Source organism: Lygodium microphyllum, chromosome 29, assembly GCF_053477565.2.
Source record: "Lygodium microphyllum isolate KBCC chromosome 29, Lygodium_microphyllum_v1.1.10, whole genome shotgun sequence".
Lineage (NCBI taxonomy): Eukaryota > Viridiplantae > Streptophyta > Polypodiopsida > Schizaeales > Lygodiaceae > Lygodium > Lygodium microphyllum.
In genome coordinates this window covers 94,103,716-94,175,804 of record NC_141163.1, presented here as the reverse complement: position 1 = coordinate 94,175,804, position 72,089 = coordinate 94,103,716, and the positions used below count along the sequence as shown (strand labels likewise).

At 41.4% G+C, this 72,089-nt stretch overlaps 1 protein-coding gene across 4 annotated transcripts; it reads right to left on the bottom strand.

Moving 5' to 3' along the window:
* Positions 1 to 21,010: 21,010 nt before the first annotated feature.
* LOC148010921 (hydroxyproline-rich glycoprotein family protein) lies at positions 21,011 to 42,302 on the bottom strand. Of its 4 annotated transcripts, none has more exons than XM_087672219.1 (4): positions 41,874 to 42,302; positions 40,708 to 41,712; positions 21,318 to 21,493; positions 21,011 to 21,236 (listed from the first exon to the last, which is right to left on the bottom strand). In XM_087672219.1, the coding sequence occupies exons 1-2, from the start codon at positions 42,142 to 42,144 to the stop codon at positions 40,718 to 40,720; spliced, it is 1,266 nt and encodes a 421-aa protein (XP_087528345.1). In that variant the 5' UTR covers positions 42,145 to 42,302; the 3' UTR covers positions 21,011 to 21,236; positions 21,318 to 21,493; positions 40,708 to 40,717. The 4 variants fall into 4 exon arrangements, with proteins under 4 accessions (XP_087528345.1, XP_087528344.1, XP_087528346.1 ...); XM_087672218.1 differs by having other exon boundaries at positions 21,318 to 21,447; XM_087672220.1 differs by having other exon boundaries at positions 21,318 to 21,375.
* Between the last annotated feature and the right edge of the window lie 29,787 nt (positions 42,303 to 72,089).

Below are 72,089 nucleotides of genomic sequence, written 5' to 3'. Positions count from 1 at the left end.
CATGCGTAATGACTTTAGCAAGAAAAGTTAGGGTTATTGCAAACCTTTTGGTCCGTAGAAGTAATGATTCACATGTTTACATGTATTGTGACGTCTTGCAAACTAGTTTAGCATCTCTAGGAAAGGATCGTCCTTGTCGTAAGACAAGTAGGTCAATTTACCCAAACCATTTGTGGTATTATAATCGTTAGGGTTTCGTATAAACATAACTAGTCGATACGATAAAAACCTCAAGTACTAGCTAGGGCTTGGCACGTTAAAAATGCAGCCAAGTATCGTACTTGGACGCCAAGTCGAAACCCTCAAACCCAAAGGTCCTACCCACATTCACGGAATGTTTGGGTCAATTGGACGCTCATGCAAACAACGATCTAGGGTTTCTACCCTAAGGATCGTTTGACCTAATGCTAAAACTTGGATTGAGTTTGGAAACCCTAGGACTGAACATTGTCGGCCTAGTACAATTATGGTGGGGTTGGTAAGAAGACACCCCAAACCCTGCGTCTTGTCTAAACATAATTCCTTGACATGGGTGAAATGATCCCATGAGTTAGGTGCGACACTTGTGCAACAAGTTGCAACGTCACACGGCTTTATGGTTTAATCACAGGAGAGAATTGCCACTCCTTGGAATGAGGTTGGCAGGTTCTAGCGCAAGTGTAACTTGCAAGAGGATTAGTCACCCTGTTACATCACCTTTCTTGGGAAAATTTGCCAAGATAAGGGAAGTTATGTATTGCTTGGTAAGAAAAGGTTCAATCAAGTTAGAGCGACATGGTCGCCAGGATTTACTGTTAATTTATGAAACCTAAGATGTTGGTTAATTTAGTTTGACAGGGTATGACCCTAATCCAAGGATATAAGGGTAACAAACAAACCCTTGGGGATCTTGCCAAGTTGCAATTGATCCCGGATCGAATGCTGGATGCATTCGGAGAGAAGGATTTACACCTTAGTAGTTGGCCAAATAAACAACCACTAGATTGATTGTGTTTGTAACAGTTTAGGAGCTTTGTTTGCATTTCTTGCTCAAGGAACTAAAGATGGAAAGATAACTAATGCTTCAGGTTGAAGGCCTGAAGGGAGAGGCAGCATTAGTTACCCCCGACTGTCTGCCTAACCCTAACCAAGGGGGTTGTTAGCCACGCTGAGAATGTGGACCGAACTCGCCACGAGAGGTCTCTCCGTTGGGCGCTACATGGAGCAGGAGGACGCTTGGGTGCCAGGGGGCTCTTGCCGTAAATCCCTTGCCTTCCGAGCCCACGCGACTCGGGATTGGATCTCGAGGCCCGCATACTAGTCTACGGGCGGAATCTTGGATTAGTAATCCCTGTGGTGGATTGCTAGATAGCCTTCGGGCGGATTATGGATTAGCCTACGGGCTGGATTATATGGATGTATTCCAAAGATAAATAAGATAACCTGTTGAAAAGAAACTTGTTTGACACTATTTTTCTATGTCAAGTGCTAAGATTACGTGAAGGAACCGGTGTCTAATCAGCTAATTAAGCAAGCTGTTTTATGTGTGTCCAACTAAATGTGGTAGGTAATTAGACAACTAAAACAACCCTGAGGAAAGTGCCGTGGATGTGGCCATGGGTCCAACCTACGGATGGGTGGTCCCGGTTGGCTGAGAACTTTTCTCAAGCGAAATGGACAGCAAGGAGCTTTTCTCGAAGGGAATGAACAGCAGGCAACGTTGACCTAGAGTTCAGGTTACTAGAATCCCGATTTATGTTGTATTAGGGAAACAGAATGGGACTATGCCTTATGGGTAGAGAGGTTAAGCTTCGCATCCCTCTCGTTTCCCATTCTCCTTGAACCAAGTGCAGCATGGATCCGCTTCGGACTTGATGTCTCTGCATAAAGTAGTTCACCTGGGGTTCGATGCTAGCTACCATTCTAGGAATTTGACCATTAGGGAAAGCCTGATTCAGGTCGGTCCTAAGTGGGGAGGGCTGGAATACTTCCGCTACTTGGCAGACTCAGAAAGACCTAGATCGCAAACCCCGTAACATTCCATGGGAGTGCCATGCGGAGCTTTCTAGACCCTCTTTTTGATGGGCTGTAAGACTTGTCCTGCAAGCAAACAGGTGGACACGTTACAGGTCAGTAATGTAGTGCGTTACAGATTTTGAGGATACCAACAATTATTCAAAGGAGTCTAGAGAAATTCAAGAAGAAGAAGAATATGATTGCAGTATTCACCTTCTTGTAATTGACACACACTTGAATGTTCCCATTTTTCTTTAGGACGATGACTATGGGCGAGATCTAGTCCATGTGTTCAATTTCATAGATGAATCCTGCTCTCATCAATTTGTCAATTTCTTCCTTAACAATGTGAGCATGCTTTGGATTCATGGGATACGATTGTTGCTTGGCCGGCATTGCGTCAGGTGTCATGGGTATGTCGTGAGTCACCACCCTCAAATCTACTCTTTTAAGTTCTTCTAGGGACCAAGCAAACACGTCTATATACTCTTGTGGGAGAGTAACGAGACTTGCTTCGTCTTGCTCAGCCAAGTCATCCACTATAAAGACAATTCATGGGGTCTCCCCTTGCTTAGCTAAATTGACCTCCTTGACCTTGGTGGGTCATTTGATTGGTTCACTTGCTTGCCCTTGTCATTTGGCTCCTATCAAGATCACCACCCTATGTCCCTTTTTGAACTTCGTGAATCATTTTGGTAGGTCTTGCGGTTCTCATTGTTCTTCTGTCCGTGTTTCTTTACTTAACATTTGTCGTTCCTCCCTTAATCATCAGTGTCGTAGGTGAACGAGTAGGTCCCCGTTAGTGTGTCTAGTCTTAGGAGGCCAAGGTATTTTAGGGTCACTATCTGAGCTCACTTCTAATTCAGAATCGAACTCCCCATTTTTGCTAAAAGAGGGGCTCTCTCCTGGTGGTTGTGGCTTGGAAGGTGAGTCCATTTGCAGCAATGGTGTGTCACTTGGTTGGGGGCTAGGCGTGCCCGCTCGTAATCGATTGCACCTGTGTGCTCCAACCAAGTTCGATTGCAATCCTTATGTCTGACTCCACCTCTAAGTGCACTCTACTTGTGTGGTCTAGGGTCTACTTGTATTTTTTCAATTACATGCCCCCCAATGTTGTACTCTAGGGCATCGATTTCCTTTTTGCTCATCACTAAAGGAACAATAGTCCTCATATTCGTCATCGTCCGATTGCTCCTGATTCTCCTAGTTCTGACTATTACCTTCTTGTTGGTCGAGAAGTAAGGCCCAATTATACTTCAAGTTCAAATCATGCACCTTGGACCATCGCCATTTAGGCTCATCTAAGAGATCTTGGAGTGGCTTAAGGTTCATCACTCATTGGATTGCTAGCCAACTCTTTAGTTAAGTATCCTAGGATCTCCTGGAGCTCGCGTCTATTGCTTGGGACTCGGAATGCAATATGAGTGGGTCTTCCACATAGACTCTCGGTCATCATGCAGACTGGCACTAAAGGTGTGTCCTTGGACTTATCAGTTGCCTTGAGGATTTGTTTGCACTCCTCACCATTCGAGAACAGTAGGTTGATGGTAATAAGAATGTGCATCCATTCTCGCTCGTCCTCAGGGCACGGGGTATACTTGGTAAGAGCTCCATAAGATCCCCTAGTCTCTCCATTGCCCTTTAGCACGATGGAGATGGCATCTAGGTCAACTGTCATAGTCTTCCAAGTGTCCATCTCTACTCTCACAGCTTCTATTTGATTGCCTAAGAAGATAAGACCATTGCCATTAAGGGTCGGGCCTAGCAGGATATCGTAGTTCACTCCACTCATGACTATGAAATCAATAGAGAATTGGACCTTTGCAATCTTTACTGGCCAACTTTTCAACACTCCGAATGGCTTCACCTTCATTCCATTTGCCAGTGTGACATTAAACCTAGTAGTCTTGACTGGTGGGTTACCCCAAGTTTGGAGTACTGCATGGCTTAGTACACTCACTCCTGCCCCTATGTCCATGATCCCCATTCTAGGGATGTCTTCTAGTGCTAGGACTGGTAGGATTGCATGCATTTCTGTGCCTTCCCAAAAGGCATTGACATGCAGGGATTGAGGCATGGAGTGCAACGTTAGATTTGGTATTTGATTTTCTGCATCATGCTCAAGAAAATCTGTGGCAACTAGCTCATTTTGTTCTTCAACCCACTACTTAAGCTCCCTCCATACTGCTACGTGTTGCCTGAGCAAGTCACCTAAGCTTAGAGTTATCGGAGTGGTCACTAGTGTATTGAGAAGGTTGCTAGTCACACACTTCTCTTCTACGTCTATGGTTCTTGGCCAATGGCCTTGATTATTTTGCCAGCTCGAGGCAATTACACCTTGTCCCGACGGTTCAACTTGTGGTTCCATCGCCTCCCTTGGTTTTGGTTGTGGGAGATAGATTGGGGTGCCTATGCTTGAGAGATCATCGATCTCATCCTCCAGTATGGGCTCAGCGTCCTTTAGGTGCTCCTAGGCCTCCCTTACCCATTCTTTCACCTTCTTGATGGCTTTGAGTTGGCGCTTCGGGTTGGGGTACTCCCCAATCTTAGCACTTCCCTTTTCAGCCATCTAAGACATCGAGGTCTCTTCTTCTGCATCAATGACTTTTGCTCCAACCGACAGAGTCGTGGCACTTTTGGTTTTAAGGGTGACCTCAGTGTCTAGTCTCTTTCTCCTTCTTTTTGTGTCTCCAACTCCTTTTTCAACTGAGGTTGCGTCAAGGTTGCTAGGCCCTATCAATGATATGCCAGCTTGCTTCATTTGCGCACGGGTCATGACATGCAAGGAGATACGTGTGGCCTCCCCATTGAGTGTCTCGACACCGAACAACCCCAATGGAACCGATGGCTCGTTTGTTGAACTAGAGGATGGTCTCTGCCTGGGGTAGTCGACAAAGAGATGAGCGATTCCACACTCAGTGCATCTCAGGTCAACCTTATCTTTGTTTGCTTACTCCCTCTTGAGGCAATGCGAAGAGATGTGTCCTGGGTGACCCTAACTCCAACACACGATTGGTTCTTGGGTTTGCCCTCCTAGGCCCCTGCCTCTTTCTCTACCCAACACCATCATCGGTACTAGTCGATAGTCCTTGAGGATAGTGTGCCTTCCTCCCACATAGTGGATTGGAGTGTCACTCGGTGGATGGGTCACGTAGGGTCTAGGTGGTTTGGAGATACCCATAGGATTTATTTCCATCCTAGGGATGGTCAGGTTAGTGTCATTTGGTGCCGGAAGAGCCAATGGAGCTCCCCTTCCAAAGAAGTTGGGTGACCTATTTGCAAGGTGATGTTGACCATAAAGCTGTGGTTATGGGAGCCTTGAGGTAATTGACAATGCACGATGTCATGGCCAAACCTACCACAATTAGCACAAGGTCGTGACCTAGGGTCTTGACACTCAACTGAAAAGTGGTTTTCACCGCAATGCACACGTTGGACATGTGGGTGTGTTGGTTGTCTCATCATCTCTTGCAATTTGGCTATGTCCATCCTAATCTCTGCTAGCTCTTGTCACGACTCAGTGCCCTTCCCTTTGTCCTGAGCACTTGGGTCTACTCTCTCACTTGGCATTGAGGTTCTCTTGGAATTTGTGGCACTGGGCTCTTCTTGATTCGAGCCTCTAGAGCCTCTTTCCTTGAGTTGGTTATCCAATCTAATGGCTTTTTCAAAGACCTTTGCCAATGCTTCTCGCTGCAAAGTTGAGTTGCTGGCCAAGGCTTTATAGAGCTCTTCACCTCGTATTTCGTTGAGGAATACTGTGGATACCGCCCTTTTGGTTGGTCTCTCACCCATGGGAATTCTCTTGAAGAGGCTCCTCACATGGTTCAGATAATCTCGAATATCTTCTCTCTCTTTCTACTTGATGTTCATAAGTCACACAAACAGGTTATTGAAGTATCTCGGTTCATAAAATCTCTTAATGAAGAGATTTTTCAAGCCATTGAAATCGGCATGCTCCACAACATCTAGACAAGTGTACCAGGTCCGCGACCCTTGTTGCCTAAGCACAATCCAAAGGCTTGGGAGCGTTGAGTAGGATTTGTGAGGCCATTGGCCTCGTAGACATGCTCAAACTGCTCCACAAAGCTATATGGGTCGTCGATTGTTTGGTATTTGTCCATCTTCTTTGCTACCACAAGGATTTTTTATTGGCTCTTAGAGCCTTGGTTAACTCCTAACCTTGTCAGTAGCGATGTTGCTAGATCTGTGGCACTTTGTTCTGCAGCCATGTTATCTAGTAGTCACTTTGTCAGGAGCTCGCTAAGCTTAAGGTCTCCTTCTAGCGCTCTCTCGATCTCTGACCAATTTCTTCCTAGGGCTAGCACCCTCTAGATCTCTCACATTTCTAAACTCTGCGTAAGTTCCTAGTTTGTTGATCCTGGTTGTACACTGCCAGACCTTGCAGAGCTCTAGGGACCAGTTTTCTTTCCTCCTCAAGGTCTGCTAAGATGTCCTCGACTAGTCTACCACGGTGGTCTAGTCGGGTTTGAGCATCGTATTCGTACACTAACTATTGGACAACCTTAGGGAAGTCTCCTAGGTTAAGCGCGTTGTTGCTTCTACAACCCGAGTTGCCTTCTTCCATGTGTAGGACTTCCTGTACTGCCAAGTCGTTGATCAAGTCGATAAGGCTGGGTAGATCCACTTCCACAATCGTATGCGTCTGGTTTTCAGCTACATTCCTCACTTGGTCCTACCTTTGAGGATTCAATCACCCACCTATGTCTTTGGGTTTTCTCCTATTGGTGGGTTCCTTCAAGTTCTTACGTCTGGGTGAGTTCCTCATGAATTACAACCAGTCCTCAACTTACCCTCACTGTGTGTGTGTGTGTGTGCGTGCTCTTTTCCATGCACTGTGTGAAGTCAGGCTTTTAACTTTTCTCAATTGTGCTTAGTGGATTGGAATTCAAAGTGAGTGAGAAGACAAGTACCTAGACAACTCTATCACTCTCATTGTGGGTTTAGCCTAATAGGCTTGTATGCCCAATCTTTGGCCGTCCCTATTGGTTTATAGGGTTCTCTGCTATTCTCTCTACTCCATCATAATTTGATAGTACTCTAAGACTCCACTTGTTGTTGCTGTCGGGTTGAGTTGCTAGATGGTCGACTAGCGTCACCTCTATGCTCGAATCTCGCTAACCCCTTTATTCCTTCTGCCAGGAAGGCTTCTCTGGTGTCTGTATGGTCTTCGAATGTTCGGACAGTTGGTGTCTAGGTGGTCTGATCCAATGTTCAAAAAATTCTACAAAAATCAAACTCAGCCCAATAGGTCCAAATTGCAGGGGCCGAATGTTTGATTCGGCCCATCCGAATGGCCAAGGGCCGAATGAGAAAGGGCCGAATACAATTGGTTTGAGTGTCAGATTTGGCCAGTTTGAATGAGATTGTCCGAGGGCCAAATGGCCAAACAGTAGTGGGCCGAATCGACCGAGCCGAGGGCTAAGTGGTTTGTCCGAATGGGTTTGGGCTAAAAGGTCGAGGGCCGAGTCAGGTATGCCGAATGCAAGTTGGTTGACTAGTTGACTCAGACGAGACAAACAGTGGGTGTTCGAGTCAAGTGGGCCAAATGGCTAAATATGGGGCAGGCCAATGGCTGATTTTGGGACTTGTCCTAGAATCGTTGTCACTCGAATGGATCGAATGCAACACGTTTTTCACCGAGCTTGCACAAAATTTGTCGCATCGAGCGATCAAGGCCTTCCCACTAGTTGAGCACCTCTAGATCCTAGCTACCCATACAAGGAAAGGTGTGGGAATACCTGTAGTGGGCAATGAACTCGTTGATGATGAGATTGAAGCAAGTCCACACAATGAAGCTCACACACAAACACACACACACTCTCTCTCTCTCTCTCTCTTTCGCTCTCTTCTCAAGCAACCAGGGTCTCAAATGAGCATCCCCTTGGTCTCCTAGCTATTAAACCCCTCCTCTACAAAGTTCTTTCCACTCTTGCCCCCTCACTTGTCGGTCTCAACCCCCTTTAGCTCCCCTTCCTCCCATTTTTCATAGATCTATGCCCTGTTGGCCTGTTTTACAGTATCAAACCCTATTTTAAATGCAACAAGAATCAAAAGCAAGGTACTGAACTAATTTTTTCCCCTAAACTAACCATCAAAGATAAAAAATACTTACTTGTAGTATGAATTAAAGACCCAAAATCTTTTATCTACCTCAAGCTCCATTTCAGGGATGGAACCCTTACTTCGATGCTTGATTTGAAGCACGCAAGCGCTCAAGCTTGAATCAGTTGGTCTCGAAAATGGAACCAAAATGTAGAGGTGAGCATGCGCTCTACCGCCAAGACCCACGAACCGCTTATTGTTCAAGTATTTCAAGCAAGCACTAATGGCTACCTCTCACATAGCCGACATGCCATGTTTCTCTCTACAAATGTCGTGAGCTTACCTTGATACCTGATTGAGTTGCTTTCTCTCTCAAACACTTTGATAGCTCCAGGATTCTTGATGCAAGCTCAAGCATCCTCAAACCTCCACCTCCAAGCTCCATCCTCCATGACCGCATGTGAGACAAGAGAAGAGGAGAGAAGAAGAAGAGAAGAGATGGTGGAGAGCTTCACCTCCTTGATCCCTCACCCTCACACACTCACTCCCTCACCCTCACACACTCACTCCCTCACACTTTCACACTCCCTCCCTCAAGCACACACAAGCAAGCACAGAGAAGAGAAGGAGAGGAGAAGATGAGTCCACTTTGCCACACAGCAAAGAAAGAGCTCTCATTTATCTTTTGAACTTTATATACAAAGGCCTAAATCCCCTTGGGCAGTCATCCCCTTTTTACATAATCGGCCATAGCCTAGGCCCTTTTTTCCATTATTCTCCTATCTTCCTAGCTTTCTTCCTATCGCCCATCTACCTTTACAATTTGCATGGGTGAGAGCCTAGCACTCTTAAAATAAATCATGGTGCGCCTTGTGCTCTTTTACAAAAGCATTGACTTGCGCTTTTTCTTGTGCATCTTTCTTCTTGACTTAGGACTTTTCTGCACTTCTTGTGTTTCTATATTTCCTTGGCGCGCTTTCATCCCCCGTTTCACTTTTGCCTTGGCCTTATCTTCTGCTTTAGGTTTTCCTGATTTTCCACCTTGTTCGTTTGAGGGTTAACACTTTTTATCCAAGGTCATGAAACTTGTAAACCATATATGCTAATAGGTAATCACCCTATTTTCTTCACTTTAGCTCGCATCTTTGATGCTCCTCTTGATGTGCATGTATGAAGGATAAAGCGATATGATGGGCTCCCTACACAAGCTCCAAATCATTGGGAGGTGGGCAAAGTTTCCCTTGGGTTATCATGCCCCTTTAGGATCTTCGATAGTGAGGCAAGGTCACCTCTCTTTTGTCTCACTATTTCCCCTAATCTCCACCTTTTTTGTCAGTGGGTATTTTTCCACATGGCAAGGGCAAAGGGAGTAGGTCCCCTTGTACTAGCACACATGTATAGTAATATGTAAGCGAAGATAATGAATAATAAATGTAATCGAGTATCCACAAAACCTTCTTGTGTGCTTCTCGCTCTCTCTCTCTCTCTCTCTCTCTCTCTCTCTCTCTCTCTCTCTCTCTCTCTCTCTCTCTCTCTCTCTGCATTGACTCTACATATCACTATCACTTCCTCTCAATTGATATTGGAGTGATATCTGTGAGAGCTTGTGGTTGGAGTAAGGAGCATGAGGAGTCAAGATTTCTTTTGTGAGTTTGAGGAGTCAAGATTCACTGTAATATTCATGCTTTCTACTTAGATTTGAAAGAGGTATAAATCTTACCATCGAACTTTCTATTTAAGTCAAATAGGTACTTTGATTAAAAGACTCATTGAAACTTAGTTTGGGGGATACCATAGCTTTATTTGGAAGTGTTTGGGCACCCTATAGTGGCTAGAAATAAGAAAAATAGTTTGGATTTGGATATCTTGGGAAGGTTTTGATTGATATATGCAAGGATGGGGGTTGTTAAGCATGTTGGTAGCTTATTCTTATGGAAACAAGGTTTAGCTTGTTGAAGCAAGGGGCCTACTTACTGGAATAAGTAGGGGGCATGCTTAAACTTGAGGCTTTCTTATTGGAAGCTCAAGGCTTGCTTCAATGTGTAGCAAAGCAAGAAAGAAGAGATTAAATATTTTGTGCTACTTGATTAATAAGCCTAGGGGCTTTAAATGTCAACATTGTGGGAGAGAAGGAAGGAGTCTCACTTGTAGCTTTCTCACTTACACAATGGGAGAATACACACAAAGATGGAGGCTGAAAACAGTTTTTCTCTTCTTACTTGTGTAAGCCAAAAAGAACTCTAGTACAAAGAAATAGAAGAACCCTATATATGGGTCTCAAACCAAAAACTAACTAAGGTGGCATACTGATTGAGCCACAAACTAGAGTAGATAAGGATAGCTGTCATCTAGCTACTATTATTCATGGGCGGTGTACCAACCGCATCTGCAGAGCTAACAAGTCAGTGACATAAATGCACAACGGTCACCCTGGCATATCACGAGTGGAGCTCGATATCTCAACACTCCCCCTCAAACTCAATCCCAATTCCTGCATACCAAGCAGGTCTCCGAACTTGCGCAGCTTCTCTGCGCCCAATGCCTTCATAAATATGTCAACTACCTGATCCTCTATGCTGACATAAACTAGATCAATAAGACCTAGTAAAACCCTCTCCCACACATAGTGATAATGCACCTCAATGTGCTTTGTTCTAGTATGATAGACTGGGTTATTTGCCAAGTGTATACTACTCATGTTGTCACAATAAATGACAACTGGCCCATCTGTAGGCTGATGCATATCATAAAGTAGCTTATGCAACCAAGCTACCTCACATGCAGCCATTGCTGCGCCCCTGTACTCAGCCTCTGTGCTCGACAAGGCAACTGTAGGCTGTTTCTTGTTGCTCCAAGTGACTGCAGCACTCCCAAAAGAGAACACATATCCACTGGTAGATTGTCTATCACAAATACTACCAGCCCAATCAGCATCACTGTATCCATGCAACTGTATCTGAACCCCAGTCTCATAAAGTAGTCCATACTACAATGTGGACTTCACATACCTGAGTATGCGACTAGCCGCATCCAAATGTGGTTTCCTTGGAGCCTGCATAAACTGACTTACCAATCCAACAGCAAAGCTCAAATCTGGCCTGGTAATAGTCATATAAATCAAACTTCCTACTATGTGTCTGTACATAGTAGGGTCTTCCAAAAGCTCACCTGCATCTGCGATTAGCTTCACATTCTACTCCAAAGGAACTGAAATAGGCTTACAGCCTGTCATTCCATATTTGGACAGTATGTCCAATCCATACTGCCTCTACAAGAGTTGTATCCCACTTGGTGATCTAATCACCTCAATGCCCAAGAAATAACGCAGCTCTCCCAAATCCTTCATCTCAAACTTCTACTTCAATAGCATTTTCACATAAAGGATATCTTCATCACTGTCACTTGTCATAATCAAATCATCAACATGAATGACAAGTAGCATAATACCTTTCTCTGTTTTTCTCACATAAAGTGAGAAATCTGCCTTGGAAATCTGAAAGCCAATAGTGACAAGATACTATCCTATCTTGTCAGACCATGCTCTAGGTGCTTGCTTCAAGCCATACAAGGCTTTCTTCAACCTGCAAACAAACTCAAGATGAACAGCATGCACATAACCTGGTGGCTGCTCCATATAGACCTCTTCTTGCAAATCACCATACAAGAAGGCATTCTTTACATCCATCTGATGTAAAGACCATCCCTTTGATGCAGCCATAGCAATGACTGCTCTTACAGTTGCCATCCTTGCAACCAGACTGAATGTTTCTTGATAATCAATGCCATATGTTTGTGCATACCCCTTGACTACTAATCTTGCCTTGTATCTATTCACAGAACCATCTGCATTGTGTTTCACCTTATAAACCCACTTACAACCAATTGCATTCTTATCTTTAGCAAAGGTACCAATTCCCATGTAGCATTTGCTTCCAAGGCATCCATTTCTTCATCCATGGCTTTCTTCCATTTTTCTTTTCCCATGGCTTGCTCAAAAGAAGTGGGTTTTGGTTCCTGTATCACTTTGACCATATAGGCATAGTGAATGGTTGTAAATCCATCATATTTCAGCCTATCCACAGGATACCTAGCTTTGGTAGACCTGCGCAAAGTAGGTTCACTTCCAAGTGCTCTCAAAACATCCTTGGTCTTCCTTACTCCAGCTATAACAATAGAAGGAATACCCAACTCATCATCAATGCTCTGTTCTGAGCCACTGGATTCAACATCCACATAAGAGTGGCCTGCATTCACATCAAACATGGGCTGATCTACCTTCTCTTTTCCTTTTCATGATACCTACATACCACTATCTGCATTGCTTTGAGAAGATTCTCTTGATCTCAATCTGCCTGTCCATGGCGAAGAATGTGAATCACAGCTAGAGGATGCTCCAGGTCCACTAATATCTTGTGACTGCTACTGTGAATTCTATGTAGCATTACCATTTTGTGCATCTACATTATCAATCACATTTATTGGTTTATACTAGCTACTCATCTCATCAAAAACAACATCTCTACTCACTGTAAACTTACGAGTAGAAGGGTTATAGCATCTATACCCTTTTTGCTGCAGAGAGTAACCAATAAAGATACACTTCTCAGCTTTTGGATCCAACTTGGATCTCAACTCATCTGGCACATGAACATAGGCAATGCAACCAAAAATTTTCAAATGAGAAATATCTGGTTTCCTACCAGTATACCTCTCCTCTGGAGTCCTGCCATGTATTGCTATAGTGGGAGTCCTGTTCATTATGTAGACTGTTGTAGCAACTGCCTCAGCCTAGTAAAAATCTGGCAGGTCTTTTTCATTGAGCATGGCACGAGATACCTCTCCAATATGCCTGTTTTTTCTTTCTACAATTCCATTTTGCTGTGGGGTATGACCATGAATATTGCTGCTTTATGCCATGCTCCTGCAAGAACCTTGCAAACTCATTTGAGAGGTACTCTCCCCCTCCATCTGACCTTAGGCATTTTATTTGCAGGCCTATTTCTTTTTCAACCATAGCTTTAAGAGTTTTGAAATGCCCAAAAACTTCACTTTTCTTTTTCATAAAATACACCCAAACTTTTCTGCTATAGTCATCAATAAAAGTGACAAAATAATGACAGCCTCCAATAGATGCAGCTTTAGTAGTCCACACATCAGAGTGGATTAATTCCAATGGCTTCTTACTCTCTTGAACATGTCTAGGAAATAGTTTCCTTGCATGTTTTCCAAATTGACAGGCTTCACATACCTTATGCATTTCTGTAACCTTGAATTTAGGCAATCCTGCAACAATATTTTGGGCTTGCATTGATTTAAGTCGTTGTACATTAACATGACCAATGCGTTTATGCCAGATATCAATATCTGCAACTACACCGGTTCCATGTGCAAACATTACTACACTCAATTCAGGCATGTCTACATCCAACGTAAACATTCTGCCCTTCTTCTTTCCTTTTGCTATCAAACGACCTTTATTTTTCATATCCTCAACAAAGCATCCATGAGAATTAAATCTGACCTGCAAGCCTTGCTCAACCATTTGACCAACAGAAACCAGGTTCTTGGTGATATTCGAGACATGAAATACATCCGACAGGTATTTCTTTTTCCCATCCTGCATAGACAAAGGAATTTTTCCAATCTACACAATATGATGTGCAGTATCATCACCAGTCTCCACAAATCTTGGTCTTTCCATTTTCCTTGCATCCTGCATCCATTCTACATTACCTGTCATGTGGTTTGATGCACCTGAGTCAACATACCACACGTCGTTGCTTTCTTCTGCACTTGTCACAGAATTGGTCATGTGCTGCACCATAAACAAATGCTCATTTCTGTCATCACCCTGTCTACTAAAAGATGCATAATTCCCTTGTTGCAATTTTCCATTCATGATGTCATTCTACTTTTTATAGCAGTCTTTAGCCATATGACCCATTTTACCACAGTAGTAGCATTCAACATTGTTGTTTGCATTTTGGCCTCTTTGCCATCCACCACGACCTCTTTGGCTCCCCCTGCCTCTAGAGTTACCATGTCCTCCTCCATAGGACTGGTTTTCTTGAGTTTGCTGCATATTCTGATTTCTACCACGGCCTCCAGATCAGCCTCCTCTACCTCTGCCTCTACCTCTTCCAGCATTTGAGTAGAAGATAGCTTCTTTTGAAGTTCCGCCTGAAGAAGATGCACCACCATTTCTCTGCTCCTCAGAAATTAGAACTCTTGTTGTGTGGGGTATTCTTCACCAAAGTGTCCCCCAAAGATGTTGAATGCAAGTGCATGGTTCAATATTATAATAATCTCTAATTTAATACTCTTATTGTGTAGGTATTCTTCACTAGAATGCCCCCAAAGATGTTGAATGCAACTGCATGGTTCAATGCTATATTCAAAGGTGAAGATGTTGTCAAAAAAATATATTATGGAGAAAAAGGGTTCTTTGAAGTGGTTTTTTATGAGAAGGAAGTTGCACAAAATGTAAAATCTCAAGGTACTTAGGTCTAAGGTCTTCATTTGGTTGTTGTCATGCCATGGTAGCATGTTGATACAAGAGGAGACATGCCTCAAAAAGAATACCTGATAAGGATTGAAATACAAGACCTTCTTGCATACCAGTGGAATCTTTTGCCTAATATTGCAAATGGAATGGGGAAACCATAACACATTCCTCCTTTGGCAACTTCTTAGAGGAATCGTTTTTGTCTTCTATAGGATACAAGTGAAGTTGAATCAGATTATCTTAACATGGATGTACCCTATAAATGGTTAAGAATTACAAAGGAAAAGTTCTGCAAGATAAGCAAAGGGTGTTGGTATTGAAAAGCTTTGTGGATAAGTTGCCTCTTATCAAAAACTTTTGGAACACAACTACAATCCTAAAGTATAGCAAGGGGTAGGGAAACTCTTTTACTCAACTCAACAAGAATCCATGGGAGAAATTGGATCTTGAATACCCGAGTATGGATGTCAAAATTCAAATGGATTTTGGATATGTCAAGAGCATGGTGTCAAGAATGGTTTGTGCATGTTGAGCAAAGCTTAATGTTGAGAGTTTGGAGAAACAAGGCCATGTACATGTTAGTAAAGCTGGTTCAATGAACAAGGTGCTATGGAAAGTGAGAACAAGGGATGTGAAAACTTTTTAAAACACCAAAATTGATAGTGTTAATGCATGGCTAGTTCAAATTAGGAACTTAAAATGTGAAGGGAATCAATGATAACATCAAGAAGGCTTTATTTTGGAAATGGATCTTAAGATGAACCTGGATACAACAATAATCTAAGAACACATATTGCACAACAAAAGTGGAATGGAATTTTTAGAAAAAGATTATATATGCTTTATGAAAGGCTTTGTTGGGGGAGAATCCAAATGCATGACAATGGCTAAACCTCGTAGAAATCGTAAACTCAAAGGATGGCTAGACTTTGATTGTGTCAATAGATTGGGGACTGAAACATTTGACTGTATCAATGTATATGGCTATAATGATCCCAAAAGAATGAAGAATATATGGTTGAGCTTCTGCAATATCTATAGGGTGAAAGGTCTGGTTTGTTGCCAGGGGAAACTTTAATATTGTGCATGAAAAGAGTGATGACTCTTTCCCTTCTTCTTGGATATTAGGTGAGTCATAAAAAATGAAAGAATGTTATTAAGGAACTTGTTTTAGACAATATTCAGGAACAGTTGAAAGACACTAATCCCATGCTAACTTTTAATTCTCTTAGCTACTCTAGGTATTAGACTAGGCTTGGCATCAATTATGGGAATTGGCTTCCATTAGTTGTGCTTCTTAAAGTGGATAAGCACATATTTCTCATTACTAACTAAAGATATTTAAAAAATGACACATTTGGTTACATGACCAAAGGGCTTCTTAGGCAACTCGAAGTGGATATTGAAAGCAACTAGAATTACCCTTAGATGATGTTTATTAAAACTATGTAGCAATGTATTTGTATTATAGATTTGCAAATTTGAAAGGGAGGAGGTTCAATGGGTAAACATAGCATAGTTGCAACTTCCAATTCTTGCAAGAGAACAATTTTGAATGTTGAAGATACTTTTCTTGCCAATCACACCCACATGATCACACATGCTACTTTGATTAGAAATGGAAAAGATTAGCTTAATGTGCAACAAGAAGCTGGTTCCTCACTAAATATCTCTTAGATTGCTAAAAATCTTCAAGTGTAAGAAGGGACAAGGAAGGCCTCCTACTGCATCAAACAAATGAGGGAAATTGGATCACTAATCAAGAAGTAATTGTGAGGTCAAGAAGCACTTTGAATTACTATGCAACAACAAAATTTCTTGTGACTCAAGGGCAACATAGTTGTTGTTAAGCTTTATTGAAAGGGTAGTAACTGGCTTAAAGAGGTGTCCTCTAAAGATGAGTTGTTTACATATTTGAAAAGCTTGGGGAAGAGGAGTCCCCAAGCTATGATGGGTTAAGTATGGAAATGATGGCCCACTTTTGGTAGGAAATGAAATAGCATATTTCGATCATGATCATGGACACAAGGGTCACTGCATGTATCATTGAAAAGAAACATCATTAGTTTGGTCCTAAAGTAATAGCAATGCATAAAATTAGATCATTGATGGCCTATTTCAAAAAATCTTGGCAAAAGCAATAGCCTCAAGGTTGAGTCCAATTATGTAGAAGTACATTAAATAAGCACCAATTTTGCTTCATCAAGGGAAGACTATTACTTGACAATGCACATAATGCTATCATGGTAACTAAATGGGCAAGATGGTTATGACAAAAATCTAGGCTTGGTGTTGAGAATGTATTTGACAAAGCAAAATGGTTGTCAAGTCATGCTAAGGATGGGATTCAATGAGAGTATCACCAACATTCCCAACTTCTTAGCCAATGAATATCTTACTCGGTTGTCATTCAACAGCTTGTTACTTAAGCCATTTAGAGTCAACAAATGGCTTACAAAAGGTTATCCTCTTAACCCTCTCTTATTTGCCATGGCAATCCAACCTTTGTTCTGCATGATGGAGAACTTGGTTGCTAGTGGACATTTAGGAGTAAGATATTGAGACAAACAAATAGCATATAAAGATTTGTAATTGACATCATGATGGCATTAAAAGCATAGAACTTGGAGATGGCTTGCAATCTATTGGAGCTCTATGAGAACATAGCAAACTCTAGAATCAACTATGAGAAATCCTCTCTCATTAAGTATAATCGAGGATGATTTGATGAATCTAAGTTGGAAAGGTAGGACCATGTGTAGAGAACCTATCTTTAGATACCTTAACTTCCTAGTTTGGATAGATGTCAAAGAGTCATATAAGACAAGATTCCATGGATAAGTTGAAGATTAAGATTAGCCGTTGGAGTCAAATGCATGGCGAATGTATGCTAAGTTAAAAATCATTCAATATTTTGTCTATCCCTTTGACATATTTTATCTCCCTTTAGTTTTCTTGGAATGTGAGGCTTGAGAAAGAATGGGACTCTCTCATTAGTAGCTCTTTGTGGTGAAAAATCAAGAAGTCTAAATATCTTGCTCACATAGCCATGAAGAGTATCAAGAAGAGTGTAGATTATGGTAGGCTACACTTGATCTTGATGAATCTGCAAGAGGAGAGCACACCTTTGAGATCCAAACTCTTAACCGAATGCTAGATGCAAGACACCCATGGCCTCAAATGCTAACAAAAATATTGTACATTGAATAGAAACTTGTGTGGAAGCTAGAATGACTCCAAGGAAGAGACACTAAATTTGCAAATATCAAAAAGGTTAGTGACCATTGGAATAATCAATAGTATAATTAGTTCTTGGATAAGAATACTAAATAAGCTCATTGGGATCATAGGTGCAATAGTTTCAAACCCTAGAAAAATGTGTTTTTGTCATGAGCCTTCTCACCTCCCATAGCAAAGAGGTTGGGCAAAAGAGGAAAGAGCACTTATCAAAAGCAAAGTGTGCAAGGCAAACAATTTGATGCCACAACAATAGAATTATTCCCTTTGATGAGAAAAGGAGGAGATAGGCTTTGAAGATGTCCAATAAAATTACTAGGATTTCATCATCACTAACAAGTGCTCTAGTTACTTTTTTTCCAATGATGAGAACAATAATAGCAATTTGCAACACTCACACTTGTAGAGAAATGCATGTACAAAAATCTTAACAACAAATTAAGACTCATTATGCAATATTCAAAGGCTAACAAACTATCTACAATTCAAGTATTGGATATCTCAAAGCTACAAATGTTGAGGGCTATGGAGAAAACGTTGTAACTTAAGCTTCCCCTAAAGGATAGAGTGATGATGGGTTGTGTATTCACAAGTTATGATGGGTTGTATATTCACATGTTATCATGTGGTGAGTTATGGGTTGTGTATTCACAATTGACAACATTAAAAGAAAAGGGTTAATACATGGGAGATGTAGTCATGCAAGGAAGAGACCATAAAGCATCTATTATAGGAAGGGTGCTTCGTAGCAAAGTTGTGGGAAAATATCTTGAAAGGACCATGTAACAAGGAGATAAAAGGGAGAAGTTGAAATTCTGAGAAAGATAAAAGCCCAAGATAGCCTACAAGGACTTGGGTGCCACACTATTAGAATCTTCTCTCCCGTTGATTTGGAAGGCTATGCTCAAATCCATTTTCCAAGGAACTAGGATGGAGGTGAAGGCAAAAGAGATTGAATATGGAGTTGAATACTAATGGAATATTGCTAGTAAGCTAGGTAAAGTTCAAGAAAGGAATAGGGCTAAGATACTTAGCGATCTTGCTTAATCCCTTCCCAACCATTTTGTAACTCTAATAGTTTTATCATGAATGCATCTAGTTTTGTTCAATAGGGCACCCTTTAAATTCAAGCAAAGAACATTAACTACGCAACAAAACCAAGAAGTTGGGTAATGCTACTTTAAGGTAGTCACCAAGAGAGATTCAAGTTAAGATGTAAAGGTATCCATTATTATACAAAACCAAGCTCTACTTTCAAAATTTGCTTAGAATTTTCAACTTGATTTAAGAATTTTTTTTTCCAAAAAATCCTTCACCATGCTCTACACTACACAAAACCACATAGGCCATTTTGGCAAGAGGACATACATAGCATGGCCAATATGCCTACAAAGGTCGTTAAAATGAAAATTTGAGTCCAAACTCTATGCTAACACTTGAAGCTCCTATTGTAATGTGGGGCATGTGTATATGACTTCTTAAGATCCATTAGAAGAGCATCGATTTCTATCTTTTCTCCATTGGTTGGCATCATGGCACATATAGTTAAGCAAGGAATGTTGGACCTTTGGCAAAGATAAGGCACTACCACGGATTCAAGCACTAGGTCTAGTTGAAAAGCACGATAGCTTCACTATGAAACCTCACCAAATAAGATGTCCATGTTGTTCAAAAGGTTGTGTAAATCTCAGTTCTTTGCACATCTTACACTATGGATGAGGGAGATTTGTAGTTATAGGTGTGTGCACATCACCCAGCAATTTTATTATAACACAAAAGCATAATTGTTGCCTTCTCATAATGCATGTGCACACATGTAACTACCTTTTTGTTTTATTTTCAGCTAGAACCCCCAATCTCCTCATAATTTACTTTTTTAAACTAATATCACTTCTGAACAATTGGGGATTGGGGAGACCTTCACTACAAATATTAACTAAGAGAGCATGCACGAGCTGTGTTGGCATTGTTCCTATGCAAAGCTAGGATAGCTTGCAAGCCAAACGAAAAACAGAGCTCTGTTGCACTAGGACAGCACTCCAACCCTGCAAGTAGTGTTTAAGCGGGCAGTAGGCTAAACTTCTATAAACACATCACGTAAAACCTCAACCACAAATAAACTCCAACGATTTCCTTGTAAACCAAAACTCCTAAGCAACGCTACCACATTGAAAACAAATGTAGATAAACTGACCACACAAATGATTCCTAACTAAGACTTAGAGCAACATCAACATTGCATACTATGTTTACTTGGGGCTACATGATGTTGGGAAATTCTTTTAATGATTATAAGATGAAAAGCTTACGATGCAAGATGCCACAACCATGTCAAGGCTTGATAAACTGATGCCACCAATTATTACTAAGACCTAGAACAACATCGACATTGCATACTATGTTTACTTGGCGCTACATGATGTTCAGAAATTCATCTATTGATCATAACATGAAAAGCTTATGATGGAAGATGCCGCACCATGTCAAGCCTCCACACATCAGCAGTAATGTGCATCTTGATAAACTGATGCCACCAATTATTACTAACTAAGACTTAGAACGACATCAACATTGAATACTATGTTTAATTGGGGCTACGCGATGTTCAGAAATTCTTAAATTGATCATAACATGAAAAGCTTACAATGGAAGATGCCACACCATGTCAAGCCTCCACACATCAGCAGTAATGTGCACTTTTAAGGCATTCCAAACATTCAAGCTGTATCCTCAAACTTCCACCACAAGGAAAACCATCAAATCAAGGTTAACCTCACCATCAAGCAATTCAATTACAACACATAGCAGAGAGCATTCAAACGGTTCTTAGTTTTCACAAAACAACAAATGGTTTACATGTACACATCCAAGACAAGTGTATTGTCAAAGTTTTGCACATAAACGCCAATTCCTACTGACTCTTTTGTTAGTTCTTGTCAAATATGCACAGTGATCCCCTACTTCTACAGTTAATATGTTTTCCTCGACAGGAAGAGGGTCCATCTTAGCAAAGGTTTGTCGCAGGTGGACTCCCTTCAACTGAATACATGATAACTCAGCTTTTCATGCAATGTAAAATGGACAATCCACTGAGATGCATTCCCACGACAGCTCAATGCAAATATCATTCGAGATAATGCTTCCAAAGCTACATATGTTCCGAACTCTTGAAAACAACTCTAACTATAAAAAATTCAATGGATTATCTCCTTGACAATGTTGAGCAATTCACATTAACAATTGCTGACAGCATTACAAGGGTATCCCCTACAGCATCAAATGTGATGTCAATGGCACCATATGGTACTGGGTATCTGAGGTTCTTTTATACATCTAAAATATCAAGCTTTATCAGCACAACTAAGTGAGCATCTGTTCTTACCATATACAAACCGAAGCTTCATTCAAATACGTCTCTTCACTCTCAAAAGACATCCTGCCAGCAAGAATAATTTTGTTAGAACAAGTTAATGGTCTACCCTGTTAAAAGTATCCAAAAAATAAAAATAAAAATTACCTTGATTCAGCTTGAAAAATGGAATATCACTGCCATGTGCTCTTATAACTGAATTTCCCTGGATGAAGGACCAAACATCTTGTGATTGAATTCCCCTGGAATATAGCAAAGCACTTATCTCATGATTCAACTGCCCAGGAATATATCAAAAGCCTCAGAGCTAGAATGTGGCATTCCTGTCATTGCACATTCAACAACACATAAAAACCACTCTCCCTGTATTACATTGGCAAAGCACTGATGTGGATAATTGCAAACTTATGTTTCAGGCTTGGACTATCATCTCCGTTTGGTGAACGCGATTTGTAGACTTGGCCTCATGGTTGAGCTTGACAAGGATTCCTTTCAAGTTCTTGATGGAAAAACTGAACACATGCTTTGCTAAGGGCACGAGAAGGATGGTATCTATAAGTTGCAGTCGTCTTCAGCCCTTCTCTTCTTCTCACTTCCCAATCTGAGTCCGAGCTATGGCATGCTTGGTTCAGCAACCTCAACTACGAGTACCTTAGGAACGCAGCTCGTGACCAGCTTGTGCATGGACTACCTGTTGCGGTGAGCCAATCACCATGTGTATCTTGAATCTGAGGTAAACAGCATAGAGATGCAATTCCCAATGAGGCTTCAAGGAAAATGAGCCCTTGGAGCTTATTTCTACAGATTTGTATGGACCGATGCAGACAAAGTCCCTAAAGGAGAGTCTTTACTTTATGTTGATTACGAATTATTACAATAGGATGACATGGGCATATTTTTAGGCATTGAAATCAGAAGCTTTCTCACATGTTAAGGATTGGTTCGTCTTCAAGGAGAACTGTTCAAGAACAATAAGATCCAATGAGGGTTGAGAGTTTGTCTCGAATGAATTGGCTCAGTTCTATGCAGATTGAGGGATTCATCAAGAGTTTGCCAACCCTAAAACTCCTCAACAGAATGGCATATTGGAGCAGAAGAATAGGAGTGCAAGTGAGATGGCTCAAACTATGATGAAGCATCGGCAAACACTTAACATCTATGGACCAAAACAGTGGCCACCGCGGTTCATATCCTCAATCGCAATCGGTCATCCACATTTGTCATTGTTGGTATGACTCCTTTGGAGCGTATTTTGGATTAAAACCAAATGTTTCCTATTTCAAAGCTTTGGGTGCAATGCATAAGTTCACATCCCCAAAAAGAAAAGGGATAAGTTCGAGCCAACTTTCAAAAGACAAGTGTTCGTTGGCTACAGCTCTAGCCTCTTAGTCATAGGGATACATGATTTATAATCCCATCTCACAAGATGTCTATACAAGCCAAGATGTGCAATTCATTGAGTTTCCAACTGCAAAGGGGCATGAGGAGCACCCTATTCTTGGATATCCATGTGATAGTTGGGCACATGAGTTGGTGCCAATGGAGCCTATGTCTCTTGAGGCTCCATCTACACATGAGACTACTCCTCCACCCGATTCCACACCAAAGGATGTTCCAAAGACTTTGGCAAAGGCAAAGTGGGAAAGGGAGTATCGGCATCCTCCTTGTTGGGCTCGTGACATACTCCATGATGCAAGGATTGAGGGCCACTTGTCTTAGAGTTGTCAAAAGATGACGTACCAGCGAGACAGTAGGGTTTGCGGGGAGGAACACAGAGTGAACTTGGTAAACATGGAGAAGAGAAGAGAAGAGAGAAGAAACTCTGATGAATGGAATGATGAAGTTTTCAATCATGGAGTGAATGTAATACAAGGGAATTGTCAAAAGATGACGTACCAGCGAGACAATAGGGTTTGCAGGGAGCAACACGGAGTGAACTCAGCAAACATGGAGAAGAGAAAAGAAAAGAGAAGAAACTCTGATGAATGGAATGATGAAGTTCCGAATCATGAAATGAATGTGATACAAGGGAACAAGGGTGCCATAGCACAAGGAAGATGATGAAGATAGCTACGAACCACAAACCGCAATGTCCTCCTGAAGGGGTGTGAGGGTAGTGGAGAGGCTGGAGAGAAGAGGTGACCGACTAAATGAATCAGCCGTAAGGAACGAATGAGAGAGTGGCCTATAAATAGGCACAGTCAGTCTAGGACGGTGACGCAAAACACAAAAACGCAAACTACGAGTGAAGGGTGAAGGGTTTCTCAACAGCCCCTCTCAAACCCAAAAAAGGGGAACAAGAGAAGAGTGAGGTGAAGATGCAAAGCTACATGCTGAAGAATGCTCATGCAGCAAATGCCACTTGGACAATATCCCTCGTGGGGAATTTGTTCACTTGCCCAAGTGCTCTAGTATAAAGATGATGAAAACATGCAATGCATAGGAGGAATGTTGGACTTCGTGTGGTGTTGAGAACCATAAGAATATGCCCGTACTCAATCTCGAGAGGTGGCTCTATGCTAACCAAGTGACCAAGGCAAGAAGAGAAGAGGAAAAAGAAGATGTAGAGGATCCCTAAGATCCAAGATTTCCACCGAAAAGGGAACCTGCAGTAAAGAATAGTAGACAGAGTGAACTGGAGAACCCAAAACTCAACCTTGGGAGAGAAGCCACTAGCTCCATGCATCCATGCTGGAAGGAATACGAAGGCCTCGTTACCAAGTCGCGGCTGAACCTCCGAGGTCCCGATCTAGATGGTACCTGAAAATCCTGGATATCAGTAGAAGACATGATTGATCGAAGACAGCCACCCCAAGAAAGTAGAGGATGGGTGAAGAGCTTCATGTGGAGTAGGTTTCCCCTTTGAGGTGGGAGGTGGAGGGGCCCCTGCTGAAGTGGAAGAAGTAGATACCCCCTCTGAGGGCAAAGAAATAACATCCCCCTCTGAAGTAGATAGGGAATCCAAAAACTCATGGATCACGGACTCTGAAATGTCTAATGACGAAGGAAGTGCCGTTAGTCGTGCTAAAGAAGGTATATGGGGTGTCGAAGAGCTCCCAGAGATAGCCTCTCGAACCTGAGTAGTCGAGGGTGGGGAAGGATAGGGCTCAGAATGAGCAAGAGGTGGGCAACAGTCGTTGTCTCTCAGTGGAGAAGACTAGGTAGCCAAAGAAGAGGAAGGAGTCGAGCAACCACTCTCTCGAAGGAGCAGACTAACAAGGAGACGGTATCAAACAATCACGGTCTCTCGATGGAGCGGACTGCAAATCTGTAGGTCGTGGAAGCCACTGTACTTGAAAATAAGTGGGAGAAAACTACCACTAGCATTGCGACAATCTCCAAGAGGTCGTGGCGCCAATTGATCCTTTATGTGCTCGAAAGGACTTAGTGCGCATCAAATGCATCTTATTGCCTTGAGCATAGTACTCTGATAGCCGATGCAAAACAATCTCTGTGGCCTAGAAAGGAGAGGTGGCACAAGAAGTGCCTGGTGGAAGACACATATACTTCGGGGGGATAGGAAGCAAGGGTCGAAGTCGGCAAGCATCGATGGTGTTTCCAGTGATGCCATAGTAGGAGCACCCAGTAGTCTGGTCATCTATTGGTAAAGAAGCCATGGATACCAGTGTGCCTTGCTGAAGAAGGAAGAGGTCAGCTACCATGAACCACGAACCGCAATGTCCGCCTCAAGGGGAACCGCAATATCCACCTCAAGGGGTGGGAGGGTAGTGGAAGGGTTGGAAGTGAGCTGCCAGTGGGAGGAGGATGTGACCAGCAGTAAAAGATTGCAACCAATAGAAAAACGCAAGTGAGGAGAGAGAAAGACTAAAAACGTAGGCAACACAACTTGCAGGAGAGAGAAAGACTAAAAACGCAAGCAAAACAGCCTACAGGAGAGAGAAAGACTAGAAACGTAGGCAGTAGGTGAGAGAGAGACTAAAAACGTAGGAAAAAAACAGCAGCAACAGTCAATATGCTGAAATCAGCTCCGAACAGTGTGATAGGCTAGAAACATGCGCCAGACTGTTCTAGACAGCAATGGCTAGCTTGGACCGCGATGTCCTCCGCGTTCGAGGTGTGGGCAGCAGGCTGAAATACCTAAAATCTGCAAAAACAAGATTATTTTCTGAATGGAGAGTGATCAGCAGTAGTTGATCTGCTGTAAACAGCTGTAAACTGCGGGTGGAAGACTGGAAACAGGTGGTAGACTGTAGATGACAGCAAGGGACAGCTAAGACTGCGATGTCCTCTGCGAAAGGGGTGTGGGCAACAAGCCGAAAACACCTGAAATCTGCAAAAATGAGATTTTGATGTAGCGGAAGAAGAAGAGAAGTGGAAGTCGAACCCACCATTGGTCTTTGCCTTCTCTGGAGTGGAGAATCTTTGTTGTTGTTTGAGCAAATCCAGCTCTGATACCATGTCAAAAGATGACGTACCAGCAAGACAATAGGGTTTGCGAGGAGGAACACGGAGTGAACTCGACAAACATGGAGAAGAGAAGAAAAGAGAGAAGAAACTCTGATGAATGGAATGATGAAGTTCCGAATCATGGAGTGAATGTGATACAAGGAAACAAGGGTGCCATAGCATAAGAAAGATGATGAAGACAGCCACAAACCACGAACCGCAATGTCCTCCTGAAGGGGTGTGAGGGTAGTGGAGAGGCTGGAGAGAAGAGGTGACGGGACTGAATGAATCAGCCGTAAGGAATGAATGAGAGAGTGGCCTATAAATAGGCACAATCAATCTAGGATGGCGCCCCTTTTTGGGACTGCAAACCCTAAACGCAAAACGCAAAAACGCAAACTGCGGGTGAAGGGTTTCTCAACAGGAACAAGGGTGTCGTAGCACAAGAAAGATGATGAAGACAGCCACGAACCGCAATGTCCTCCTGAAGGGGTGTGAGGGTAGTGGAGAGGCTGGAGAGAAGAGGTGACATACTGAATGAATCAGCCATAGTGAATGAATGAGAGAGTGGCCTATAAATAGGCATAGTCAATCTAGGATGGTGCCCCTTTTTGGGACTACAAACCCTAAACGCAAAACACAGAAATGCAAAAACGTAAACTGCGAGTGAAGGATTAAGGGTTTCTCAACACCCCCTCTCAAGTCCAAAAAGGAGAACAGGAGAAGAGGGAGGTAGAGATGGAATGCTACATGCTGAAGAATGCCCATGCAGCAAGTGCCACTTGGACAATGTCCCTCGTGGGAAAATTGTTTACTTGCCCAAGTGCCCTAGTACAAAGATGATGAAATCATGCAATGCATAGAAGGAATGTCGGACTTTGTGTGGTGCCGAGAACCATAAGGATATGCCCGTACTTGATCTCGGGAGATGGCTCCATGCTGACCAAGGAACAAAGAAAATCCACCCTGTAATCTGAGAATACCACCTGAAAGGAGACCTTTGAAGATAGTCAGGAAACTGGATGAGCTGTAGAACCCGAAACTCATCCTCGGAGAGAAGCCACTAACTCTGTGACTCCATGCTAGAAGGAATACAAAAGCCTAGCCACCAAGTCGCTGCTACTGAAGACACAAGGGCCCTGATCTAGGTAGATCCTCTAGATCCTGGGTATGAGTAGAGGAAATGACTTCTCAAAGGAGAGCCACTCCTCGAAAGTGAAAAGTGGTGATGTGTGAAGAACTTCATGGCACATAGGGTCCCTCCCTAAATCCAAAGGAATAGAAATAGGAGCCCCTTCTAAAGCCGAAGAAGAAGTGGAAGCCCCTGCTGAGGGCGAAGTAAGAAAATCCCCCTCTAAATCCAAGTCTAAGAGAGAAAGGGAATCCAACCACTCATGGCTCACGGACTGCAAAGCATTTGATGACAAAGGTAGTGCCGCTAGTCATATTGAAGAAGGTATCTGGGGCTCGGAAGAAGCCGGAAAGCACCTAGAAGTGGCCTCTCGAACTTGAGTGGAAGAGGGTGGGGAAGAAGGAGCCTCAAGATGAGCCAAGGATAGGGAACAGTCACGGGCTCTCAAGAGAGTGGACTGTGGAGGAGATGTGGGCCGTGGAAGCCACTATACCTAGAAGTGGGTGGGGGAAACCTCCACGCAAGGGAGTGGTCTCCAAGAGGGCTTATCGTCTCGTAAGGTCTTAGAGCCTCCGTGTGCTCGAAAGGACTTAGTGCGCGTCGAGTACGGCTTATTGCCTTGAGCATAATACTATGATAGCTGATGTAGAACAATCTCTGTGGCCCAAAAAGGAGAGGTGGCACAAGGAGTGCGTGGTGGAAGACGCTGTTAGCAGAGTATTTGTCAGCTCATGTGCGAGTCTGAGCTTGATCTGGGCTGGGCATTTTTATGCACCAGTCGGCCAGCTTTAATGCTGTCCGACCAGCATTATTGCTCCCCACTTTTTCAGCCTATTTATACTCAGTGGCTCCTCCTCAGTCAGTCACTTCATTTCACCATCTGCAGACTCTGTAGAGAGAGGAGCCAGTGCCAGTGCCCACGCAGCCAGTGACTCACTGTTGTATGCGACTGTCTCGTGTTCAGATATATGGATTCCATTTCCCGTGCATACATCTGAGTTCTCATCTATATCGTGTTCTTTCTTTTCTCTTTTTGTCTTGTGTTTCAACAGTTTATTTCAGCACATGTTTATGCTTCCACCGCTGCTCCACTTCTGACATGGTATCAGTTTTCAGGATTTGTGTTTCTGCTGTGTTTTCTTGCTGATTTCAGGACTGTTTTGTACCCCTGGTGATCAGACGACTGCTGTTGCAGCCAGGCGACCTGTTTTGGGGCTGTTTTCAGCCTGCGTTTTTTGCAGTTTTGCCATCGCCTGCTGCCTCCGCACCCTCTGCTGCCTGCGTTTTTCATCTGCAGCTGCTGGTGACAGTTTTCTGCATGTTTTTCTCCAGTTTACAGCCTGCGTTTTGCTGATTCAACATCTCTCGTGGCTGGGTGACTGTTACTTCAGGCCGTTTTTGCTGTTTTTGGCAGTTTTTGACTGATTTTTTGACTTTCTGCAACAGATTTTGTCTTCTATTGATCAGATTTTGGGTTATATTGCATGTGAACTCTCATTTTCTGCAGTCTGTGCTTGTGTTTTGGCTGTGTTTCCTCTCTAAATTCCATCTCTTCTCTACTTCTCTTCTTATCCTCTCCATATGGCTCCTCCGTGCACTTCCACTGATGATAAGTTACATGGACCTGATTATCTCACATGGAGTGCTGTCATGAAAGCTTGGTTTGTGCAGAAGCGGCTATGGTACATCGTCTGTGGAGCTACTCCTCGTCCTCTCCGTTCTTTTCCTCTTCCTGAAGACTTTGATGAGGACAACCATGAGGAAGCAGTGCTCACATGGGACTCGGACGATGCTCGTGCTTACTCGGCGTTGCTTCGGTGTATTTCTAAAGCGGTCTTACCGGCGGTTACCTCCTGTAGGACATCTCCTGAAGTATGGCAGAAGTTGCAGCAGATGTCGAGGCCCCTTCCACCATGCGAGCAGTCACACTTTATGGCCAGCTCCAGCAAATGAAGTTTGAGCCGAAAGATACTATTCAGTCTTTTCTTCTTCGTGTGACGCAGATACAGGACCAGCTTCGGCACATGCAATCTGCTCTTCCCAAGGTGCATCTTGTCGGAACGGTTCTCTACAAGCTCCCCCCGGAGTTTGATGGAGTGGCCAATGCTTTGCGGGCGCAGACATCATCGACTCCTGTCAGTTTTACACATATGACCTCGATGCTTCTTGAGCATGAGACATCCTTGAGATTACAAGGGCGGCTTCCAGCACATTATGGAGGTGAGGCTTATGTAGCTTCAAAGAGGGGTAACGGGAAGGCGAAGTCGAAGGCCCAATGTTACCAATGTGGCAAGAAGGGACATTTGCGGAAGGACTGCAAGAAATTAGCGGCTTCCAGGAAGAAGGAGCAGAAGACGAAGCGGGATGTTGACTCTACCGATGAGTCCTCTCCTTCATCAGACTCCGACTCCGATCCTCCGACCAAGGTGAAGTCCAAGGTGCGGAAGGGATCCTCTTCTTTGGATCCCGGGAAGGGCTTGGTGGCCCCTTCCTCGACTGCTTTCTAGTGGTGGTGATGAGGTCATCCCTCACGACTCTCTTGTGCCAGAGAGGGAGTGTGAGCGGGTGTTCAGATGGGGCAACCGCGCCTCATCTATATTTATATACAAGTGCACAGGTTCCAGAGAGGGACGTCCCTGACGCATCGACTTCAGTCTGGCGGAATCAAATCCTGGAGCTGGGATTGACATCCAGGTTCATGCTGAGCTGGTTATCTGACAGAGAGCGGGAGGCTTTCGTCTGGAGCTCAGATGAGGGGACACTTTGGCGGTCTAGCCAAAGGCAGGGACTCCATGGTCACCTATGTTCAGAGGCATTTTTGACCGGATGGTCTTGTATGCTACTGCGAGACATTGGTGATGGACACAGAGACATGCTATGATCTTCTCTATTTTCAGATGTTTGGTACGATCGACATCGACATCAGGTTCTCTCCGAGGCACCTTGGTGGTGGCTTGATCACCCACTGCTTGGGTATCCATGGTTCTACTTGGTGGTTCTATGTTGTATAGTTTCTGATCCCTTTTCATTGTACTATTGTATTGTATCAGATCACTCATGATCTGAGAGAGGGTGTTAGCAGAGTATTTGTCAGCTCATGTGTGAGTCTGAGCTTGATCTGGGCTGGGCATTTTTATGCACCAGTCGGCCAGCTTTAATGCTGTCCGACCAGCATTATTGCTCCCCACTTTTTCAGCCTATTTATACTCAGTGGCTCCTCCTCAGTCAGTCACTTCATTTCACCATCTGCAGACTCTGTAGAGAGAGGAGCCAGTGCCAGTGCCCACGCAGTCAGTGACTCACTATTGTATGCGACTGTCTCGTGTTTAGATATATGGATTCCATTTCCCGTGCATACATCTGAGTTCTCATCTATATCGTGTTCTTTCTTTTCTCTTTTTGTCTTGTGTTTCAGCAGTTTATTTCAGCACATGTTTATGCTTCCACCGCTGCTCCACTTCTGACAGACGCATATACTCCGGAGGGGTGGGGAACAAAGGTCGATATCGATAGTCTTCGGTGAGATGATCGTTTGTGCCGCAGGAGAAACACCTAGTAGAAGGGCAATCTATCGAGGGAGACGCCATGGTACCAATGTGGTAAACTAATAGAGTGGGAGGGAGAAGATGGATATCTCCCAATGCACAACAGAACTAAAAGAGAAATCAAATGTTGATGCCGAACCCGCCACCGGTCTTTGTCTTCTCTAATAAGGAGGAGAGAGAAATACTAAAAACGTAGGTTGCAAGAGAGAGAGACTGAAATCTGCAAAAACAAGATTGTTTTCTGAATGGAGAGTGATCAACAACAGTTGCTCTACTGTAAACAATTGCAAACTGTGGGTGGAAGGCTGGAAACAAGCGCTAAACTATAGATGACAGCAAGGGACAGCTAAGACTACGATGTTCTCCACGAAAGGGGTGTAGACAGCAAGCTGAAAACACCTGAAACCTGCAAAAACGAGATTTTGATGCAACAGAAGAAGAAGATAAGTGGATGCCAAACCCGCCACCGGTCTTTGCCTTCACTGGAGTGGAGGATCTTTGCCGTTGTTTGAGAAGTTCCAGCTCTGATACCATATCAAAAGATGACGTACCAGCGAGACGATAGATTTTGCGGGGAGAAACACGGAGTGAACTTGGCAAACGTGGAGAAGAGAATAGAGAAAAAACTCTAATGAATGGAATGATGAAGTTTTGAATCATGGAGTGAATGTGATACAAGGGAACAAGGGTGCCGTAGCACAAGGAAGATGATGAAGATAGACACAAACCATGAACCGCAATGTCCTCCTGAAGAGGTGAGGGTAGTGGAGAGGCTGGAGAGAAGAGGTGACGGACTGAATGAATCAGCCGTAGTGAATGAATGAGAGAGTGGCCTATAAATAGGCAGAGTCAATCTAGGATGACGCCCCTTTTTGGGGCTGCAAACCCTAAACGCAAAACGCAAAAATGCAAAAACGCAAACTGTGGGTGAAGGGTAAAGGGTTTCTCAACACAAGTATCACGAGGACATGAAATTTTGAGATGCTTTAATCTTGTTGATAATATTTGATTAAGTTCTTAATCAATGTGCAAGGTTGTTTAGCACATGTGATACACATGGCAGTTATTTCATGATAACAGGCCAAGGACTTCGAGGATGCAATGGGTGTCAAAGGCAAAAGTTATGATAAGTTATGCCAGCTAGGCTTTGGGAGTCAATTGGTATTAGTTTCGACCCTGAGATAGCTATTTGGCCAAAAAAGTGTCAGTGGTGACACAAGGGACTAGCATTAATTAATTAATGTCAATTTAAGGGTCAATAGAGGTTAGAGACCACTCTAGGTTGCAAATGGCCTAGCCAATTTAAATATGCATGGGCACATTTAATTTTGGGCAGGGTTGAAAGGACTAAAATTAATTTTCAAGATTATTTAATTCTAAAAATTAATCAAATGGCTGGATAATACTGAAACATGGGTTTAGAAGACTGCTACCACTTAGCAAAAATGTACTTGCAAACTGAGAAAACGTTTTTAGGACTGGGTCTCAGCCATTCAATCAATTTACAGCCTGGGAGAGGAAAAGAGAGAGATGCTGGTTTATTTTCTGATTAGAGAACAGTAATTTGCTGCAGAAGACAGCCATCTTGGGGCCTCAAAAAGTAGGGGACAGCAAGGAGTCACCTTCCAAGGGTTGGCAACAGCATTGCTGATCAAGTGATAGCATTTTGGAGGAGCCTAACAATAGGTGACTGCATTGAATGCAGGCTAGAGTAGCCATGAAGCATAATTAAGGGTTTTCTCGCGACGAAAATCAAATCTCTCTCTCACCCTGGCTTTCTCTCACCTCTTCCAACCCATTCTCAAGAGATCTCAACATTTCTCACCCACTTTGAGCAGATCTTAGCCAAATTTGGTGAAGACCAGAGAGATCTCTGCTGTAAACTCTAAATTTCTATAGAAATTAGGGTTTACTAGCCACCTTGGGACCTGTGTCAATAGGAGAAAGCATCGTACACTGAAATCAGCACCTAAAATTCATGGAATTGATAGGGATTTTAGATGCCAAGACAACCATTGTGAATTGAAGTAACATTTAGCCACTTGGTGGTTCCCTTTGTACAATTCCTATGTGAAAATCAAGGGCAATTGGCCCAAATTCCTAGCTGATTGTATGTACAAGGGGCTTTTGGATCAGCAAAGGAGATTGTGGAATCTCAACATGTACTCAATTCATTAGCAATTAAAGTTAAAGAAATACCGAAAGAGGCACCAATTTTGCAATTGGCTATCGGAGCATCACTAGCTAAAGCTCTCTCACACTTGCAAAAAGCTGAATGTATGTGATCCTCCAACAAGCTAGCTATAAATAGCCAAAAATAATAAAATAAAATAGAGCAAGTCGGCAAGGCTGAAAACTAGCTGACTGCAACAAACTGATAAATGAAATAATCAAATTTTTAAAAAACTGTTGTGATCACTGCCTAGCTACCATGTGTCACTTGCCCACCCTATCTGGTTTGCCCTAACAACTCTAGTAAATGCTGGCAACTGCATATAAACTGGCCTCTCCAAAACTCAGAAAAATTGCCCTAAACTATCTTAACACAATCTGTATGAGGGATTGGTACAAGCGGTACCCTTTAATTTCTGCACTATAACCAATTAAAATACATTTGACAACCTTGTCCAACAATTTATATCTTTGTGGCTATGGCACCAAAGCATATGCAAAACAACCAAAGACACGAATATGTGACACCACTGGTTTCCGGCCAGTCCAAGCCTTATAAGGCATACATTCAGCCAATGCTTTAGTTACAAATGCTTGATTGTCCATACTTGCATTAGTGCAATTCAACCACTCTTCTTAAAACAACAAAGATACCAACGCATCAAATGTGTAACATTAGCATCTCCTTTTGCAAGTAAACGGAGTGTAGTGGCAAAACTTTGATAAGTATCAAGTAGACTAGCCAAGACTATAGAAATAAAAGAGGCATTAGGAATTATTTCATCAGTATTAGCAAGCTGCTCCATGATATCCTTGACACATGTAATGTATGCATCCACGGAATTACTCTCTATTAAATGCTCCATCTCAAGTTGCTTGCGTAAATAGGCTACACGAGCCTCATTGCACACCTGATACAACAAAACAAGCTTATCCCAAGCATTTTTGGCCATTATACACGAGTGAATATGCTAGATGACTTGTCTCTTGCACAAGAGTGCAATCAGAGCATGAGCTTGGGTATCACGCATTCCCAACTTAATTGTTCTGCTATGGGAGGTGCAAGAGAAGCTCGAGCCAAAAATCCACTAGTGATAATGGATGAGCTAGAAGAACCTATAGCATTCTATGTAGCTGGGCCTCAAGGCCTAACTTTTGAACCACATATATAACCCCAAAGTTGCTTGGCAACAAGAACATGCTTCATCATGTATGCCCACATAGGATAATTAGTGCCATCCAATTTGTCTCCCCAAACATATTGAGCAAATCATTTTGCCCTACCATTGCTTGCTGGAATTTCTGATTTTTGTAACCAGCTACTATCCAAAGTATAAATGCAAATGCAGCACAAGCAAAAAGCTTAGAAACTACCAAAACTCACAATTTTTTGGAAAGTTGATGGCATCAATGAAGAAATTGCAGCTAAAAGGGCTTTGATATGCACAAATTTTCACAAAATCCCCAAATTTAATTCGTGAAATTTTATCTTGAATGTGAAAATTCCCAAATTTTGGCACAAAATCGAGCAATTTTCGAGCACCGAGCGGAAAATCCCCAAAATTCTTTAAGAAATTTGGGGGAAATTTGTCTGCTATAAAATCCCAAATTTTGTACTTATTCGGGACATTGCGCACAAACAAGAGCTATTTGTTGGGTTAATGTTCATTAAGACCAAAGGGAGCTGAATATTTTAATATTTTATCCTGTTACACAGAAACGCAACACAACACGTGTGGCTTCAGTCGCAACAAGCAACATAATGTGAATTGCTAGTGACTAATGTTGTGCATAGATTCAATCGACAAGTAGCGTGACATGGATTGTCGACGGGTAGCTAACCAAGTGTTGAGCCCATAGGTTGTGTTACGCCTAACGAGGCTATTGGACATGGCGAAGCTGGAGTTTGACCTTGTGAACACCGACGATTTTGATCAGTACAGCATGTTGGGAAACAAGCAAGAGACGAACAATTAAAGGGCAATAGCATGACGTGTAGGGCATGCACATGGGTAGGTAGGTGTGGCAAGACCAGACTATCTGTACACTTGCGCACTGGTGTTGTGGGTACACAAGATGGAACACACAAGCACCTAACTACAAGTCAAAGAATACAATAAGTAGCCAAGTTCGAATAAGGTGGCATGCAGACCAAGAAGAAGAAGAGAAATCGAGCTCGAGGCTCAACTGCGGCTATGACAACACACGAGCAAAGTGGTAGCTAAGAAGAGGTATGACTCTAATACCATTATTAGATTAGTGCTCAACAACACATGCACACACACATACACTTATAGTGAACAAGTGAACAACAAGAGACTGAGTGTTAGAAGGTCACATCCACTATGTGAGAATGAATATGAAAGTACAATACCTAAGGTACCAAGTACCACACCCATTGACAGATGTTCACACAAGGAAAAACCCTCATCTAGACAGAAGGTCAAAAGTACCTGTGGATAAGGGAGCGTTCACACTAGAACTTAGCAACAACACGACAAGCTCAACATCAAAGAGGGATATTGATCCCATTAAACTTTTTTTAATAATTCAAATTTAAAATAAATATACAAAAATGTGGTTGGAAGTAGACACTAGCCACCCTCACTTATACGCTAAGACCTTTCCATCACATAAGTATTAAATAATTGTATAGAGTCATCTACCCAAATTTTAATCCAAAACGAGTTGTATTCTTTTTATTCCCTTTCTTTTCAATTCACAAAGGAGTTATGTTTCAGGGGGAATTTTGATCACTTTGCCCATGACCTCTAAGTTGATCCCAAAAGCTATACCCGTATCTTTGGCCTTTAGCCATGTGCCTAGTGTCTCTGAGCCACGCAAGCTCTTGATCAACCTCTAACCCATACACACGTACCGTTGAACCATGTCTTACTTCGGATCCCTAAGCTTCTCGATAGACCATGCCATCCTCACATTGCACCTCTCTCACTTATGTATCTCCTTTCTAGGATCATTGTATGAGATTAGACACTACGTCTTCCAGGTAAAATCCTTACCTTTTCCTTTTTCGTATGTTTCATGTCACGGGGTTTAATCACCCATGGTCCAAAGGGGGGTTTGTTAGCTTTATTTATTCTCATGTGTGAATACACATTATTGTGCGTAAAAGTGTATATTTAGGTGTGAACACCTTTTACACCACTAAGTATTAAATAAGGGTCAAAGGGTTAGCTACACATGTTAGTCTCTATATCCAGACCCTATCACTTGTACTTGCATCTTATATATCTCACCTATCATTATCAATCTTTCTTTCAATTTTGAGTACTTACAAGAGTTCTCTCTCTCTCTCTCTCTCTCTCTCTCTCTCTCTCTCTCTCTCTCTCCATGGAGTTTTATCCACCACAGCCTACTAGTCACACATGCAAACTCCATACCCAACAAAACTCGTTTTTACACTTTGCTAGCACCATCTCTCTGCTATCCACACTCCATTCATGAAGGACATCTCGGTTCAAGCTACTACCCACTACCGTCCATCATCAAGCGCTTGCTATCCAGCCCCTACTACTGTTGGTGATTGTTTCCAACAGATTGTCATCACCAAAACAGCTATGTTTATTGCTGCAAATCATGTTCCAACCTGCATTTATCCTCCCCTTGCTGTCGTCAACTGCTAATGTTTACTCTCTACCACGGTCCTTGAGACTCCAAAGTTGGAGGGTCAATATTTCACATTTGCCTAGTGTGTTTGTTGTGTTGAGCATCACACATATATTCATTCATTCATCATTTTCTTCAGTGTTCGCTATCTCTCAATTACCCTAACCCTTACTGTATTCTTTATTAGTTTGTGCTTTGATGTACAATTATGTTTGGCTAAAATACATTAGCTTCTTCAAAATAGCCCCAAAACATGCTTGATTAATGAATTACACCTCTTTGTTAAAAGATGTGTTCCTAGAGAGTGTTTATGTTCCATAAGCACAAACCCTATTGGGAGGCCCAAACTTTCTATAAATAAGCATGCTACCCTCCTAGCCACGATCTTGTTTTTGCAATTTGCAGGTGCCATATCTCCGCTGTCCAAACCCTGTTCGCTAGAGGAGATCTCAACCAAAGCTGTTCGCTATTGTTTTCCTTCATCATGCGCCTGCTGCCCAGCCCTCTATTGCTGTTTTCAGAGGTTTCACAGCTGATCTTCATCCTTCCCAAGTGGTGTCTAGTGGCAAAGGCTAGAACAAACTGTGTTTGCTGCATACACACCTTCCGGAGCTGCTGTACAGCCTGCCCAATCATTGCCTAACTACCACTTGGCACCCTACTGCCGCGTTTTGATCAGATTTCTGCTGCCCTACCTAACATGGGTGCTGCAGATCTGCATTTTGCTTCCATACCCATCCACACATCTGCCACATCATCATTGCTGCCTGCATTTGCTGGTTTTCTGCATCCAACTATCCGTCTATCACCAATCCGGCATCATACTGTTGTGTTTGCTGATGCAAGACACCCTCGGTTTTGGAATCCCTCAGAGTACAACACACTCTCCAGCTCATTATCCCTACCCCACTCCTTGAGACACCAATTCAAGATTCGATATTCTTCACTATATAGTGGGTTTCCCACATTGAATATTGTATTATATTCAGTATTCATTCATTATCATTCACTGTGTTCGTTGTCTCTGTGTTATCCTAACCCTAACTGTATTTTTTATCAATTTGTGTTTTTGTCATGTGACTATATTGTGTTTTCTATGTTGACTAATTTCTTTACACTGGAAACACTCACACCCAATTGGAACCAAACAAGTGTAAGCAGCCTTCAAATGATCATGGCGGCAACTTGACATGATAAGGAATGAGTGGGCATCAGCAGGAGTAGTTGGCAGCCATGTGATGATGAACTAGGGATAGATTTGGATTGACTACGTATACAAGCGACCTAGCACACTCTCTATTTACAAATGAGAAACCAACCAAAAATAGAGGAGTTTTCTTGTGGGACACTAAATCACATTGAGTGCATTTGAGTTTGGGGGATCAGCTAATAAGGGCTTTATGTGTAATGCACCAATTTTAGCTTACCACATATTGAATCCCTGTTTATAAAACAACATGGAGCCAAAACAAGTCTCCTATGTGGTACAAAAACAGAAATGCCTTATTGGGGTTGTTTACTCAACCAAAAATTACAATTCCATTTGAAGTACTGAACATTGTTTGTAATCTGTCCCTCAACACTTTAACACATCTAGGTTTTTTGTCCTAAAGAGTGCAATCTTGTATAGCTACAAGCTTTGAATGACTTCTTGATTTTAGTATAACCATACTCATCAACAACCACTTTGCCTCTAGCAAGTGAATAAGCCACAGCTGGCTTTGAGACTTGCCTAATATAAAACTATGTTGCAATATCTTCAAAGAGGATTACCTAGACATGTTCTTTAATTTTGCTTTGACCGGCTTCTAAACCTCTAGGTAGCTGCTTTCTACTATGGCTATGTAGCTTGGCATGAGTTGCATGATAACTGATTTTTCTTCAGCCATTTCTTTTTGTTCTTAAAGTATGTGTGCTAGCATACCATTGAGCTAAAGGATGAGAGAAAGCAAACAAGAGCTTCATATTGGCAATTGCAAGGTGAGGGTGAGATTCTGAAAATAGAAACAACCACAAGAGTCATGAGAGGTCTCTTTTGGTACTTCATCGATGAGCATGCACAAGTTTATGTGTAGAGGTAAAGTGCGAGAACCTCCAGTGATATGTTAATTTCATTGGAGCTTTGGCTTTTCCACCGGCTTAGATGGCTTAATCACAATTAACAAACTTCAACAATATAATCGGAAGTAGAAACACCAAAAACAACACCAAGGTGAGGCCCCAATCAAAAAGAGTAATTCGCGCCATCTTTGAAGTTTGCATGCAAGCTCTCAAGCAATCACTCACCATATTCTCAACAAATGTACAATCAAAAAAACAACTTTCAAGATATGTTATGAATCTACAAGTCAGCCTGAGCCGATTACTTAGCATAGCTCCCTCATCAATTGGGAAACATGGAAAAACACCCCGCTCAAAACCAGATCTACCATAACTAAAGCCTAGACAACTTCTCATTATAAAATGACATGGTAAGGAACCATTGTCATGTGACCATAAGTCCAAATAATGAAAATAATAGAAAGGTCCATCTATACTACTATTTCACCCGTACGCATATAGAACATTGATCACTTGTCTTCACGAGATGTTCAATCACTTTGGCAATATGTCAAGGAATATTTTGCATGGTTTTCTAGGAACTGAACTGAACTCTAAAATAGTCTAAGTATCCAAGATTAAGTTCTAATAACTTAATGAGAACTTTGGGTGAATCTAAATACATGCAAAGACTTATTTTGAGTGGTACAAGTCATCCAAGTGGAAATTTATCAAAAAGTGATGCATTTACAAAAAAGTAACATTTACGACTATTCTGGGAGGATTTTTGTGATTTTTCCCATGTTGCCTTGTCAACCAAGTTTGCCTCGTTTTGAGTACCTAGACGACCCTATTAGGAGTTCATATAACAAAGTTACAGCCAAAACAAGTTGCAGCCAGGCTCAAACCTACATAAAAACAAAAACATGGAAAGCATTGAAGTAAACAAGGAGAACACTAATTGATGCTTTTGGGATGCATGAACAGGATTGATCTGACAGAAATTGATCAAGCTTCGAGTATTGGATATATGGTTCAAGTTACATGAAATATGTAACCTAAATTGGATATCGGCTATTCATTTCGGTTGCATGATAAAATATATAACCTGAATCAATGAAGATATAAGGGATTTGAATATGGCTTTTTGATTCTAAGTGTGTTTATCTTCATCTTCTCTTCCTGAACTCTCATAGAGAGAGACCCGCTGCCTGGCTGCATATGCACAAAAATTATCCCGATATCTTTGGTGAACCTAACATGAAATCAGCTGGTTGGGGAATCAAGTATTGGGTATATGGTTCCAATTACAAAATGAAACATGTAACGTGAATCAATGAAAATACAAGGGACTTGACTATTGCTTTTTGATTCTAAGTGTGTTTATCTTCACCTTCTCTTCCTGAACTCTCACAGGCAGAGACCCGATGTTTACCTAACCACATACACGCAAAGAGTATCCTAGCACGGCCACACAAGCCTATGGAGCACTCTTATTGATGACACAAATACATCATCGGGACTCTAGATCAGCTCACACTGCTTTGCATAGAAGCCAGGCAACTCTCTTGTTCAAGTAGAAAGTTAGCTCTCTAGCTCTAATGGGACTGTTTGTGTTTTTCTCCTTTTGACCAAAAAAATTGTATTTCATCCTCTTACGACAGTTTGACAACAAGACAATAATCAAAAAGGGCACTTATCACAATGAAGATAAGACATTTTTGCAAACATTATACAGTCCAAATCACATGAGATCATCTACATGGACCTGAAAAGAGTGAAATTTTGAAAGAGTTACAATCCAATAAGAACTACTTCAGTTTATGATAACAGTTTGTGCCTGGTCTTACCAGAAACCCTAATCAACCGCTTGTCAATGTACAAATCTCAAAAACCACACAGAAAAAAATGATCAAGCCTCTAATGTATAGTGATATATGCAAATGCAATCAAACAAAAGTTCTCCAGGATAAACGTGGATGCTCAGCAGAAGAAATCCCAAATAGAGAATTTAAGTAGGTTCATGCAGTGCTCGTGATTTTCTGGTCATCACCTGAATCACTCATCAACCACAAAGTTACGATCCAAAAAATTTAAGACAATCGTCGAGCCCCTAAAAAACAGATCTAAATGCAAGAATATGTCTGACGGGAAAATCAAAAAGACAAAAGACCCGTTAACCTTGCATAGCCAAAATCTGCAGAGACAAATAGGACCTTGAGCAAAAGTGACAACTACCTATTGCTTAAGATCCTAATGGATCCAGACGCAATGTATGGTCATCTTATCTAAAATTGCCAGAAAACTATTGAAATACACTCAAGCTCCTTGAACTCATACTATTAGCCAAAGCATTCAGGTCTATTTCATATGTGTGAGAGAAAACACAGCCTATAGGCTAATGTGTAAACTCCAACAAAGTTCCTGCATATGCATGAATGATTGCCATGCAAATATTTGAGTAAAGCAGTGAAACCAAAAAATAAATTGAAAAGTAAACCTTATGATCTCACATGCAACCCTTGAACTTACACCTTCATCAGTGTACTCGCTATCAGAATTTCCATCAAAGTGAAGTGGCACAGTAATATTGAGAAAAGAAGCTGAACCTTACCTTCTCATTCTCAGTCCTCATCTTCATCTGAGCTTCCATCCTCATCAGTGTATCCACTATCATAATCATCTTCTTCTAACTCAGGATTTAAGTCAAGTTGCACAAAAGGCACGTGTATAACACCAGCTGGCACAGGGGGAGCAGGAGGCGCAGGTTTTGGGGTTGCTTGATCTTGAGGTTTGGAAGCTGCAACAGGAGGTAATACAACAGCATCTCCAGGTTTCCAGCCGGCAGGTACTTCCAGGCCTGGGGGCAAAGGAATAGGATCTCCAGGCTTCCATCCGGGAGGCATTGGTGGTAGGTCAGGTGGAAGTTCAATGGGCATGCCAGGCTTCCATCCTGGAGGAATGGGAGGAGGAAGGGGAACCCCTGCAGGTAACTTGAGGATTTGAGGACTTTCAGTTTTCTTGGTTACTTCAACACTTGCTTCAACAGGTACAGCATCTGGAGTAGCTGTTACAACTGCTGGTTTGGGGAGGCCTATATCCAACTCTGCCGCCTGGTAAAGCTGTGAGGCCCGCATCTGTTCTTCTTGTGGGGCTGGAGGTAGAGCCCCTCGCAGAGGCACTTGCCCTGATGCATACTCTGGAGGTGCAAAAGTAGTATAGCTTATTCTGTGGGCATAAGCAACAAGCTCTGTCACATCTATGCTTCCAAAACCCAGTGTCCCTTGTCCACTACCTCCCTTGTTGCGCTTAGGCTTTCTATAGTCTTCAAACTCTTCCATAGTATATTCTAAAACCTGTTCTGCATCTCTAAGCCTTTTGGCAAAGTCTCTCATAACAGAATCCTTTGATGCGATCACTTCAGCAATCTTCTGTTTCTCCTGCTCCATCTCCTGCAGCTTGGTGATTTCCCCTATAGCTTCAAAAAGCAAATCCTGGTGGGATTCAATCATGGAAAGAAGCTCCTTAGTGCCAGTTATAGCAGCACCTTCTGGCGTAACGGTGGCATTAGTGAGAAAAACTGGTATTTTACCGGAGACACTTTGCCAAGGCTTACCACCTACAAGAAAATCGATCTTAATCAGGTACCAAACAATCGGTTCATTCAGTATGCAGTAATGTGTAGATATGGGAATCAGTCGGTATAGAATGATCAAGAAAGTTTTCCCCTTCCATTTAATAGGGCAGACATCAACCCTCCCTCCCTCTCGCATATATTACCTCCCAGTTCCGCAATCCGTGCAGTAAGGCCAGCCATCTCCTCCAGAATAGCCTGAGCTCTTCCATGGGGCGGCAGATTGTTAAGAGGAGTGGATCTCGCAACCACACGCACAGAAGAAACTGGAGGAGGGTTGGCGCCTGCATTTGCGATGGTACCCGGGAGCGAAGGTGCGCTTGGCGGAGTCGCGACACCGGCAGCTGCCATGGAAGCAACACCAAACCTTGCTGGTGAGGCAGCCGCAAGGCCAGGGTGGCCTGCCATTTGCATCATTTTGCCTGCTGAGGCACCACCACATGCAAGCAAGACCTCCTTTCTCTTGCAACGGCTGTAAACTCACTACGTACGATCTCGCCCTCGCTGCGAATTAACCGTCGACCTGCTTTGTCTGTGACGTAATCTGATGAGGCTTCTCTTGTCTACCATGGACAACGAAACCAAAGGAAAAACCGTGTTTTAATGTAAAATGAATTGGAAAAAGGAAAAAGGAAAACCTAGTTATAAAAATGGCAAATTGCATTATGTAAAATGAATTGTTTTTTGAAAAATTTATAAAAATGATAAATATGTGTAATTTGATTTTAAAAATCCCTCCACAATTTTGAGTTAAGGGTTTTTATATCACCTTACTAAGGATGTTTTTCATGAAAGATGGAACTCAACTAGCAATGCATAAGGGGATTGCCTTCTCCAAGGGCTATGGGAGAAATAAATGTCTTTAGAGGAGAATGGCTTCTTGTCCCCTTGCAAAGCATCAAATGTGATTTTCTTCTTGCTCTTACGATTGATGGTGGTGAACCAATCTTACTTAAGATCCTTTAAGGTGCTAATAATTACCTTAAGCATACTAGTGTCCAAATAAAAACTTTTTTTTTGCAAGGGGGGGCCTCTTAATCAATTTCACTTCAAAGCATTAAAGAACGAGTGGAAAAGGGAACACATTATTTGCATTGAGCATGAAAATGATTAAGAATTCTTGAGATTGTTGAGGCTTTTAACAAGTGATTGGCTAGTGTCAAATGATGATGAAAGGGTGGTATCCAAAACCAATGAGCTACTTAGTTATGTTTATTCCCCGATTCCTATTGAAAAGAGGCTATTTCTTGACAAACCCTTTCACTGAGGCGGAGCTCAAGCATGTAGTATTGAGGATGAAGAAGCAAAAATCCTTGGGCCCAAATGGCTTGCTCGTTGAGCTTTACTAGGTTTTCTAGGATGGGGTGGCCAATAATTTATGTAGGCTACTCAACTATTTGTGAGGAAAAGGCGAGTCTCAACATATGTCAACAAAGGGTGCATAAAGGTCATCCCAAAGTGAGCACAAAGTCAGCAAGACAAGTATGGTCGAGAGACTAGAGGCCCCTAACAATGCTTAATATAGCATATAAGGTGATGACCAAAGCCACAGCTTTGAAATTTCAATTTCTACTTCTATATTTCATGCACCCATGCAATATGGTTTCGTTAACTGACTTTGAGAAAGCATATGACACAATCTCTTAACACTTCATAATCATGGTATTAGTGTTAAGATAAAAAAAGGTGCATTACACATTAAACCTTCATTGGCTCACTAAATAGCTCCAAAACTCAAATACACACATTGTGTCTTAGTGTCCCATAAGCAAACTCTCCACTTTTTGGTTGGTTTCTTATCTATAAATATATAGTGCGCCAAGTCACCTAGTTCATCATCATGTGGCCCCTAACTTCTCCTATTGTTGTTGCCCCTTCATTCCTCATCACCTCCGACAATTTCCATGGACATTCTTCTAATGCCCTTCCATCTCTAATGGATGGCACTTGTCTACAACCACCTACTACTAGTTTTTAGTAGTTGTCATGGGGTGATCCTTTGTTGTGACCTACAACCTTCATTTCACTCTAGCTTGCTATCATCATCAACTACTACTCCTACAATCGCCATCAACAATTGTTGCCTTCATCTTGATGACTTCTTCAAGCCATGTTTTGGCCCAGTTGCTATTGTCACCATTCAACATCATTGTACTATTCATCTCTAGTTGTTGCCCTTCATCCTAAAAACTCTTATTAAATGTGTTTCGCCCTATCTTGTTGCTGACATCATCATCATCATCATCAATATAGAAGCAAGTTGTTTTTGCATTTTTAACACTTTTCTTGATCAGTCTTTCTTCCCACTTGTGATTGTCATGCTTGAGATCCATCTCCATGTTGAGAAGCATGGATCTAGAGCATGGCTATGGAGGATGAAACACAAAGACTAATCTCACGATGATATAGACTTAGAGACAATGATTGTCACACAAGTGAATTAGGTTTCAAGATGGAAGCTTGGAATCATAAGCACAATCTTGTGTGTATGGACAATGATAGTGAGTGAAAGGACAAACTACAATGATATATTTCATTCAAAAGATAGGCAAGTACAATGCTTTATAGTCTTCTGTGTAGGTAGCACTTTCCATCACTATGCTTATGGGATTCAGTCTCTTCTCCTAGATTGCTTCCATTTCCCTTGGCCACTACTTCATACAAAGAGGCTATACTGAGTATGATTGCCTAATTCTCAACACCCCCCCTCAATCACAACCAGAAAAGCATAAAGTGTGTAGAGGCTTTAGTGACAACCACATACAAAGTGTGGGCACACCACAAACATGGTAATCATCTAGAGGCTATCACAACAAAGCTAAGTGTGGGTTTCAAAAACATGGTGGGCATTCAGAGGCTATAACATGGGCTTCACAAAGTATACGAAGGCTGTAGTGCCAAGTTGAAAGGTGAGAAGAATCGAAGTTTGAGCGGGAGAGTTATGGCAAGAGAGAGAGAGAGAGAGAGAGAGAGAGAGAGAGAGAGTCACAATGTGGGAACTCCAATAGTCACAATGTGTGACCGGCCTTCCCCTTATTCATCTGTCACTAAAAGAATAAAGAATAAAATGGTGGTGAGACGGGTATACAAGCCGTTAGGCAGAGTCGCCTTTGCCCCCAACAACCTCCCACTTAAAGTTGAATCTGCCCTAATGAGAGGAGTGAAAAAGAAAAAGAAAAGATACTACAACATGTACACATGTATAGCAGGATAAGGAAAGATGTCATCTCATCCCACACCCATCAATCTCCTAAGGAAGGCAAAGCACTTTGTAGAGAGGCTTTTGGTGAGCAGATCTACAAGATTCTGGTCAGTCAAGATCTTGACAAGGTCAACAGACTTGTCCTCAACAACCCCATGTATGAAGTGATACCTCACCTCAATGTGTTTTGTCTTTGCATGGAAAACCAGATTCTTGGCCAAGTGAATAGCACTCCTATAATTCGAATGCAGTGTAGGGATAACATCAATACCAAGGTCATGAACCAAATGGCCTAACCATATAGCCTCCTTGCAAGCCTCAGTGGTTGCAACATACTTGGCCTTAGTGGTGGAAAGAGTCATACAATTCTGCACCTTGGATATCCAAGAGGCAACACCTCCAGCATAGGTGAACACTTAGCTAGAAGTGGACTTCCTACTATCTGCATATCTTGTATAATTAGAGTCAATGTACCCCACGACTCTTGTATCATGGCTGCCATAGCATATGCGCATATCTGCAGTGCCCTTCATGCACCTCATGATACCCTTCACAGCATCCCAATGCTTCTTGCTAGGTGTAGCCATATAGCATGCCACAACACCAACTGCAAAGGCAATATCTAGACAAGTGGCTATCATGGCATACATAAGACTGCCCATTGTGGATGCATAGGGAATCTTTGCCATCTTAGTCCTCTGTTCATCTGTTTGTGGACAATCGACTTGTGATACCTTCACATAAGAAGGCAATGGACAACCAATAGGCTTCACGTCCTACGTGTGGAAGTGCTCAAGGACTTTATGAATGTACTCCGTTTGTGACAAGTAAAGGAGTCCTTGATGCCTGTCACATCTAATGCGCATACCAAGTATGTGAGAGGCATGTCCTAGATCCTTCATCTCAAAGCTCTTCTTGAGCTGAGCCTTAAGAACATCTAGCTCATCATGAGCTTTCCCAGCTAATAGCATGCCATCCACATAGAGTACCAAAATAAGCAAAGATCTACCATGGGCTTTCTTCGTGTACAAGCACAAATCCATAACACTACGATTGTAGCCATGTGACTGTATAAAAGCATAGAACTTACGGTACCATTCTCTCGGTGCCTGCTTCAAGCCATAAAGACTTTTCTTCAACCTACACACTAGGTGCTCCCTACCAAGCTCTACAAAGCCCTTAGGCTGCTCCATGTAAATCTCATCATGCAAATTCCCATGTAAAAATGTCGTCTTGACATCCATCTAATACAAAGTCCAAGTCAAGCTGCATGACTAAGGCCAAAACCAAGCAGAGGGTGGTCATCTTGAACACAATAGAAAAGGCTTCATCAAAGTCAACTCCATGCTCCTGTTTAAAACCCTTAGCAACAAGTCTTGCCTTATAAGCTGGCTTGGGGTGTCTAGGGGTACTCTTCAACTTGAACACTTATTTGGATGGTAGAGCCTTCTTGCCACTAGGCAAGGAAACCAAATCCCAAGTCTCATTCTTATGCAAGGAGTCTATCTTAGACTACATAGCCCTCTCCCAGGAGTGACTATCACCCCTGAGCATAGCTTCATCATAAGTGAAAGGCTCTCTTGCATCTGTAGCCAAGACATAATGCATTGAGCGCTAAAATTTGTCAGGGAACGCCTATCTCTAGTAGAACGCCGTACTACATGCTCTAGTGCTTGCCCAACATTCTATCCAACACCCTAGCCATGAGTACCTGCTGCTGCTGTAGGCTGTCTAGCTGGTTGTATGGGAGCTCTTGGCTCCTCCTGAATTATAACCCTACATATCTCCACTATCTTCTTAGGCTGTCTATGCATCTTGTCTTCATGGAAGACTACATCATGACTGCAGATGACTTTTCGCACTTGCGGATCCCATAGACGGTAACCCATCTCTCTTGCATCTCCATATCCAAGGAATATGCATTTAATGCTCTTAAGATTTAGCTTGTTACGCTTGTCCTTAGGCATATGGCAAAATGCCTTACATCCAAAGACATATAAATGTGCATAAGAGGGAGGCTCTCCTGTCCACACCTCCTCTGCAACCTAGAAATCAATGGAACTATAAGGCAATCTATTAATGATATGCACGGAAGTCGTAACTGCCTTAGCCTAAAAGTGTTGGGGTGGGCTTGCATGGCTAAGCATACTGCAAACCCTCTCCTGGATGGTCCTATTCATCTGCTTAGCCCTACCATTCTAGGGAGGGATGTTGGGGGCGCTCAATTGACACTTTCTCTTTCATGCAGAGATCCATGAGCTATTTCAGCCAATACATTTGACTTGCAGGACTTTGCTTGTCATAGAGATTCTTGATCTTATCCCAAAGCTACCAAGCACTCTGTGCTTCCTCAACCACATTGTAATGCACTTGTTCAGTGAGAGACAAGATGAGAGTGGACTTGCATAACTCATCAAGCTCCATCCATTCGTCATTAGTCATAGTTTCAGGCTGCTCTCCACTCAACCTTAGTGGCTTTATCTGTGATTTCTGTACCAATACCTGTCAAACTTGGCTCTTCCAATGGGCATAATTCGTACCATCAAGCTTAGTGATGTTGAAGATAGTACTGTCATTGGAAGAAGAGCCATACTACAAGCTGAAACAATGCTGACAGTTCAAAACTGCTTGTTGTAAATTGCAGAAAATGACCAAAAAACCACCAGAACCAAGGCAAATTGGCAAGAAACAAGTATATAATGATACTTCCCACCAAGTAGCATCAAAAGTACATCAAACCAGGATGATTCAGCATGAAAAATACACGATAGTCCGGAGATATATGCTTGTTGTAATTTATGACAGCAATGTACAATGAGAGCTGACAGTAGGCAAAACCCAATATTCAAAGTCAATCACTGACTATCAATGCAAAACCAACATCAAGTGGGCATCAACAAGCATGTAACAGTTAAACTAATATGAGCCAAAACCCAAGCATATCAGAGAAAGTCCGTTAGTAAAGTCACTACATCCCCAAATCAACAGGGCAAAATGTGCATACCACTGCCAAGACCTGACACAAGTCAATGTCTACTTAGTGAATACAAAATCAAATCATCCCAAGTACATCAACATGGACTGGAGCCCCAATAGAGACACCAAGGAAAAGGGGTTTCTACTGCAAGAAAATCTATCTTGTAACATCAACAAGCTTTTGTTCAAAACAAGGAAAAGAACACCACAAGCAAGAAATCTTCATACAGCATCATAGTAACAATTCTCCCACGGCTTTAACTTCAACAAAATTCATCATTCACTTCATATTCTTCATAGAATTCATCAACCAACAAAGAGAGCACAAAAAAAACACCACTTTTATTGGAAAAATATCACATAGCATTCATCTTCATTGTCTTTATAATTTTCTCTCATAGTCTCTCATAGAAAGATACATTGTTTGATAGAATTGGCTATATCTGACTCTCTCTTTCTCTCTCAATCAATAGTGCATCATCTCCTTACTACAATACTCAATAATCACTCATCATAATTCTTCTTTGGTCCTGGATGCCCCTTCCAAAATGTGTGTCTGATATTGAAAGTAAGATAAGCTAGAAACAGATGGACCTAAAGTAGATCGTCGATGGTAAGTATCAAAGAAGGATGAATCAAATCGATGGTGCTTGGAAAGATAAGCTAAAATATCCACCCTCAGTTGGCTAGTGTTCTACACATGAGCAGAGGCTTTGTTCTGTCTTTGGTTTAGGACTACAAAATCAATCATTGTATGCCATAAAGTGTCAGGGCAAGTAACCACTTTGAAAGAATAGCACTGGAACATTTCATCGATCCTCAACTCCAAATGTTTGATATACAAAGAAGCCTGTAAGACCACATCCCCTACATACAAAGCTAGATCTTCATCATCTGGAATTAACAAATCACCTCTTAAATACATGTAAGACATCGGCATTGTATTCAAAGTCATAGAGTCTTCAAAGACCATACAAACTACTTCTATCAGCAAATCAGAATTCCAAGCTCCACTTCAACCATCCTCTGGAAGAGGTAGATCCATCGTGACAGCTTAATGTAGAAGGCCAACTTCTGCAACAACTGATAGTGGACAAAAAAGGAATGATCGGGAGGAACGTACTCCTGAAATAGCTTAAATAAAGACCATAATAAGTCCATCCTCGAATGTAGCCTTTCCACTTTAGCTTGGAACAAAGGGCATAACGTGGCTTGTCGTTGGATAATTGCCAAGTCCGTAGGGGACAAGGTAGAAACTGGTTGCCCAGGACTCTATGTAGTAAACCAAGACTAAGCCAACTAATCTTTGAGTTGTTGGATCTAAGCATGGCTCTGGTCTAAGATGGCTATGGTGGATTTAAACTACTTTGCTTGGGTAGCTATTACCGCCTTCATCTCTTGACCCTCCTTTTGTAACCTATTCCTTTCCTCTATTATAGTAACAACTTGAGACCTATCCCTTTTCTTTGTTATAGTAACAACTTGAGACCTAGTTGCTGCCAAGTGAGCTTTCAATGTAGAGATTTCATCTGTCTGGGTATCCATGAGCTTAGTCTGATGCTCCATTTGAATACGAAGGTCGAAAAATTTCTCCTGAGTAGAGGTTAACTCAGTATTGGCCTTATTCAACTCCTCCTTAGATTGTTGAAATTCCCCATAAAATGAAGAAGAAAGTTGTTGTATAAAGACAGTAACCGAAAGTTCAATTGAACTCTGCATATCCTTGCACAAAAAAGGAATGGCATCTCTCGTTACCAGGTAGTGCACAAAAGGAATAATAATGTCTAGCATCCCATCTTTATGGGCTCTGAAAAGATTTGGCATCTGAAGGAAAGCAAGCAATGTGCTGTAGGATTGAGCAGGAATGGTAATGGAAACGGGAGGAGGAACAGGAACTAATTCAGCCACCCTCTTTAGGCGTTTTCTCTACAAGACTAATGGAAGGGGAGAATCATCATCCTTAATGATCACATCAGCCTCTTCATTAGAGGAGGAGGAACTTTGGGAGGATCAATTGGAGGGAAAGGGACTTCCTTAGCAGGAGCAACATGAGTTAAGAAGACATGAAGATAAGACCCAAAGGTGACATTAGTCACATTTCCTTGAGTAACTCGGACAAAATGTTGATCCATCTTGGATAGGAGGTAGGTACTCCAATCAATAGTGATGCCTTTCAGAACCATACGGGAAACTATGAACAACTCCTTGGAGAGGTAATGAGATGGGTTTTTGCCATGCATATACTTGTCTTGAAGGAATTGGCATGTTTGCTTCTAGAGGGGATTGGCAATCATGGAGAAACTGACCCCTGACATGGTAATAACCTTCTTCGGATCTGGAACATCATGAGTCTACTTTTGCAACAACTTCAAAATATCCTCATTAGAAAACAAGTGACGGGTAGCAAGGATAGACTCCCCACAATATGGCAGACAAATAGCCTTGCCCAGACTTTTAGGCGTCAGAGGAATAGTAGTACCACAGACAGAACTAGACCTCTTACTGTAAGAGGTTAAAAAGTGATCACAAAGGGCACGATCATCTGGAACTAGTGGTAAGGAAAGACCCACAAACTTGGATAAGCCCGCTTTAGCGATAAGTTCTAAATTCAATAATAAGGAGTAATCATGCGATACCAAAGGGACATACTGGATCAGGGGAGGGGTACGAGGTGCCATTCCGATGGTTTTACACACGCACACATATAGTCACAATTAATGTCTACAAAGCGACATGATAACCATAAATAAGAGATCGACTTGAATAGACACACACAGACGTGACTAACCAATTGACCACCCCAAGCAATCCACATCCTAGAAAAAATTCGGCATGACCTCTATACATATGCAAGCAAAAGTTTCATGTGATGCAAGACAAACAAACCCCATGAATCCATGTGTTAGGCAGAAAAGAAAACTACAGATCATACCCGTAATCGTGTCATAACAACCAAACCATAATACAACAACCCACTTAGGACATGATCAGCACTTCTATAATCATATTTGACAATAGAAACAACTCGAAAGACTGCACGTGCCTATCCCACGAAGTGCATTTATTAAAAAGGGAAAAAATGCAGTGAGGGGAATTAGTTTAATGAATGGTTTGTTTTAATAAATTATTTAAAAATGGGTGAAATTTTATTATGCATTAAACCTTAAAAATAAAATGATGATTCCTTCTTAAAATGTTAATTACAAATTATAAGAGTGAAACGGTGCGTTAAACGAAACCTGGACTCTGTTTCCTAGACTGAGGTAATGGACAGGCAGGGCTAAACTAAAGATGTCTAAAACTGTTTTAATTGGGAGAGGATTAATGATGAACGATGCATCCAAAGTGGACTTTGATACCTTAGGAAGGGTCCTACAAAGTTTGGTTGACATCCGTGTTTGTATGCCTCCGAGATAGAGTTGGAAAGGTTAATGTCTAGCCGGGACTGCATGTTGTAATGAATAGTTGTAGGCTGCAGAGAAAATTTTAGGGGCTGATACCTTCAACATTTGGTCTTGGGGATTTTAGTAAAGTTGTAGATTGTGAGTAGGATTACAATTTTTCTTTTTAAAGCTTAGCAATCTGAGTTATCATTCAAAAGATACGAGCAATTTTCAGCAAGGTGGTGTTGTAGGACAATTTTGTAAACAAGATAAGACTAAATCTGATGAATGTAAATTATTGCATGCGACATATGCTTTGATAGAGATGTTTGAGACTAACATGAGGGTACCAAGGTTAGGGATGAGGATTGAGATATGCAAGCTGCTTTTGTTTCCAAATATGCATAGAGGATTTTGGTGTCAGTTGATTTTGCTTCTATCTTATCTTCTGTCTTGCTCATTCTCAAGAACCCCCACGGTTTGTAGCTAAACACACTACCCCCTGACAGTGTGGGAGCCAAAGTCTATGAAGAGGAGCTTGATGTCCATGTTACAACTAGCTAGGTGGCATCTCTAGGTGCGAAAGACCTTGTGTTTACTATTCTACAGTGCCAAGCAACCTATTTCTACCACCTTCCCTGCTGCATTTTGAGCTAGATTGCAATAGAAACCTATGTTTGATCCAATGGACCCTTCATACTCGTTGGACGGTGCCTACATTGTCAAGGGGATTTATGTCTATGGTATGAAAGCATAGTGGTCACTCTGTTCTGAGTATTTCAATGGTTTGCATACGGGATTGCGAAAGTCAAGTCTAGAAGACATTGTAGTGGATTTCCCGTACTAGAACTGACAAATGTTGATCATGCTATGTTGGGGAAGGACTCAAGTAAGTCAAGAAGTGGAGTTTGCATGCATGAGACTGAAATTAGGTGGACAAGGGGGACTTAACTAAGTCTCAATAGCCTAACTTTAGATTTAAAAACAAGGAGTTTTATTTGAATGGGAGTAGCATATTCAAAAGAAAAAAAAAAGGGACAATGCCATTGTGGGAGGAGCATGCAGTCCTAGATGTCTTGGGGAGAACCCTCTCGCGAATTGAACCTGCAATGATCGATCTCCTACATTTCCATCATCTCATGCACATGCTGAAGACATGTTTTGCTCACCCATATGCTGAACATACGTATATACTTCGTGATTAAGTTGACAAAACAAAAAGAAAGCTGGAAGCTTTGTGCTAGGATAGTTCATCTTTCATGCAAAGGGTAGACAGAGACATTACCTACTATAGATCACAGATACTCCTAGAGATTGCACAGAGGCTTCAAAGTGAGAGCTTGTGATAGTTTACTGGTATCTAAACTAGGTTTATAGCAAGGTATCTACTGTCCATAGGGTTTTCTAGATTGATTTATGGTCTTCAAAGACTCTCGTTGAATGCTACTGATGCTCTATGGTTGATAGATGATGGCCAGAACCAAAGTACATGCTTTGGAGTGATTTTTGGGCAAAATATGTATATTTTAATGCCACAGTAATAAATCTATCTAAAAGGGATGAAATGGATTTTGAAGGCCCATAATGGGTTAAGAGAGGTATTGATGATTTTTGATGGATGATAGCACTTTTGGGTAATGATACCCATCATTTACTGCAGGGATTTTGTTATATACATGGTAGTACTCCTAGAGATTTCATAGAGGCTTCAAAGTGAGAGCTTACGATAGTTTAATGTTGTCTAAACTATGTATAGAGTGGGGTATCCACTGCCCATAGAGTTTTTGAGATTGATTTATGGTGTTCAAAGACTCCCATTGAATGCTATTGGTGCTCTATGGTTGATAGATGATTGCCAAAACCAAAGTACATGCTTTGGAGTGATTTTTGGGTAGCATATGTATGTTTTAATGCTCCTATAATAAATCTATTTGAAAGGGCTGAAATGGATTTTAAAGGCCCATAATGGGTTAACAAAGGTATTGATGCTTTTTGATGGATGATAGCACTTCTGGGTAATGATACCTAACATTTACTACAGGGATTTCATTATATGCATGGATATATGAGGCATATATCATTGATTTTGGAGCAGAGATATTGATGTGTGTCAGAGTATATCCGAATCGTAGTCTCAAAGTGTGTTATGGGCTAGCATCCCAAGTGTGTCTTCATGCCTAGGATTTGGGCATATTATATGGATGTACTGAGATTGCTTTGCTGAGCTACATGTGATACAAGATCTTTGGATTGCGCCTTGATTATTCTCTTTGGATTCATCTAATCTTTATATTCTCTTTCTTTCATCTTGTTCCAGGACTCAAAATCTCTATACCCTTCTATCTTTTACCCCCGCAATAGACCTTTAACCTTACACACTTTGACAACACTCTCCAGAGCGACCCTAAACCAGGCTGGACAGACATGTGTTTGTGCAAGACAGCCATCTCTGTACCCTTCTATCTTTTACCCCTACGATAGACCTTTAACCTTACACACTTCGACAACACTCTCCAGAGCGACCTCAAACCAGGCTGGATGACCAGTGTTTGTGCAAGACAGCCATCTTCTTATGCCATGTTTTCAAACTAGGGGTCTCCTCCTGTAGCCTGGCAATACAACAGCCTTCTAGGCAACAAGTTCAGCACTCTAGCCACATGCGTTCCGTGTTGTGTTTTTGCAGTTGGCTAGTAGGCTTCTCACTAGGCAGTGCCTTAGCAGTTTAGGCAGCACACTTTGCGAGTAGGTGGCTTGTTATTGGTTGCTTTCACTCTAGTGTCAGCATCTTCTTTGCTTTCTTGCAAGTACTTATTGAAGGACATCTATGGTCGATGTGTATATTTTGAGGGATTGTGTGGTTCGAGATGATTCAGGCCAACCACCATCCTATCACTTTTTCCTGTTATATTCTTTAGGGGCTTCCAATCCCCCGATTGGCATTGATGGCATCTCTTGAGTGAGTGCCAATCCTACCCTCTCTACCGGCATTTGACAAGCTGGATGGGATGAACTTGTGAGCGTGCAAAACACAAAGAGGAAAGTGATCACAAAGAGGAGGAGGAGACAAAGAGAGAACGCAAGAGAGAGAAGGAACAATGTGACTACAATGGCTAAAGGTACAAGGCTATAACAATCAACCCCAACATGCAGCAATGGGACGAGCTTCTCTCAAATGAGAGTCTCCAAGCTACAAGAAGTGAAAAGACTAGTGTAGAACACATCATATGTCGATGATGTAAGATATGAGAGAAGTGTCATATCTAGGTCCTTTGAAGAAATATCCGTACTAAGAGATGCAAGCTCATCCCAAATCTTCTCCATCCTATGGATGTGACCTCGCACACAAGGAACTTTTTAATCATTCCCTACATAGGAAAAAGAAGAGAATTTCCTATCAATTCCCTAGTTAAAAATACACATAAGTAGGAAAAGTAAATGATAGGGAAAATGGAACATTTCCTAGTTAGAGAAACTAGGGAAGGGAAATTTCCCTATGGAAAAATTTCCTACATAGAGAAATTTACCTAGAAACTACATGGGGAATTTTCTTTACGTAGAAAATTTCCCTAACTAGGAAACGTTCCATTTTTTCTATCATTTACTTTCCCTAATCATGTATATTCTTAATTAGGGAATTGATAGAATTACCTTTTTTTTGCCTATGTAGGGAATTATTGAAAGTTCCTTGTGAAATAAGAGCCAGCATTGGCAACATGAGTTGGAGCAAACCATCTATAGCTATTATAGGAAATGCCATAAATCAAGAGGGCAATCTATCTATAGTTTTTATAACAAATCTACTACAATACTCTAAACACCTTTAAATCTATATTTTTTGACTAATAAGACAAATCTAAAGCTTCTCTAAGAATGTGTTGTACCCATGAATTTTGAAGCATCTCTGAGAATGTGTTGTACCCAAGATATATCCTAAATGCAACAAAAGTAGTCCATCTATGATTCAAGAAAGATGCCACCCAATTGTGTGGCTATCTAGACAAAAAAATGCAGCTATGATGATTGGTTGATAGCATGGCAGACTTTTAATTTATTCAAGCTTATTTTTTTAACTGAAACATTCAATTCTCCACCACAATTACAGTGACAATTACACAATTATAGTGACAAGTCAATCTAGAAGCACTATATTCTATTAAAAGGCATTACCTGAACTGCAAGTTCAAGCATGGGACTTGCAATTTCATTGGCATATTGTGTTGTGGAAGAAAGGGTGTTGTGCCAATACATAGGCTTGCAATTGTGAAAAAAGAAGATAATCACATATACACACCACTGCACTAAACAAAACATGTTTGATCACCACAGTGCTCTGGTCTCCGAACTAAGAAAATACAAGATGTTCATCTCTCTGTTCTCTTGGATCAAAGTACAAGACTATATAGCACTTGCCATTGTAAAACTTTCCATGCTTGCTTGAAGGGGTAGCTACTTTTGAGTTTATATGCCAAACTTGAGCAACACTCCATTAGTCTGATTATTGATCCCCTGTAGTCATGCCTTGCCATAAAAAATATTAGCTAGTGATCTACACAAAAAAAGACTTGCTATGGCATACAAAAGAGCCTACTATGACATTAGATGTCATGCCATGGATCCCCATTCACACATAGCCTTTGTGCATACTCTCAAATAGAAAGCCAATCCACTACCTAAAGACAATCAACAAGTTGCCACAAATACCAGACATGGATAATGCTCATGCACTTGGTCAACCAGATAACATAAAATAAGACTATAGAACAAGGAAACCTGTAAAGCTAAGTGAATCCAAGAATGATTTTAAGGAAAGAAATAAGGCTGGTTATAGACTAAGATGCTAGACTATTATATGCAAATATTTATGTTACAAAAATGTATATACAAAGCTCTTTGCATTAGGGTGTTTCAGGATATAAATTATTACCTTTAGTACATGAGGGCTCATGGCAACCCTGTGGCATACATTGATTTTTCCCTGCATGATTGTCGATCATAAGAACCAATGTAACCTATCCTGTAGATGCACAAAATTTTCCAAAAAAGAGCATCAATATCTTGGGTCAGAGGAAGCAATAACAATAATGACATTGTCTATTATTCGAATAGGAGGAATTGCTCCTAATCTCAATCTTTCATCTTGACTTAGAAAGCTAAAGACTACTCGTCATTTTTTATTTCATAGCTACTCCCCTTAGTGTATTCTGTAATAGAATTTCAAGTGTACTTTCTACCCACATTTTGACCATGCCATAGTCGCTATCTTCACCTTCTCTACATGAAGATATAAAAAATGATGATAGATTACACATGTTGTTTCATGGATGACTGCCTCCTCATGTAAGCTTCACTATCGCTATCTTCTAATTTTGGTTTGTATGAGCTAACAAATAGCTAAGAAGTTTATTTTCTTGTATTCAAGAAAACTTGTAGCCTTTGATGGACCAAGTCTTATGTAAAGGCTAGTATGCGTGTCAACTTAGCCTATAATGCACTGTCACTCAAAAGACCTGGGGGAAATATTATGTCACTTCATGAGCTTCCCTAGTGCATTTAAGAAAATAAGCAAGACCTATAGTAGCCTAATGCAAATTGTAGCCCCTGCTTCTTCCTGTCACATGCATGCCCTACCCCTTTTTCATGTGTACCCCAACACTCTTTGCTGGTGAATCACCATCTCTCATAGAAGATTATGCCTTTTTATTGCAATCCCAACCTCCTCCAACTAGGCTGCACAACTAGACAACTGGATATATTTCAAAATAGAATACCAGCTTTCTTTGGTGATGAAGGAGATTCACAATCTGCCCCTAAAAGGTTTTTCCATTGTTGTGTTGCATCATGCACATTGTCTCTTATTGGTTTCACCTAAGTAAGGAAATAATATGAAATTATATATTGATAGATAAAGCATGTCTTTCAAGAATGCGACAAAAATCATCAAAAGCAAATCATAGAATGGTAAAGCACAAACCTTGTTAAACTAACAAGATTCAAGGGCACTCAAGGTGGTTGACTTGAAAGACACTAATATAGGACCAAGATATATCTAAGAGCAACTACACTTCCTTTGCAACACAATCTTGCCTCTATGACATCAATAGGCTGACTTCCCCTTAAGATGTTGGCAAATTGTGTTGAAGCTTCCAGCTTCATCACTTTCTCTATCTCAGTATGCTCCTTTTGACTATTTTGTGGCATTGGTGTGAATCCAATAAATACCTCGAGAATCTAAATGACACATGTACCCCTTCGAATGATGCACACAACCCCTTTATAGCAGATGTAATGCCTAATTCAATACATATCCCTTCTTCATTGTATTCTCTATTTTCAACTCTGATTCTACTCTCTGTTATGCTTTCTCTGCTTCATTTTGATAATGGGAGGCCTCCTATGGCCATGGCCTTCCACATGGTATTAGCCACTTGGTAATGGCTTGGGGCCTAATGCCCATCCAATGAGAGGAAGAAGGACAATCTGCTGATGGTCAAGGGGCACTTGATTTTGGAGATCGCTACCCTCCGATGCCCATCTTACCCTCAATGGAAGCCAATCTAGTGCTGGTCAATGATGATGCTGACATATCCGATACCACAGATGATCCAAAAGATACCATTGTAGCCTTCCTTGTAGCCCTGAATCCTACTACCTTTCGTGCAAAATCCCTATCCTAGGAGAACCTTTGTCCCATGCCTACCATGGCTTTATTGGATGTTGACATTGCTCCAATGATCAAAGATCATGAACATGAATCTGACCACCTCTGATTTGTGCCTGGCCAATCTCTTTGCTCCATCAAAGGGAGCCAACAATGAAACTGATCTCTATATAGATGAAGATGCAGCTGATGCTACAGCCAATCTTGCTACCCTAATGCATGGTAGAGAAGAAGAAGATGCATTAGCGGATGTGTATGTATTCAAAACATCACTACCACAGTACCATCTGCATAAAATATTTAACAATGATACAACAAGAGTATTACAATGACATGAAGAAATATGTATCCAAAATGAGAACGCTCACCACTTATACCTACAGATTTAAAGACAAAATTTGTGAGACGTCGGTGCAGGTAATGTTGGAGTAGGAACTTGCATCCTCCTCCATACCAGTAGCCTTATTGCCATATCAACTCTGACTACTTCAGAAAAGTAGTAGGTTATCATAATCAGTTTAAATAGAGTATGAAGTAGCACGACATCATAACCAGTAGCAGCTTTAAGCATATAGTCTAATCCATTCTAGTTGGAGAAAAGTGTGACTTGAAAATGCACTATACCCCTAATAAAGTCAAATATCCAGCTCTTATATAAGGCTTCCACAAAAATTTGTTGGGAGGGTCATAACAGGGTAGAATCTGCCCCTGGAAAGTCTTTTAGATGCAACCTGCAACTTGGTCATTACTTTCTGATCAACTGGCTATCAAACTATCAACTTCAACATCACACAAAGATGAGCACAATGGAAAATAAAGTGTAGCCTACCTTGATGAGCATAATGTAAGAGAAACTTCAACATCCCCGCCTTGTCAATTCTGTATTCAACCTTACCTGCTTTGAACTCAGAAATCGTGTGTTCATTGATCACAAGTTTCACACATTAATCAAAGTCAGAAACACTAGCCATGTCAAGTATAAGCCCTTATGATAAGCCTTGCATCATCAAGAAATGAGCAAAGTCCACACTCAATACATTGTATATAACTCTGCTCTAGCTCCAAAACATGGAGGAAGAAGGTAGGCACCAACATACAAACTTCAACACTTACTCCCAAATATGTATCCCATAAAGCATCAAAAGTGAATCTTCAAGTATGAGAGATCAAAGGAAACACACTTTTTTGAGAAGAAACAAACCTTCCAAGGCTTTTCAACCTTTAGCACCACCAGTCCATGGTGCTCTCACTACACAAAAGATGCTTTTATAAGCACCAGAATACACGTTAATGACCAGTCTCTTTGATACCTTAGATCCTCTCAAAATAGGAGCAATCTCCTACCCATAGCTCCTTCTATCAACAATCCAAAACATGATGAGAAATTGCACACTAGAACATTGTATTAACCTATCAAAACAACATGTGTATGACAGAGACTCACCAATAAATTTCATCCACCTATTTTTCTACCAGTACAAAATTGAACCATTGCAAATATATTTACCTTGCCTTATGTTGAATGCACAAGATCCATTCAAACAATAACTCCAATAGTCCTACATAAAGATAAGAAATACATAAGAGCCCTTATGATCAGCCTTGCATGATCAAGAAATCATCAAAATTCACACTCAATACACTATATATAACTCTACTTTAGCTCCAAAATACGGAGGGAGATGGTAGGCACCAACATAAAAACTTGAATGCTTATTCCAAAGTATGCATCCCTTAAAGCATCAAAATTGAACCTTTAAGTATCTCATATCTTTGTTGCAATTGCATATTACCTCATATATTTGTCACATTATAGAAAAGATAAGAATACATTATCCTTTTCTTTGTCACAACTGCATACTGCCTCACATTTGTAATTTATTATCTACCTCACATGGCTTTTTTTCTCATCCTTATTCATGATACTGGCTTTTAGGACCTCTCTTTTCTGGTGGTAGTACATCCTGATTTTTAGATCGTAGATTTAGACCTACAATTTCTCTACTTCTTCATCGAGCATATTTGCTGGTTGTAATATTTCCGCGTACCCCGTACCGCAAATATTAACTTCCCGCACGCCGTGTAAACCCTGTGCAAGAGTATTTCCCTACTTCGTGATTATTGGTAACCTAATCCACACCCTGCACGCTCGAAAATGAGGTCCCACGTCGAGAATTAAAGGCCGGGGTTGAGGACCGAAAAACCGCAAGGGAACGACCGCTTGGGAAGGGCAATAGGATAAATACAAGGCAAATTTTTTTTTACTATTATCCCTTCCCCCAGCCGATGCATGGCTGGAGGAGAGGGAGTGGGAGGGGGATGGCCAAGATGGAGTGAAGTGGGGACTGCATGAGGGGAGTCCTCCACATGTGTGGAGGCCCTCTTCCCCACCCCCATGCCTATATAAACACCCCCCATCAAGGGGGTGTGGTAGAGAGAGAGAGAGAGAGGAAGGGCCGTGCAGAAGTGGACGGGCCGTGAGAGGGAGGTGGAGGTCGCCGCCGTGTAGGACGTCGCCAGCCGCCGCCGTGCAGGAAATCGCCGCCACGCTACCGCTGCGCTCCGCCAACCGCCAGGCCCTCAGTCCGCCGCCGCTGGACTGCGATACCCCCCCCCCCCTCCCCCCCCCGACTTAGCTGCTGAAGCCAGAAGCTTCTAAGGGGGGGGCCTCCTTAAGCCCCCTTCCCACCACATTTCCAAGAAGACCTCTTCATACCCCTTCTCGGAACTTTGAAGAGGGGACGGTAAAGCCATAAAGACCCCGCAAGAACCATCGAAAAGGCTCTCGCAAAAAGATTTTTGAAGCCGCAAGCCGTCCGAGATTAATTTCCGTGCCGATTCGAGTTTTCTTGAAAGACTCCTAAAGCCTTTGCCGCAAGTACCATCCCGAAAAGGAATCTTCCGCATACAAGGTTAAAGGCAAAGGTCGGAAGGCCGCATTCCGAGGCCAGTCACTTCGTAGACCGCAAGGGCAAATCATAAGTCGAATCCACGTCTACGATGGCCCCAAAAAGATCACAAGGAGCGACCGCGGGAGGCTCATCTCCGAATGTACAAGTGGACATCTCCCCGAGCCCTCAAGTCCAGGTTCCTTCGAGTTATTCTCGCATGATTAGGCGCGCTTAGCTCATAAAAGGAATTGCATTTTTACGCTTAATTTTAATGCATACGAAAATTGGAAAGAAATACATGTGATAAAGCATCTCTTGAAACATTAGGCAAGGTTGAATTATGTCATGAATTTGAACGAGTAGAAGGCTAGTTGCATGTAGTTTTGGTACATTATCAAAGTAATGAGTCTAATCCTAGGCAAGGAAATGGGATTTATAAGTGCATTATCTTTCGTCCTAGACATGGTAGAAATAAGCGTGTGCCGCATGTTAGGCAACATCCTTCTCGTAATGATTTCATGAGGCAAGGTTAACCCCATAAGGTATTATCCGAAAAGGAATAATAGAGTACGAAGATGATCTTATGAACTTGCAAATAGCATGTAAGATGGAATAAGTTAACACTAGCTTTGGATGAGTTTCATTGACTACTTCGTAGCTAGGAGAATGTTGTGTATTGCGTAGTCGTCACGCGAAAAATGACATTCATTAAGAGCCGCATTTAGGAGTCAAAGCATAAGATGCCAAAGTGTAGACAACAAGGTTGTAGGTATGACTATTGATGTAAGACCTAGTAGTCCTAGGAAAAGTTAGTACCCAGATTATCGTGCACTAGAGAAGGATAAAGTTATCATGGACCATGTGTTGCGTAAATACAATAAACCGCATGTTTACGCGAATTGGTGGAGTTATAACTATTGTCCTCCGTTAGATTTAGTTTATTACTTTAGAAGGATCATCCTTGTCGCAAGACAAGCATAGTTGAATTGACTAAACCACAAGGATTCATATGGGCATGATTGAGTCGATATGCTAAGTATCCCAAGTGTTAACTAGGGTTAGTGCAATAATAATTCGACCTAGCATTACACTGGTTGCCAAGACAAAACCCGCGAATCTAAAGATCTTACCCACGTTCATGAGATGTCGAATCAATTGGATTTTCATACATGAAATGATCTAAGGTTTTATCCTAAGGATCATTCGTTCAAAGTGATGAAACTCCGACGGAGTTGCTTATCTTTAGTACCATGGGCCAACATAACTAGGAATGGTTTGGAGGATACCCTAAAACCCTGTTACTCGGCTGGAGGTAAATTCCGTGACCGGAAAACGCTAAGCAATGGGTGGAATGATCCCGTGAAATTAGATGCAATACATGTGCAAAAAGCTGCAACATTGTATAGACTTGAGATTTGTCCACAAGAGAGTTTTTGTCATCTCTCGAAATGAGGTTGGCAAGTTATTGAAGGAATTTAACTTACAAGAGGATGAGTAATCATCCTGTTACTCACTTTCCTTGGGAATAATTGCCAAGGGAAAGGAAAGTTAGGTATTTGCAAAGGACCAGACAATAAACTAAAGCGACAAGGTCGCTGGATCCTGCCACAACAAAACCTAATGTATTGGTAGGGTATGACCCTAACCCAAGAATGATAGGAATCTTGCCAAGTTGCAATTGATTCCGGATCGAATGCGGGTTGCATTCGGGGAAAAGGAGTCACTCCTTAACAGTTTGCCAGCTAAACGACCACTGAAAATTGATTGTGCTTGTAACAGTTTAGAAAGCACTGTTTGCAATGTTTGCTTAATGAACTAAAGGATGAAAATACATCTAAATACTTCAGGTTGAAGGCCTGAAGGGAGAGGCAGCTTCAGTTACCCCCGACTGCCTGCCTGACCCTAACCAAGGGGGTTGTTAGCCGCGCCGGGAACGTGGATCGAACCCGCCGTGAGAGGTCTCTCCGTTGAGTTCTGCTTGGAGCAGGAGGACGCTTGGGTGCCAGGGGGGGCTCTGGCTGTAAATCCCTCGCCTTCCGGGCCCTGCACAAGAGACTAACGTGACTCGGGATTGGATCTCGAGGCCCGCATACTAGTCTACGGGCGGAAACTTGGATTAGTGATCCCTGGTGGATTACTGGATAGCCTTCGGGCGGATTATGAATACGCCTACGGGCGGGAACTCCTTGTATTGCAAAGATAAAAGGATAAAATGATAATAAAGAAGTTGTTTGGCATTGTTTTCTTTATGTCCTGTGATAAGATTACGTGAAGGAACCAGTGCTTAACATGGTTAATCAAGGAAGCTGTTTGTTATATGTCAAACTAATGTGGTAGGTAATTACATAACTAAAACAAGCCGAGGAAAGTGCGGAGGATGGACCATGGGTCCGTCCTACGGATGGGTGGTCCCGGTTAGCCGGGAACTTTTCTCAAAGCATTCGACGAACAGAAGGACGATCGACATCACCGAAACAAGTAATGAGAACGATGACTCGGAATTACCGATTACCCGATTCAAGCTGTTTTAGGGGAACGGAATGGGACTATGCCTTTTGGCAGAGAGGTCGAGCCTTGCATCCCTCTCGTTTCCCATTCTCCTTGAACCAAGTGCAGCATGAATCCGCTTCAGACCTGGCGTTTCTGCGTAAAGTAGTTCGATCAGGTCTGACGCTAGTCGCTGTTAGTAAAATGACCAAACAATTCCAGTCGATCCTAGTGGGAACGGCCAGGACGCTTCCGTTACGTGGCAGACGCGGAAAGTCCTAGATTGCAAAACCCGCAACATTCCGTGGGAGTGCCGGGTGGAGTTTTCTAGACAACCTTTCCGATGGATTGCTAAGACGTGTCCTAGAGGATTCTAGTGGACACGTTACATTGGTTATTGTTACACTTGCCTGCTATTACTTAGAGATTTTTGCTTCAATGAACATGATCTTTTTTTTTTTCAATGAGTTAAGAATTCTAACTTCAGAAAACTCATTGCTCCCTCATGGAATGATAATCTCTAATTGACCACTTGCATCTTGAGACTTGCAATTTGTACTTTATTTACCACATGTTTCACACAAAGAGGGATCCGCAATTAGATCTAGTAATGTATGGCAACAAGGTTCATCTAAAAACCTTGAAGGTTAGTTTAGAAAGCCATCCTTCATACTGCAAACAAGTGAATTATCTAATGGTCCTCCTGTAACCATTATTTAATGATCATCCTTTAACTAAGGGATCTACCTAAGACTATCCAATTTTTTTAAATATGCAAATATATGAGCAGATACAGCCTGGAAGTGGTAGCTCTCATCTTCCCACATGATGAGATGGTCCAAGATAGCACACTATTGCCTTTCCACATCCAAACATCACCACAATCTAGCCCACAACCTGTAGTTTTCAACATGCAACCCGTGTTGTGGCCATGATTATGTCTCTATAGCACATCTAGCAGTGGCATCTATAGAGAGTAGATTTCAGTCCTCTTCTTCTTTTTGGTAGTTGTTTCTCCTATAGTAGGTGTGCATCTTTGATTGTGGCACACAAGCCTCTTGTTGCAACAACCACATCCCATTTTTTGATAGATATGCTCAGGGAAGTTACTATATGTATATCCTCTACATCATGTGCGTTTAAGGCCTATTTATAAATATCCTTATTTGTGAATGTTTCCTAAATAAAATATAATCCTTTTCTATTCAATATGTAAATAACCCCTTTATATTGCACCCTTTTGTATGTAAAAAATGTATAAAATGGTATTTTAAAAATCCCTTATTTTGAACCCATGTGATGCACACATATATTCATGAGTAACTTACCTGAGTAGATATGCCTGTCAAGGCTCTCATAGCTCTTGCTATAACTTTTTCAATGTGCTGGCAACTCCCCAAGTATGTGTGCAGCCTCTCTATGAGTTAGAATTGCATATTTTCTAGTGGTATTCATAGAATACTTACCTATTTGGTAATATCTAAGTCTGTTAGTCACAATTGCCTCAATTCGACTCCCCAGAGGATGATTGTGAAAGTATTCTTGAATTTCCTCATAGTTTGCGTATTTCATCAACATACATCCAGGTTGCAAAACCAAAAGATAAGACCATATGGTGTCAATCGCTACATAGACATGTTTCTATTGATTGATCCCCTCCAACAGAGTGTAGCAATTGGTCCACCAACGACTTTGCTCAGATGTCGTGCAATAACTTCGCATTGGTGGAGGTAGATGAGAGCATGGGGATGACACCCACATGTAGCGACTAGCAGGCAACCCCAACTAGGGTGGGTCGGAGCGGCCATCCACCTGGGCAAGAGGTTGGACAATGTGAATGGCATGCTATAGTGCAGCCTTTGCAAGAACAAGCAGGGATTCTTTGGGGCACACAACTTACAAGCACACCGCTTGCAACTTCTCCAAGGCGTGTTGTGACATCAAATTGTCTTAGAACGGCACCCTCTTGGCCATGTGTGGCCCTGGGCTCCCCCCGCCTGCTCTGCTGATGACTTCAAGCCCTCCTCCATTGACCTCAATCCTTGCATCGGCAATCTCAAAGGCATCCTCTAGTGAAATGACTATCTTCCCCGCCATTGTCCTTGGCATGGCACCCTATTCAACTAATTGTTGTTGGGAGTTCTCAAGAAGAGAGCATTTCATTTGATGTTGGAATTCTTTTGTATGTTTGAGGAAAATACACACAATTTTGAGTTTGAATGTCTTGAGTTTGAGTCAAAACATGATAAGCACAATCATGACATAGTAAGGTGAGAGTAAAGACTAGTGTTGGGTGATGAAGAGGAGTATGATTATCTAAATCTATTAATGAGACTAGACCAATTGTGTAGAACAATAAAAAATTGGTAGCTTTAAGAAATAGGCTAGGTTTAGAAACCTATCTTAAGGAAAAAAAGGCCTTTACAAATGTGAATCTTTAATGACTTTCTCAAATCCTAATTGAGACGTTGTTCTTAAAGTTAAAGGGAAAACATTATTCCAATCATGACATAGTAAGGTGAGAGTAAAGACTAGTTTTTTTTGTTTTATATAAAAAATATGATGTTTAAAAAAAAATGGTGGGGTTTATTCATTTTAGGGTCAGTCCACACATGCTGGATGGATGGCTTATCTAAACTACAATAGTAAGAATACTTCGATGGATAGCTCTTCCTTGCATCCACTTCTTATCGAGTACTTTGATTATGTGGAAAGTCAACAATTACTATTGTTTGTGTTGAGTTCAAATCCCATTGTTGATATTCTAATTGAAGATGCTACCATCTCTTGTATGTCATGTCAAGGTTAGTGTTCAAATCATGTGATGTGCACACTTGTAGTCAATCAAACACCTCTATGCCATTTTCTTTTTCCATGGTTCCATGATTGTCTGTGTAGTTTTGAGTCCACCCTTACATTAGACCTAGATCACCAATCGAGAATTCTAGTTCATTATCTAGCAACATGCAAGAGAATTCAAGGTTAAGGAGTGATGCCTACCACACCTGCACACTTGATCAAACTTTCAAGAGTCTAGCAAGTAGAGGCATATAAGAAAGTAGAAAAACCATGACACACATGTTCAATGTACTTTTGATAAACTTGAAAAGTGATAGAGATACCACAAGCAAAGCTTGAGTACAAAAAACCTAGTGCAAAAAGCACAAGAACAACATCGCAGCCAACCAATGCAAAGTCTACCAAGGTTGGCAAGTACACTAATCTTAAGCAATAGCTTAAAATGATCAAGAAAGTCAATGACTGGTTTAGGGAACTTGAGAGCAGTGAAAAGAAGATGTTGAGGAGATATGATAGTGTTGATGGCCGTTTGAGCACAAGATTGCCTTTGAACTCCATACAAGTAGAATCCCTTGGAGAACCAACACCCAAACCTCAAGAGTTGGAGAGCCCATAACACCTCAAGGAAGACACCATCACATATCTCGGAGGCCTTCTTGTGAGCAACAATTTAGGGGAGAAGATGTAAATGCCATGGAAGAATTCCTCGAGTATGAAACATGTCAGGAACAAAGCTATGAGAATGAGGAAGCACCCATAACCTTGTTCTCTACTTTTAATGATTATTCTACTTATTGATTCATATATGTAGGAATCTCATATGGATGCAAATACCAATGATAATGTGAATCAAGAGCTAGACACACATATCTCTTATGATGGCACCCATTTGGATCTAGAAGATGATGTTTGTAGCATCAATGTCCTTGGAGCAAAAAGTCAATTTGCATTGGTAGATCTTCTTTTAGATATACTACCAACCCAACTTGCATCTATATAACCTAAACACCTATATATTCTTACTTGCCTCATACAAAAGTCTAGCCAAAGGCCAAAGATGGTCATGATGTGCTTTCCATAGAGCTAGTTCATGACAAGCATTCGGATTCAAGTATGCCTACTTTTTGTGGTTAGGGATTGGTACACTCAACATTGACATCAGTGTCTAGGCATGCTTGTGGCGGCTTGATCACCCATTACTTGGGTATCCATGGTCCTATCTAATGGTCATTGTTGTATGTACTATGATGTGTCATTATCATTATATACTTTATTTTATTGATCACCCATGATTTAACAGAGGGTGTTAGAAGAGTACATCTCATGGGTGCAAGAGTTTGGGCATTACAATGCATTTCTACTTTTATACTTAAGTACTTTTATGCTAGCTAACTTGTATTTTGGGCGCAAATTTTCAATTGGCCAATTGGTCATTTTTAAGGCATTATTTTAGCCTATTTATAGGCTTCCCCTCTCCCACTATCAGTTATAATTAGATACACATCTAATCATCACACTACTTATAAGTAGAGAGAGAAAGACTATACACATTGCTAATGAGTCATGCCCAAGCCTTTGTATTATTCTTGTGCTGTGCTATATGGATTCCATTTCCTAATATGATTCTCTTTGAATTCTTGTGCTCTTGCAATGTTCTTTTCTATCTTTTGTGTTCTTGCAATCTAATACCTTGGCGTCTCTTTGCTTCCATTGCTACATACTTTTGTGACAAATTCATGCATTGTCTACATGGAAACATGCACATGTGTTGCATATAATCCTCAAACTTGGAAGTTGTTTGGATTTTAATGTGAACACAAGGTAAATTCATATTGATGAAAAGCTAGGATAGAATCCACCCCCCTCCCCCATGCTAGTTGTAAATATTTTTCTCATAATAACACATATGCCTTTAAGTATCGATTCCCCTCCCCCCATCTTCCCCCCACCCATCCCCTTCCCACCCCACACCCCCTGCTCCCTAAAGAAGTGTGCTTTTGAAATTTTTTTGAATAAAAAGACCCCTAATATAAAATTTAAATGAGGTGCATTTATAAACTCCTTCAGTTTTTGGAAAACTGTAAGTCAACATAATAAAAATACCCTTTCTTTTGAACTCACATGGTATATTACGTGTTCTATAAGGTGACCCCTTCGAGGATTCATCATAGGAGGTAATCAATTGTAGTTTGTAGGAGAACTGAGTCTCATCTCCCCAAAGTGATTAGTTAAAGTTGATTGGCTTATAAGTCACGACTTATGACCTGCTTGCAAAGGTTTGATGCAGAAAGTATAGAAATCAAGGACTATGATTGTTCATGGTGTTGCTCATGAGTCTTGTAGCTTGCAAAACTAATAATGTTGCAGCCTTGGAAGTTGGTAGGATTGCTCATGAATTAATGGCCTAGGAGAGGCTACGGTAGGCTAGGGAATCAAGAGCCAACTACATGTGCATTGGTGTAGCTGTGTCATTGAAGCGTGAAGGGTCATTGAAGGCTGAGGGGCAGTCGAGATGATTGAAAGGCAAGTTGCTAAGCTATTGCCTAGTTTATGGTGAGTTGTGAGTCGACTCATGACTGGTCCAGGGTCCTCTATTTATGACTGTGTGCTTGTAGGTTGCCTAGACTCTAGTAAGTACTATAGTCAATCTATTTTGTGACCTCAATGTACCTCTGTGGAGAGTGCTGAGCAGTGAGTGGAGTCTATATTAAAAACATATGTTATTGCTGCCCCATACTTAGCAATGGCTCTTGAAGACTCGAGAGTCGATAGACGGCCATTGATGCAACAGGAGGCATAGGTGATGACGACAGACATGAGTCAATGGGGAATTGGGATTGCCGACCAGTGGCGACTCATGATTGTCACGAGCTGGGTGGGAACTTGGAAGGTTGAGCTGTTGAAGCTTGAAACTGTACTCATGACTCTTGAGCAATGAGTAGTCCTCACTTGAGTGTACTGCCTTTAGGTTTAAAAATCAAGGGTTCCAATTTTAATCCTTGAGTGGCGACTCACAAGCCTTCAAAATTTGTCCTTGGGTTTTGGGCGGGCCAAAACAAGGTTAAAAAGCTGCCCTTCTAAAGCCAGGTTAGAAAAAACTTGCCTATCGTGGGCAAATTTTTTATCTTGGCCTTTCATAACAAGGCTTTAAAAAAAATTACCTTCTCTTGAAGGTCAAAATGCTTATAAAAGGGATCAACAACCCTAAAGAAGAAACCTTGAAACTTCTTGCAAGCGAGCCTCCATGATCGCTTTTTTTCTTGGGGGGGCAGGGGACCAATGGCCATAGATTATCTACCTACTTTCTTCAACTTTGTACAAGATTTCTCTCATTAACATTGACTTACTCTTTTAATAACTATGTTAATCTTGAATTTGAGCCTACGTAAAGCTCTTTCATGTATTTGTAACACCTTTTGTATAACATTTAGGTATGCGCCAATATACCCTGTTTGTCATATGGACAAAAAGAAATTAACCAAGACTACTCACTAGTAAGGCTAGCCCTATACTCTAGCAAATGCCTCCAAGATGACTACAAAGTGTTCTAAGGCAATGAGCTTGGACAAAGGGAAAATGTGATGCAAGCTTGTACATGTGACCTATAGACTACCATAACCAACATGACTAGCTAAACTGCTTGGCTTCTAATACATATCAGCCTGTGAAGGACTTGGCGGGAAATGAGCTTTTGGGCATGTGGCCAAGTCGATATAAATATCACCTCATGATTTATGCTCATGCATGCCTAGCAAATAGTGTTGGCAGACCTTTTCCATATGCAAGTTAATTCCTTTACAATTAGAAAAGGGGCCCACCACCCTAGGCCAACCTAATGCTTGTACAATGACAAGGAAAGCTTAAGGGCCATGTTAGGGCTAAGTTTATGTAAGAATATTTGTTATGAGGCAACATTATTCAATAATATTTTTATTAGGGAAATATTTTTTAGTTAGCATTAGCATGAGTTTGGAATAGATTGTATTCTCTCTATATCTTATAGAGATTAATCATTCTCTAGTCTGAATGGTCCTTAAGTGAGTACAAAATGAACATGTCTTGCTCTTTAGCAAAGCTAGCATAAAGGTAGGTACACGCTAGAAGGCCAAATGGATACCATGCATAATTATAGATCAGATTTTTAGTATTTATTAAAAAAAAACTGCATGCACCTATAATGTCAAAGTGGCAATATACATATCTAATGGCTCACATCTATAAATGTCTATATCTTCTTGACATTTAGCATCTTCTTTGATTGATCTAATTAATCAAGAGGGGATACGTGAATGAGTATGATGAGTTCAGTGAAATACATTGAGGTAACCCCTACCTATATCATTCCCATTTGAAAAGACATATTCTCTTCATTTCAATTTTAGCCTTCTTTGGGGTAGCATTCCAATGGACATCACTCTTATCATGGGCCAAATTCATATGGAAAACCTCATTATAGTGACATTAACCTTACTATGACAAAGAGGATAAAAATAAGACCAATATTACCAACCTCAAGGGAGATAATCCTTCACCTATTGATTTGGAGGAGTGGATTAGCAAAGTTGGAGATATACATACCCTTTATCTAGGGATGAACGAAGCTAGGATTTGTCATGCATAGCCCAAAACAAGGTGTGTTATTTAAGAAAACTAGTTCATTGAAATAGAAAATTACTTTAGCGAGCATGGATATATGCATGATAGAAGGCCTACTTCTTCACTTAACAAAAAAACTACTTATACTACCATCTATGCATTAAAATAAGGCACCAATTCGAGTTCCAATGCTAAAATAAAGAGTGATTATAAATGAGTTTCACCTTGTACTACTCAAAGCAAATATCTATCTAGTGACAAGCTATGGGACACACATTCCAAAGATCTATATTAGAAATGCGATGAAAAATGGACATCACACCATAAAGATAAGTGAAAAGAAAAGAGCACCAAAATTAGCATCATTATTATGGACAAGTTGAATAAGAAAACCAATGGATCAGGGAATCTATGTCAATATGTTATAGGTTTAGCTAGTAAACCAATGGATTAGGGAATCTACATCAAGATGTTACAAGTCTAGCTAATGAATACATATACTAGCCTATGGAAGGATATTATGAGAAGCATTATGGTGCTATGTGTTTATTTCCATTTGACCCAAATGATTGGAAGTGTACTAATGAGGGGATTCTTAATGCATACTATGACCTAATTGATGGATTCCCATTTGATTTGGATGGTGTAGGTTGAATTTCACTACAACAACACTCACCACATCTATGAGGTATCTCCTCCATGAGGTGTTTGGAGGAGTGCTAAGGTAATTGACTAAAATATGTGTCCATGCACAATGTAACCGAATCTCCTTGTAGGAAATATAGAACTTAGTTGAACATAGAAATTCCAATTTTACTACATAGAACACTATATTAGGGAGTTTGGGAAATTTCATATACTTTGGGAATTTATAGGATTGTCAATATTTAGTCACATGGTCAAATTGTTACCTACTTTCTTGAAGGTGAGACTTTTTCTAGATACTATATAGATAATAGTACCAAGTTCCATCTTCAAAAAAGGGATTAAAATTTAGCCACATGGTCAAATATTTATTTCTAATTTGAGAGTGAAACTTGGAAGATTCCTAAATTCTCTAATATTATGTTACGGGGAAGTATGGACATGTTACCCCTAGCAATCTAGCACCCACCTGAGAAAGATCACTTTGTGATCAATTAGAGGTGAGACTAGGGTTAACACCGCAGTTAGCTCAAAGAGAGTGATCAGAGACGAGAGAGAGTGTAACTTGATCACCCTACCCATAAGATAAAATCTCAACTGTCCCTCTAAAATGGTGAGAGACCTAAAACTAGTTCTACTGACATTTGAGGGGTCATGATTTAATTAGCTCTAACTAATGCTGGAAGGTTACTTGACTTATAATATCCACCTAGCCATAGACATTT

Coding starts and splice junctions, on each gene's coding strand:
- LOC148010921 (XM_087672219.1), bottom strand. CDS start 42,144: ATGATGCAAATGGCAGGCCACCCTGGCCTTGCGGCTGCCTCACCAGCA. Junction 41,713..41,873: donor ACGGATTGCGGAACTGGGAG/GTAATATATGCG, acceptor ATTTTCTTGTAG/GTGGTAAGCCTTGGCAAAGT.